The sequence below is a fragment of the Ostrinia nubilalis genome, chromosome 28, assembly GCF_963855985.1.
Source record: "Ostrinia nubilalis chromosome 28, ilOstNubi1.1, whole genome shotgun sequence".
NCBI lineage: Eukaryota > Metazoa > Arthropoda > Insecta > Lepidoptera > Crambidae > Ostrinia > Ostrinia nubilalis.
The window spans coordinates 6,623,205-6,676,700 of NC_087115.1; the positions used below are offsets into that span (position 1 = coordinate 6,623,205).

Consider the following 53,496-nt stretch of genomic DNA (forward strand, 5'->3'; position numbering starts at 1 on the left):
AGCACTTGCCAAATGTTGTCTCGAAGCGCTGGTAGGGTAAAAAGATTATGAGAATAAAGGCTCCTTAAGAGCAAAATATTTGACGATTTGTAAGTACTATTTATTAGTCTAAACAAATAAAGTTTTGACTTTGACTTAGACTAAGACTTATAATAAACTGGATCTATCCAAAAATTCTACGTTTCCAACAGCAGCAACATTTTACCCTCGATCGTATATAAACTTCAGGAATCCCCATTAAACGAAATTATGACGTCATCAATGTAGAATAGAGCACAGATATTGAACGGGAACTTAGTGGAAGTATTTGAAAACAATAAATTTGGGCCACTTTAGAAATATTTCCGAAGTTTGCGGAAGGAAATACCTTGAAATTCTTGGGGAAACTTGTCGCTGTTTTCTTTGATTAAAAGAAGAACGGTCATCTGTGACCCAGGCCCGACAGAAACGAGACATACCTCAATTTTTTTGTCATGTCTTAATTAGTTAAATTATATATTTTTTATATTCGAAATCTATGTATAACACCAAAATATTACACTTTGTTTTTGTTCAGGCGTTATACAAAAACTAATACAAAATGCCTATTTATCATCAAAATTGGTAAATGTATGTACCTAAATGTATAGTACAGCTGCTATGGAATGTATCTAGGTGACCTGGAGATACAGCCGAATTATACAGGGTGGAAACGAGAAGTTACAAAATCCAAAAATTCAATGTTACCAGCTTCCATAATCTGTAACCTATTATTGGTACCATTTGAAAGAGCTCGTGAAGCACTTTCAGAATCAGTAACTAGTTTTTCGATATCTTGTATAGTTTAGAAATAATCGAGTGAGATCACTTATCGTTCCATATGTATAACCATCCTGTATAATCCTTCTGTATCTCCAGGTCACCTAGATACATTCCATAGCAGCTGTAATAGACATTTAGGTACATACATGTACCAATTTTGGTGATAAATAGGCATTTTGTATTAGTTTTTGTATAACGCCTAAACAAAAACAAAGGGTAATATTTTGGTGTTATGCATAGATTTTGAATATAAAAAATATATAATTTAACTAATTAAGACATGACAAAAAAACTGAGGTATGTCTCGTTTCTGTCGGGTCTGGGTTTTTTTTGTATAGGGCGTGACCGTTCTCCTTTATTGTAAACTTTAAGGTTAACGTCAAACAATTCAAATATGAAATTCGTTAAATAATAATCTTAGTCATCAGGTCATTTCGTTCTGTTATTCTAATGTAAAAAAAATACTGTAAAGTTCTATGAAATCGAAAGAGTAACAAACATTATCACAAACTTTCACATCTTATATTGTCCCAAAAACAATGGATAACCCTGTAACCATCGATAGGCCTCGCCATGATCTCCCTAACGTCAATTTTTGACCCCAGTAAAAATATCACCGATTTCAAGATTTTTAAGTTTTTGTGCATTTTTAGAAAATTGTCACCTGCGATTACTTTTTCTCATGCCATTTCTACAAATGAGGATACTTTTCAATCTAGTTTTTTTCCTTATCACAAGGGATAGTTGGGCTATCAAAAGAAAATATCAAAGTTCAACAAACTAGTTTGAAAGTATGAAAATTTTAAGAAATTGCAGAAGAGAAGGAAAAATTAATTCATTGTCTTGCACTTTTGATCAGCCATCGTGTAAAAAAAATGTAAGAGGACCATCGTGCCCATTACCTTAAAAACTTCCTTGGTTAATTGAGATTCTAAAAAGGTATCACAAGCCTATGTATCCTGTATTATTTTTATCTTATGGCTACTTGAATAGCAACTAGTATGAAAACTGCAAAAATGAGTTTTTCTCGTAATAGTTAAACTAGGACTGCATAGTGGCATTAAATACAAATGAATAATTTTTAGCGTAGGAATTTAAATAAAGCAACACTTTATCATCATCATCATCATCATTTCAGCCGTAGGACGTCCACTGCTGAGCATAGGCCCGTACCCTAATGATTTTCATAATGACCTCTTGGTAGCGGCCTGTATACAGCACCTTCCTGCTTATCTTTATGAGGTCGTCGATCCACTTTGTAGATGGACGTCCTATGATGCGCTCTCCGGTACGTAGCCTCCACTTGAACCCTGTATATAAAAGAAAGTCGTGTTAGTTACTCCACTTATAACTCAAGAACGGCTGAACCGATTTAGCTGAAAATTGTCAGGGAGGTAGTTTAGAGCCAGGAGAAGGACATAGGATTTTTATCCGGTTCGAAATAAAAAAAAGTCTTCTTATTTATTGCCATTAAGGCGGAACAAAGTTCGCCGGGTCAGCTAGTTTATCTATAGTTGTTGCAATTCACGAAGGCTTTACAATACAAGCAAGGCAAGCTTTACATGTGTGGTGGCTCGCTACTGATCGTTTTTCAAAAGTTTTAACAGACATTACACTATCGCTATGTGCATGTACCGTACACACACATGTAAAGCTCACTCGCCTTCGTGAGTTGCAAGTACTATACAGGGTGGAATTTTGTAATGCCACCTGGAGGGAAAGTACTCTTAATATTGTGGATAGAAAAAAATTCTCAAAGAAAACATTCCTTTATTTTTGAAAACAAATAGAACTGCATTCAAAGATTTCCAAAAAATATTTGCCACAACCGGGAATCGAACAAACTAAAATCTGTTAAAAATTACACCCTGCATTTTTATTGCATTGATCGTTAGGGTCAAGTATAAGGATGAAATCTCTCTAACAAACTTGATAAATGAAATGAAAGGAAATCCATAAAATCTTAAATTATTTTAATTATGTACAGAAATTGTATGGTATGGTAGTGAATTTTCGAAAATCTATGAATGCAATTCTCTTTCTTTTCAAAAATAAAGGAATGTTATCGTTCAGTAAAATTTTCTATCTGCAGTATTATGAGTACTTTCCCTCCAGGTGGCATTACAAAATTCCACCCTGTAAATATTTCCTACTTCTAGGATTTTGCCCACTGCCAAACTAACCATATTTTTATTTTGAACTCTCTCTTGCACTATTTTCAATTAGCTGTGGCTCCCGGCGTTGATTGAAAGTCATTCACTGTGTAGATCGGTTAGAGGGCAGGCTTTTAAAAAACAAAACCCTCCTTCTCCCGAGTCGGGTAAATAAATCCACCTCTATAGGTGGGACTAATTGTCTCTATGGTCTAGTGGTAAGACCACCTGCTTCAGAGCCAGAGGACCTGGTTTCGATTCCCAGTGGGGGCAGATTTTTCTGTTCGATTTGGTTCGTGTTCGTGATAGAGCTTATTCTTCTATACTAATTAATTATAAACAGGTAAAGTTTGTGTTTTTGTATATTTGTTAAATTGTAAGGGGTAATCTCGGGATCTACTGAACTGATTTTAAAAATTATTTCACCAATAGAAAGCCACATTATTGCTGATTGTCATAGGTTTATAAAAAACCGAAAAATTCAACGCGGGCGAAGCCGCGGGCAAAAGCTAGTAATAAATAAAAATAAATCCGGTTGGCTAAGTGGCTAGACCAATATCTTAAAGTTGGTCGCCATAACAACATTATTAACAGCGTTGTTATGTTCCGGCAGTGGAAGTAAGATAAAATTATAAAATTATCACTTCACGGGATTTATTGCAACAATATCTATTTTTACGGTGATAACGAAGTACAAATCGCGTTCTAGGCCGTCTCAGAGAAACCCGGACACTGTTAGTGTAGTTTGTCGGACTGACTGTACCACTGACGAAAATATTGTGCAAATGCGGGTGGGTGAAGAAAACTCATAGCGCCGGAGCAGACGACACGCCGCATCTCTTCAGTCTGCCCGCGACCATGACTCGTACGTGCAACCGAGCCGAAACGTCGAGAGGGTAAATATTTTATTTACCGTTAAAATAGATATTGTTGCAATAAATCCCGTGAAGTGATAATTTTATAGTAAAAAAAAAATGCAACATAATAGTTTAAAATATTAGGAATTCCAGGTGAAGCTCGCTTCTACCAGATGACATGCAGACCAGAGCATCCTCGTTACGGATAAAAAAAATGGCCGTGTGGTTCTGTGCAGAGTGATCTCACTCTTAACTTAGGTCGTAAGAGGCGACTAAGGGACAAATATGCGAACATCAGGCCTCCCCAACCCGTCTGGCCAGCGTGGGGAGTGTAGGGCAAATCCTCCATTTGCCTCTGGTAAATTAGAGTCATGCTCCTACAGTGGTGACTAAAGGACATAGCACACTTATCCATCTGGAAAGGGATCGTAACCGCATCAACTCGAGGCGGTCATTCTTTGTATGAAACTCCATACTGCAACGCACACTTATCCGCACCGTTACGTAAACGCCGCGCTCGCGGTTGACAACTCGCAAAAGTGATAAGGTAAGGTGTTGACCCCTTTACGAGTTGATACGTCTGCTATGACCTTAGACCTGATGATTATGACGATCATTATTTTATAGAAAACCAACCAATACAAACAGTTCATGCACATTATACTCAACATCAAATAAATCGCACCTTCCGCGACGCGAACTTTAAGGATTTTCTTCTGACACAATCAAGGTACCCCAACAATATTAGTGTTATTTGAAAGCCCAATAAATATCCTTAAAGAAAAACACATTTATTTCTTAATAAATGATTATACCATAAATGTTACTTGAAAAAAGACCTCACTTTGGGCTCACCTCTTAGATCAATTAGACCAATTTTTATGGTTATAAAACCAAATAATGATCTCACGTGTCCTCTTTAACAGATGGATAGCGATTAATCCCAACTTAACAGTTTTTTAGCCATAAAAGTTGGCTGAAGCGTAACTACCTATTTTTTGAAGAAGTGACTCTGGATCCTTCTAAAGACACATTTTTATGGTAAAAACCTTTCCTTTAATGAAATGAAGTTTAGAACTAGGCTTTTAAATGGTGCCAATATTGGTGGGAAGTGGGGATGCATACGTTTGAAAGTGCTTGTCGCGGGAGGTGCGATTTATTTGATGTCGAGTGTAGTTTGAACCCGCGATCTCTATCATAATAAAAATAGACTCAAAAGTAGACTCAAATGAAAGTTAGACTTTTCTAGGTCCAGTAATTAGCAATTTAACTATAAAACTACGTCACTCGATTTCCAACTTTATTTCAATAGCCATAAAGTTCATTCCACTGAAATCTTGATAACGCGGACAGTGATGTATGGGGCTTGTAAGAGTCGTTGTACCTTAAAACAATTTTCATAAATTTGAATTTGAACCTTAACCCAAAGGAATACGAATCAAAATCCTTTGATAAAATTGGTAATTTTCTACCTTCTTTAACAATTTTCTGCCATTGATTTTGGACTTTAAAGCTAAGCAATAAGACTCAAAATCTATTAGCAAAATGATCCATTTTGTAATTAATTGATTGGATTAATTTCATGATAAGAATTTGTCGTGTTTTTAAGATTCTTTAGGAAAATAAAGGGGCCTTTAAAATAGGGGATTCTTTACTAAAACAAGGTTTTTTTACATTGGAACACGCTAGAAGACAGATTAGTTGATGGTAGATTGACAAACCCAGCTGTCGCGGGTTTGATGCTCATATGAATAAACAAATACAAGGTGAACCGACGACCTGATAAAGGTAGCAGGAAGGCGCTGGATGCCGGCCGTTACCAACCGTGCGATGTGGAAGTCATTGTGGGAGGCCTTGTTCAGCAGTTGACGTCCTGTGGCTGAAATGATGATGATGATGATGACAAGGTGGAAATTTTGTAATGCCACCTAAAGGGAAAGTACTCACAATATTGTAGATAAAAAATTTTACTCAAAGAAAACATTCCTTTATTTTTGAAAAGAAATAGTATTCAAAGATTTCCGAAAATTTGCTTGCCACACCCGGGAATCGAACCAACTAAAATCTGTTAAAAATTACACCCTTTATTTTTATTCCATCGATCGTTAGGGTTAATAATAAGGATGAAATATCTCTATCAAACCTGATAGACCAAATGAAAGAAAAATTGACTTGACAGTTGACAGTTAAAAAAAAACATTACTCTAATTTTGCAGTTGGATAAGCACATTTTAATCTCACTTTTTAATGTTCAAAAAACTTTAAACATTTAAAACATACTAGCGGCCGCCCGCGACTTCGCACGCGTAGTGGATCCCGTTTGGGGGTAAAATCATCTATCTTACGCGGTTTAGATTTTTTCATACAAATATTTTTCCCCGCTAACTCCCGTTCCCGTGGGAATTTTGCAATATCCTGTTGTAACTAAGCTTTCAGTTTACTAAGGTACCTACATGCCAAATTACAAGCGTCTAACTTAAGCGATTTAGATTTTTCATACAAAAGGATTTTCCCGCTAATTCCCGTTTCCGTGAGAATTTCGGGAATTCCTTTCTTAGTGCACCTCTACGGTACCTAAGCTACGTCCCTTACTCTCTTATTTTCCATTTGGTTAACCATAATAATAATTTCATTTAGAGTTCAAAAACTTAACATATTTAAATTAATGGTTTACATAACAAAAACAACAACGTGACCAGAGACAAACACAGATAATCAATTCGACATACCCTCCCTTGGCGGCCATAGAGTCCCCATTTAATACCAATAGGGTTGCTACGTTGCTGGTCGAAGCAATTTTCATTTTTTATCAAATAATAATACAAGAAACTTGTTTACTAGCTTCCGTCCGCGTTTTGGCGTAAAGATAGTTTTTCTGTGACATACAAAATTGCACGCGGGCGAAGCCGCGGGCGGAAACCTAGTAATCAAATATTTGTAAAAAAAAACTTAAATTAACTATAAAGAGGCAGCCCTACGCACGCATTGCGTCGCGCGGCAGCACACGCGCCAAGTTCCGATAATGCATAAAGGGCAGATGCTTTTTCACACGCGATTTAATCTGCAAATGTTAACTGTCTGGTATAGGTTACTTTAATTTGTTGGTGGGAACGAGGAAAAAACAAGACAAAAACCAGTTGCGAGTAGGATTTGCATACGAAGGATTTATTTTTATTTTTAGGCCGACTAAAACTATGCTGGGTAAAAGCGATTAGCGATAGGTCATTGACTGACTGACTCACTGACTCATCACTAGATCTCAGAAACTACAAGTGCTAGGAGTCTAAAATTTTGCATGGGGGTTCCTTTTAGAACGTAGGTGCTCACTAAGACGGGATTTTGCAAAATTAAGGGGGTAAAACGGGATCCATGCGTAGGTACGTGTTTGCTTCAATAGTTTTGAGAATTTTGTGAAAATTCATGAATACTCACTTAGATAAATACATTCTTAACAAGCGCGCCTTTTTGATTGGACACGTGCTCCATCTTAAAAACCTTACAAAAATTAACAAAACGTAAACATATTTTACAAATTAATAGTAAACCAAAACTGATTAAAATGTTATTGTTTTAATTAGGTCTATAAATAAAAAATAAATATCCTTGGATATTTTACACTGCGCCGGCCGCTAGCCCCAACTAAGCAAAGCTTGGCTTATTTTAGCTTTATGGGTACTAGACAACGGATATAAACCTACTTAAATACTTTTTTTTTGTAAATACATACATATTATACATAGAAAACACCCAGACCCAGAGAATAATTAATTAGTATAAGTAAAAGATACTATGTAAATAACTTTTTTCTTTACATAATTGTTAGTTAATTTAACCTTGTTAGTGATTTAAATAATTTTAAATAAAAACAAACCTGACAAGCCAATTCCCACAGTAAATCCCTACAAAATTAAACACGGGTGACGAACAAAAAATTCGTTGACAATCACAACCTCCCCTAACGTTAGCTAATCGCCAAAACAAATCAACTATCATCTATTATTTTACTTTTAGTAACTGTGTGAACGGGGGATGATTCACTCTTGACTTGACCCCTCTAACAAATTAGACTTGCTTTTTTATTTTATTTAGAAAGAAAGAAATCTGTTTTATTTTTTTATTTTAATTATTCTAAAATATAACTCAAAGGTGACTGACTGACTGATTGACTGACTGACATAGTGATCTATCAACACCCAGCCCAAACCACTGGACGGATCGGGCAGAAATTTGGCATGCAGGTAGATGTTATGACGCAGGCATCCGCTAAGAAAGGATTTTACGAAACTCCACCCATAAGGGGGTAAAACGGATCCACGCGTACAAAGTCGCGGGAGGCCGCTAGTCTATCATAAACTTGGCTTTTTTCTCATTAGGCCTTGTATGTTTTATTTACAGTTATAGTAAGTGTCAAATTAATTATACTTGTATGTTTTTTCCTAACTTTTAGTTATAAGAAAATTAACGATTGTTAATAATAATATCCTAAGTTTGAAGAGAATTCTCTGTTTTAGCATTGGACATTCTTTAAACTTAAAATAAAAAATATTTCATTAAATTTTGACCAGTATTTCAGCCAAAAGCCAAAAAAAAACTTTTTTCATACGAAGTTGACAACAATTATCATTTACGCAGTAGGGTAAAACAGTATCATTCAAAGGCTGGGTTGCACCACCCAACCTTGACCGTAACTGACGACAACCGGTGCTTTTCGTATGGATTTTGACAGATTTTTGACGTTTGTCAAAGTAAAAGTAAGATGGTGCAACCTTTTTTTTTTTTTTTTTTGACTGGAAAATGCATTGAATAGCCTAAAAGTACTAACGAATATAACATCAACTATGTACCCTTTTTATCTATGTCAGCCACGTGACCACCACGCGTTGCGCGTGCGACCTATAGAGTGATGTATGGGACCAATTCTGGGTCCCATAAGTGAATAAAGGAGCCCTTGTAATAATAAGTTGATAGCCAGTTTTTAAGTTTTTATCCTGAACTAGCGGCCGCCCGCGACTTCGTACGCGTGGATCCCGTTTTACCCCCGTAGGGGTGGAGTTTCGTAAAATACTTTCTTAGCGGATGCCTACGTCATAACATCTACCTGCATGTCAAATTTCAGCCTGATCCGTCCAGTGGTTTTAACCGGTCATTATGGAAATCATTGGGGGAGGCCTATGTTCAGCAGTTGCCTGAAATGATGATGATGATGAAATTGTAACTATCACAATAATTGCCTAGATATTTAAACTTAATTAAATAGAGATTTCAGGGGCAATTTTCCATACTTAAAGTAGTTGTTTTTTAATGCTTAAATATAGGCAATTAGGTTTATTCCTAAACATAATTTCAGTAGACTTAATTTGCACCACGAAAACCCAATTAATTTTAATTTAGGTACGTAGGTATTTTGAATTTAACTAACTTTGAAACTAACTACAGTACGGCTAGCACGAAAAACTTGCGAGTTCGAATCGTTTGCGTATTCGAATCGCCATCAAAAGATTTAGTACGAAAACTACAACAGCGCCCTTGTGAACATATCGTAGTGATATCTTAGTATAAGAAATGGTTGCACGAAACTTATTTTGAGAATCAAAATTGTCACTTTATCGTTTAATTCGATGGTTGAGTATCGAATTTTGTCGAATACGCAAACGATTCGAAAACGAACGTTGTTCATGCTAAAACAGCTATTTCTATTTTTATTTCAACCGGCAGACAGTGGTGACTGAGTTTGTAGCGGCGCTTCTTCTCAGCACTTGCCAAATTTTGGTCTCGAAGCGCTGGTAGGGTAAAAAGATTATGAGACATGTAAAGGCTGCTTAAGAGCAAAACTATTTTTTCTTGAAATATTTGACGATTTGTAAGCACTATTTATTTAATAGTCTATACAAATAGACATTTTTTTATGCATAACAAGGCAGGTATTTGACTGCAATCGCACCTGGTGTTAAGTGGGATGCAGTATAGGATGGTACATATCTTCACTCTCGCCTTGGAATCAATGATAATCCCATAAAATCTTAAAAATCCCAACAATTTGAAATCATTTCAGTTGTTTGTGCTTCAATTCAATGAACCAAAAGAATTGAAACAAAAAAACATTTTACTACATTTTAAATATCATGGAATCGCGTGAGGGTTCCAATATAGGGACCCGCGGTTGTAATTTGACATTAAAACCAATATGGCGGCTGGTCCCTAGAGAGGGGGAAGCATAGAGGGGGGTTCAAATAGATTTCTGAAGGGCAGACAAAATTAAAGTAGCAATTTATGTTGTTTTATAAAAAGCAAAGAACTTTGTAGCCGACTTCAAAAAGGAGGAGTTTCTCAATTCGGCTGGTATGTTTTTAACGATCTTCAAAATCAAATAACATAGCTCGTGACTCATAGAAAAGTTCTTGTGCCTCCCACTCGGTGGACAGACGATCTGGTGAAGTTTGTGGGAAGCATGGATGCGAGCAATACCGGGACGGTTTTTGTGGAAATCCTTAGGGGTGCCTTTGTCCAGCTGTGGGCATCCTTTAGTTGGATAAACTCGCGACCTAAAGCTTTTTTTTATCCACAACGAGGAAGCTCTTGGCCTGTATCTCACCTGATGATATGTTCACCTTCTGTTATGCAAATAAACGTTTTATCTATCTATCTATCTATCTGATGGAAAATGATGATCAGGCAAGGTGGAAGCGAGCTTCACCCGGAATCCTCAACCACAGAGAACTTATAAAAACTTATAAAACTCATTTATTTTTGCAAGTGGGCTTTTAAAAGCTCTTTTACACGTCCCAGTATTAACCCTACCACTGCTTCGGGACAATAAATCGTCGCTTGCCTCTCTAACTGACGTGACTAACATTTTGCAAAATTTTCAGGCGATTAGACAGATCGATTCGACTTGCGAAATTGATTAAGATGGTGTAGATAACTCAGTTTCGAAAAAAATGTCAGATTCGTCAGTTAGAGAGAAATGAGCCAGTGCTGAGAAACAAACGGCGCAAGAAACTCCACCAAATGTTTGGTCTCGGTCGCGCGGGGTGCGGGGAGTTCGATCCGAGCAATCCGAGCGTCATTATTGTAGTGTGCGTGTGCACTTATGGATCATTTAGCGTGTACCGATAACACTCAAACATTAGCGGAAGAATGGTGGGGCGTTTCTTCGTAGATGAAACGATCTATAAATGTTTATTTCTTTATTTAATTCTTTATTTAAATTACTAGTCATCTCCAAAACAACAAATCCAGACATCAATCTCCATTCAAATTATCACAACAACTAATTCCTACCCTACCGTTCTTGTATTTGTCGACTAATAGAATGCTAAATGTAGACAGGGCTGGTGCAACCCTTGACGTTTGCCCCAAACTAAATTGTTGACGTCTACCCCTCACTCAGCTTAGGATAGGGTTGACTCTCTAAAACCCTTGCTAATAGTCTAGAAATTCAGTCGAATGGCGAGTAAGGGTCGTCGCACATTTATCAACCCGGAAAGGGATCGTAACCGTCGTATCAACTCGAGGCGGTTAGTATTCTTTGCATGAAAGTCCATACTGCAACGCACACTTAGTCATATTCGCACTGTAACTTATACGCCTCGCCTCGGTTGACAGCTCGCAAAAGGCGATGACAGCTCGCAAAAGGCAATACGGTGTTGATCCCTTTCCGAGTTGATAAGTCTGCTATAACCATAATTTAGCAGCTAAACGTGAACACCAAAAAAGTCGAGTAGATTATAAATCGTATACCTAGTCGAGTGAATCCATTTTGTTCTATTTGACAGATAAGTAGCACCCCACACCACGAGTTCATAATATCATCATCATCATTTCAGCCACAGAACGTCCAGTCAATGTCCACTACTGACATACTTGACTTAAGGTCCTATGTCCCCTAGATGGGGCAGAGGGCGTCCACAACAGTCCTCCATCGCGCAAAACTTTATTTTTTTCATCATCATCATCATTTTAGCCACAGGACGTCCACTGCTGAACATAGGCCTCCCCCAATGATATCCACATCGCACGGTTGGTAGCGGCCTGCATCCAGCGCCCTCCTGCTACCTTTAAAAGATCGTCTGTCCACCTTTATTTCAATGTTACCTGTGTCTAATGTCGGCCGAGAGGTCCGGGTTCGAGTCCCGGCCGGGCAGAAATTGAAATGATGAATTTTAATTTCTGTGACAGGTCTGAATGTTATTTAAAAAATCCGCTAAGCTACCACCCATAACACAAGCATATTTGTTACTTACCTACTTTGGATCCAAATGGCGCTGTGTGTATTTCGTTCGTTCGTTCGTTTCAGCCAAATGACGTCCACTGCTGGACAAAGGCCTCCCCCAAGGTTTTCCACAATGTAAGTGTATTTATCCAAGGATATTATTAGTAGTCTTAATAAAAAAAAACCTTTATTTGTGGGGACTAAATTTTTTTTTTTATTAATTTAATCTTAAGGGCTTTTATATGTCTTATAGTTTTTTGACTATACCACAATAGGCTCGTTTCCTAAAAAAATGTTTTAGTCCGTCAATTTTAATATAAAATATATTTTGAATTTTCAATCAAACAAATAATTACAAAGCTATAGTGCGTTGAAGTTCCGCACAACGTCCGTCACAAAGTGCTGCACTTTTAAGCACTCACTGACGTCACGGGCATTTTCTTTAGAACTTTGGCACGCTTTATCTCTTTACATTTTCATTAGTTTTAAAAAGTGAAAAATACGTGTCGAGTAGTTTTTGATAGACTAACTGACGGACTAATTAAAACTCTTGCTTTTTTACCCAGAAAACATCCCTATTCCCACAACCGGCAGCCCTACGCACCCCCATTTGTTACCCCTTAAGGGGTGGCACGAGAGAGGAGTCAAAAAGCAATATATTCGTACACCATAACGAGCTCCTATCAATTATCGAGTATACGAAAACTATCACGAAACGACTGCGGTCTGGTTGAAAGATTGTCGGGGGTTCGGTGCTCGGGGAAGTCACAGATCTGTCTTACAAAGTCAAAATCAAAATTTATTTATTTGATACCCAACCCGTGTGTCAAACTAAAAAGAAAATTAAAAGACTAATAAAAAAATAAAGGTTCTGGAGTGGAGGCCACGTACTGGAAAACGCAGCGTGAGACGTCCACAATAGACCGACGACCTGATAAAGGTAGCAGGAAGGCGCTGGATGCAGGCCGCTACCAACCGTGCGATGTGGAAGTCATTGGGAGAGGCCTATGTTCAGCTGTGGACGTCTGAGGCTGAAATGATGATGATGATGAAAAAAATAAAGTTTTTCTCTTAAGGAGCGTTCACATGTCTCATAATCTTTTTGCCCTACCAGCGCTTCGAGACCAACATTTGGCAAGTGCTGAGAAGAAGCGCTACAACAAACTCAGTCACCACTGTCTGCCGGTTGAAATAGATTATTAAAATAGGTCTTTTAATTTTGATAAAAATTACGCCACGAAACCATATAAAAAAATCATAGGTCAACAACGATCTACGGAAAAACAAAAAAAGAAAAGTAATGTTGTGGTTCTATTTTTCAAACTATTAAAAATAAATAATAAAAACAATAAAAAATAGGAACTGGTAACTAGAACAATACCTGATTTTTTTATTGTTTTGCAATTGTGTAAAAGAGCGCCAATATTATTTTTTAAGCGTCGTTTACCAAAAAAATACAATAGTGTATGAGGATGCAAAAAATATTTTTTATGCTCGTGTTTAATAAAAAATACAGATAACAATACCTATGCATGTGCAAAAAAGGCACATAAAATAATCACCCGTTAAAATGTGTTAAAAATGACAAAATTAATTACTCTCATCTGAGCTAACTGAAAATAATTATCACTCCCACATAGTGTTGTCAAATGTCCCGCTTTTGGCAGGATGTCCCGATGTTAAGCCCTCCGGGACGCGTCCCGCCAATAGTATGAACGGGACGCCGAAAGATCCTTTTTCATAATTTCACTTATTTAAAACTTTGTTCCAATCAAACGGTGTTTCCGGACGGATACGACCTGCAAGCTATCAAGAAGAGAGCGCATCTTCACCTTAAAGGCCGGCAACGCACCTGTAACTCCTCTGCGGATGTCTATGGGCGACGGTAATCACTTACCATCAGGTGATCCGTCTGCTCGTTTGATCCTGTCACATAAAAAAAACAGAATTCAGAGAAGACTCTATTAAAGGAGTATTTATAGCTATTATGGTAGGTTGCAGATGAAAAAGAGGCGAACAAAGGTGACTGAGTTTCTTCCGCCACTTCTTTTCAGCACCAGCCCATATGTTGTCCCGAAGTGGTGGTAGGGCAAGCTATATTTGGGACCTTTATAAGCGCCCTGGAAAGGACCTAAGTGCCGAATAAAGACTGACTTTGTATGGTTTGTGTTTAAATCTAAGTTAATATTTTTATTTGAGGATTGTTAATACAATGCATTTTTACACGTGACAATTTTTTCTTTCCAAAAGGCTTTTTTGTCTGTCCCGATTTATAATAAGGGTTCGAGCAACGAGTCCCACCCCTAAAAGCGTCGTCAAAAATAATTATAAAACCCAAAGGTCACTCCCTATTAACTGAGCGCTTAACCACGCATCACCATCCCTAGGGAACATGCAATTTGCCCGCTCCCAGCTCGCTTTTAATTGTCCCGGGATTATCCCGGGAACGCCGGGATTTTTGATCGACTCCGGGCACTACATTGTTATCCAAATTTTGGCATATATCCGTCTCTTTCATGCCAAGCGAAAGCTTTCATGGATAAGCTGAAATGATAATTATAATAAAACTAGCGTCCGCCCGCGATTTCGTACGCGTGGATCCCGTTTTACCCCCTTAGGGGTGGAGTTTCGTAAAATCCTTTCTTAGCGGATGCCTACGTCATAACATCTACCTGCATGCCAAATTTCAGCCCGATCCGTCCAGTGGTAACGGGCTGTGCGTTGATAGATCACTATGTCAGTCAGTCACCTTGGAGTTATTTGAATTTGGATTTTCAAAAAACAAAGTTCAGTATTTATAGGTATGAATAAATATAACGCTAACAAGTCTACATTGACCCTAAATCTATCAAATCTCCCGGATAATCGGGTAAAAATTCAAACCACCCCATTATGGTACCCTTGAGCAGGGAATCAATAATGCGTTCACCCCTCACGTCTGGCCGCACACAATGGTCAGGGCTGGTAGTGTTTATTGCTTGCGTAGGGTTGCCACTAGATGAGAAAAAATGCCCAGACATTAAATAATTTTGTTTCGTGAAAACAAAATTTAAAATACTGGGCAAGTACCAAGTAAAATGTTAAATACGCGGTTGTTTTGTATTTTTCCTTTCGTTCTTAATTTTACGTCACTAAGTTATTAAATATTTTTTTATTATTGTCAATATACATAGTACAGTCTTTTAAAAATTATAATATTCTAGCTTTTGCCGACGGCTTCGCCCGCGTTAAATTCAGTCTCTCACAGATCATTATAAATTATAGCCTATTATTCTGATGTAAACAAAATGCTGTAGTTTCATCAAAATCAGTTCAGTAGTTTTTGCGTGACAGTGGAGTTATTCTCGGATGAAAGTTTTTTCGAATCGGCCTTAGTCGCTTACGACATCCACGGGAAGAGTAAGTAGGGTCCTATTCTACCTTACGTTTCACACACGTTTCACATGCGTTACAATTACGTTTCACAACGTTTCACATGCGTTTCACTTACGTTTCACATGCGTTTCACTTACGTTTCACACGCATTTCAATTACGTTTCACACGCGTTTCACGACAACCCTAGCTAAAACCCATTATTGTTGGACGGTGCTGCAAATTGGATGCGAGAATGCGTTTACCCCGAAATGTTTTGTATACCTACACATGTATTTTAATAATTTATAACATCAAAATTGTATTTCAAATAGAAAGTACATTAATACCCACTTAACAACAGTATATCTCGTACAATAGTGGGGGCTTTATTCTAAGTGTAGGAGATTTGGGATAGGAATGGGATGGGATACCTTCGATATAGCAGACTCCGCAGGATGGTCCAAGCTTGGTTCTTCTTTCACTTTCACAAACACTTGAATTTTATTGGATTGGGTTTAGCGCGCGAGAGGATTATTTTGGATACTTATTTCGTATTAACGCCCAGATAGGTAGGCGAAGCGGCGCGTTGCAATGCGAGAGCGAGACTGAAGGTGGGAGGGAGAGGATAGGGAAAGGACTGTCAGAGTGAGTGATAGAGAATAGTGTGACATGAGTTTGAATTGTATGAGGTTTTAATGCTGGCGCGTACACTAAGTACTTACCTAAGACCATTTACTTTAATATTGACCGTCTTTCTATAACATTTTAACTTTTGATTTTACCTTTTGAAATTGTAATACAACTAAAAGTGTGACGTCCACCTACAAGGTGGACCGACGACCTGATAAAGGTAGCAGGAAGGTGCTGGATGCAGGCCGCTACCAACCGGACGATGTGGAAGTCATTGGGGGAGGCCTACGTTCAGCAGTGGACGTCCTGTGGCTGAAATGATGATGATGATGATGATGATAAAAGAGTGTGAAATCAAGAAAACCCTTCCCTAAACAAAATATCAGCTCATTACTTAGATTTTCAATATTGATCCCATAAAAAACTGTAGCATTTGACCACCCAGCAGCGTTGCCAGTTTTTTTTTTCGCCAAGTCGGGACTTTGGTACTTTTTGAGTGAAAATAGCGGGACTCTTCCGTCAGAAGCGGGACATAGTAAAAAAACGTATATAATCAAAGGTTTTCAAATATTTATCTTTTTATTTGACTTAAAATTACGTTTACGTGACAATATATAGCAAAAGTAGCCTTAGAAAATGTATTTTAATAAAAAAATAATATTTTAAATCAGATGTACTCTATCGTTAAATTCGTCTTTAGAATAAAAAAAGAATAAAATTAAAAATGTTTTATTCTTTAGAATAATATGGCGTTTCAAACAATAGTTTGGTTAAGTGTCTCTCTCCGAAAAGCGGGACCGAGCCTGTCCCGCGCGGGACATTTAAATTTGATTTAAAAATCGGGACGTCCCGCCAAAATCGGGACGTCTGGCAACGCTGCCACCCAGTGACCCAAGACACCTTTTCTAATCGCTCTATATTGACTCTACCAGGAACCGAATCCACAACCCTCTTACAAGAAGGCATATTGATTCAGGAGACCATTACAATCCGACATGCCAAGAAAAATAAATAAATAATGATTTGAGCACCCCAAACTTGATACCAGTGATCGATTTATACGAGTACGATGGAATGCAGGGGGTTGGGGTAAATCAATTTGTATTAGTCGCGTTGCGTTTTAAAGATGTAATATTTGACACAAACATAAATTTATCACTAGCTTTCGGCCCGCGGCTTCGCCCGCGTGGAATTTTTCGGTTTTTTATTTAACCTATAACACTAACTAAGCAATAATGTGGCTTTCTATTTTAGTGAAAGAATTTTTAAAATCGGTTCAGTAGGTCCCGAAATTACCCCTTACAATTTAACAAACAAACACAAACTTTACCTCTTTATAATATTAGTATACCTATAGACTAGCGGCCGCCCGCGACTTGGTACGCGTGGATCCCGTTTTACCCCCTTAGGGGTGGAGTTTCGTAAAATCCTTTCTTAGCGGATGCCTACGTCATAACATCTACCTGCCAAATTTCAGCCCGATCCGTCTAGTAGTGGTTTGGGCTGTGCGTTGATAGATCACTTTCATTCAGTCACCTTTGAGTTAATTATTTAGATTCCAATACGGCATCCTGTTTTTTGCAGGATCCCGTTTAGTACATACGTGTTTTAAATTTTTAATACTTACGCCCATATTCACAAACATTACTATGCAGCTATGAGGTCTCATAGTGCGCGTGGACGCACAGGGTGACACACGAACCAATGACAGAGCTCTATTCAACGCTGTGCGTTCGATTTGCTGCTTCACTTAAGCAAGCATCGTTTGTGAATATGTATGGTATTTATTCACACAAACAACCGAGCGTTACTAGAATTCTGACAGTGTTACTCCAGCATAAACTGGACCACTGTATACAAAAATACCAATGATTTCCACAACGACCTTAAGTCGTCGGTCCAACGAGTCAAAGTAAACGTTTAGTATTAGTAAATCCGAAAAAAATCAAATGTTAGCGCGAACTAAAAGAGCACAGCGCCATCTAGTATAAAATTAATAAACTACCAACTAAAAGTCATCAAAGAGGTGACATTTTGTTTTTCTCTGGTGGCCGCTTGATTTTCGACATTCTGTTTAACATTAATAATTTTAGAGGTAAATGTAAAACTTATAATAAGGACCTTTTCCACGGAAAAACGGTTTTGCAGTATCCAGCAAAACAGGAATGTAAACACCCAAGTTAGTGTTTGAAATTCGAACGGATCTGTTTTTTCGGGACATTTGCAAACGGAATATTCGTGTGAATGTTAATATTAAAACGGGTATTACGTACTACTAAACGGGATCCTGCAGAAAACAGGATGTCTCCGTGGGAAAGTGAAAAGCTCTTAATCAAACTGCACGCGTTATACCTGAGCCAGAATAAATAATTAATCAGGGATGTTATGGACTAAGTATTACATTATCTGTGTTATGGATATCCGTAACCGAAACTTTCAGTTATCCGAAATAAATTCAAATTCAAATTGTGTTTATTGTGAAATCACAGGTACATAAGTCAGGTCATTAAATTTGTATGATAGATCAGCTATGTTCCGCCGCATGGGCATACAATACTAAAAGAATATCCCTAACCGTAACCGGTATAATATTATTCCTATTTCCGTAACCGTATCCATAACCGAAACTACATATCCATAACATCCCTAAATTATGCACAACTTCACAAGACGTAATACAATAAAAATCCGACATGGTATGAAGTTTAATACCATCGAAAGGCTTCATAGAGATATTTTATGCTAGTCAATTCTGACAGTGTTACTCCAGCATAATCTGGACCACTGTATGCAAAAATACCAATGATTTCCACAACGACCATAGGTCGTCGGTCCAACGAGATAGTGTGGACGTTGAGTATTAGTAAATTCGGAAAAAATCAAATGTTAGCGCGAACTAAAACAGCACAGCGCCATCTAGTAGAAAACTTATAAACTACCAACTAAAAGTCACTAAAGACACTACAATTTGTTTTTCTCGGTCATCCGGGGTGTCCGCTCGATTTTGGGACATTCTATAAAATAAAATAATAATGTGCACTAAGTAATTATGTATTGTAAAGAAAAAAAAATTGAAGAGACTGTTTTAATTAAATAGACTCCGAAACTACTGATCTGAATTAAACAATTCTTTCACCAATAGAATAAAAAAATCTGCGGCTATAAAATATTTTAAGACAGGACACTTATTCATAACTAGCTTTCCGCCCGCGGCTTCGCCCGCGTGGAATTTAGTCTGTCACAGAAAAACTTTATCGCGCGCGTCCCTGTTTCAAAAACCGGGATAAAAACTATCCTATGTCCTTTCCCGGGACTCAAACTATCTCTATGCCAAATTTCATTAAAATCGGTTCAGTGGTTTAGGCGTGAAAGAGAGACAGACAGAGTTACTTTCGCATTTATAATATTAGTACATATAGATAAATGTTATGAATTTTTGCATCACAATTGATATAACCAAACTTGCAACCCCCAATCCAAAAAAATCTAATAATCCTCGCTAAACGTTGTAAACGGATCAACAAATTGAACTCGATAAGTTTCGATCGCCATCTGTCTGTATGTATTAGCACACTGGCTCCCAATCTTTTGCAAGAATTATGTTTGAAGCCACGATAGCCGAACGGTGAAGGGGTCGGACTGGCCGACTCGTGATCCGGGGAACGCGGGTTCGTCGAACCCCGCCAATCGACTATTGTGGTGAGCCCACTCGTGACTCAAGCAGTACGAGGGGTTAACGGGACTATTTTGTGCCTTCAATGCATGCCGTAGTGGCCTGGTTTCCACCAAATGCAAAGTGGAGCAGAGCGGAAAAGTGTGGGGCCGTCAATTTTTTCTATAGAATTTGATAGACGTTTGTGCGAAGCAGAGAAAAGGAGTGGAAAAAATGAAATCTAATTAGTTATTCAAAACGCTTCTCCGCTCAGCTCCGCATTGGTGGAAACCGTGCCTAAGACAACATTTAGTTCCTATTTTTTAGAGTTATAATAAGTATAATTAATTTTATTTTATGCGTGTTCATCTTGTTGGGTAATTGAATAAATAAAATAATAATATTAACCTAGATTCCACAGTATATATATTTGATTTATCTACTGTGTAGATTCCCTACGGCCCAACTTTGGGAACCCCTGCCGCAACAGATGTGAAGTGCTTGCGGACTATTGACAAGCAATAATGGTATTTTTAGGGGCTCCGCTAACGAAGCTATAGGTTTAGAAAGAAAATATTATTGCGGGATTTATTTAAAAAATCTGCGCCCCCGGGGGAGGGTTGGTATACAAAAAATTAAATATTTATTTTTTAATAGGGTTTTACATGTTTTAAGAATGTTGCTGTTTATTTCTACACTAATATTCTAAAGAGGAAAACTTTGTTTGTTTGTTTGGTTGTAATGAATAGGCTCAAAAACTACTGGACCGTTTTTAAAAATTCTTTCATTATTCGTAAGCTACATTATCCACGAGTAACATAGGCTAAATTTTATTTTGAAAAAAAAATTGGGTTCCGTAAATTATGTAGATAATGTAGTCCACGCGCGCGAAGCCGCGGGCGGAAAGCTAGTCTTTAATAATTAAATAAAAAATAAAAAAATATTTGCCTGTAAGTTTTACAGATGGTCACTAAAGAAAAAGGTTACAGTATTGCGGGACACTGCAAACTCGATGTTTGTTTAGTTTTAAAACACGAATACTGCTAAACGGCATCCAGTACTAGCAAAAAACAAGATGACGTCTCTGTCTTTATCGCGCGCGTTAAAAACTATCTTGTCTTTTCCTGGGACTCACTCAAACTACTTACTATCTATACCTTTCATCAATATCGATTCAGTGTTAGGCGTGATCATGAAAGCGTAACAGAAAGACAGACTTTCGAATAGGGATGATGACTGGGTAATAAAATCGAAATTCTATTTAGTCCGTCTCAGACAGATAATAAAAAAAATTTGGAGACATATTTTTTAATTTTTTTCATAATCGAATAATTACAGTATGTCGCGTGACGTCACTTTTGAGTAAAAAATCTACTCAAGCGTGACGTATCGCGCCATTTCAACTCGATGTAGCACTGTTATTATTTAATTATGAAAGAAAATAAAAATACGAGTCCAATATTTTCTAATTATCTGTCTGACGGAGAGATAATTGAAATTTTGTCATCTAGCCTATTATAACATAGGTACGAATATATCCGTACTACTTTTAAGTGGGAATGATATACTTATACATAGATTGTGTACACAGGTTCTCAAACTTTTCCTCTTTTGTCCTCAGATGGGGCGGGGGGGCTGACGCACCATGGAGGGGGGCTGGCTCGTGCTCGCCGCCGTCCTCGCCGCGGCGCGGGCGCAGCCTAGCAACAGGAGTGAGTGTCTTCAGTTATTACCTACTAAAGCCGGGTCCGTGAGCACGTAGAATTTTGTCCAATGACCCCAAGCTACCCATCCTTATCGCTCGCGCGTAGTTATATTGGTGTCACGACTGTGCGACGGGCGCCCAGTGAGTGTGAGAAACTATGTAGTTCAACGATAGTGGCGCCCCCCTGTCAATGAGTTTGATGGTCATCTATAAAAAAACAGATATGACATGGACAGGAGGGGGCTATCAATACTTGGTTATTAGTTCCGATTTTTGCCACGTTGGACAACACTAAGTGTCCCTTACAGAATTTTCAATACTGGATTAATGATAGTTCAGATTTTTGCCACTTGACGTTTCACTTGACGTTTCACTTGACGTATCTCTCTCCCACAGAGATATTAATTAATCCATTTCGAATTTCGAAGCCATTTCGCAGTATAGACCGTATAGACCCCAAATCTTCTAACCGGATATGACGTCACGCGATTCCATGATGGCGTCGCCCGGCCGTTATTTTGGCGCGAAACGTTTATTTATTTTGTTTGAGATCGCCCTGCGATTTGTGAGGAGATGGAATCGACGCTTCCGGAAGGTAATTTAGGGTTTGGAGTTTTATTTACTTACGTAGGTATGAAGAAAATAGATTAAGTTCACTATAAATACCGTAATGGACCATGGAAGATGCGTGGTTTTGCCTGTCATGAATTTTAGTCATAATTTCAGTAAAATTACCGTTTTTGTTATAGTTTGTAAAAAAAAATAGGAGAACCACTCCGAAAAGTCTACATAATAAAAGGATTTAAAAATCATAAAAAAATATCCGTACACAAAATGAAAATACTGCCAAAATATTCATGTTCAAGATGTTAAAACAAAACATGTATTGTATGTCGGCCGTTTGGTGTAGTGGTTCGAATCGGACAACTATTCCGGAGGTTGCGGGTTCGATTCCCGCACAGTACAAACATTTGTGTGCATGAACATTTATTTGTTTGTATTTGACTGGGTGTTTTCTATGTATACTATGTATGTATTTACAAAAAAAAAAGTATTTAAATGTGTTTATATCCGTTGTCTAGTACCCATAGTACAAGCTTTGCTTAGTTTGGGACTAGAAGCGCAGTGTAAAATGTCCAAGGATATTTATATTTTATATTTATACTAGCTTTCCGCCCGCGGCTTCGCCCGCGTGGAATTTTGTCTGTCACAGAAAAACTTTATCGCGCGCGTCCCTGTTTCAAAAACCGGGATAAAAACTATCCTATGTTCTTTCCCGGGACTCAAACTATCTCTATGCCAAATTTCATCAAAATCGGTTGCGAGGTTTAAGCGGGAAAGCGTAACAGACAGACAGACAGACAGAGTTACTTTCGCATTTATAATATTAGTTGGGATTTATATAATATCAAAACTAAGTACATTGTTGTTACATTGACATTAAAAAGAGTACCTAATCAAATAAAAGAAAAGTATCTAATATCATCTAAAAAAGACCTTAGTGTTTGTAACTACACAGGACAGAACGATAATAAATCCCAAACACCTAAAAATCAATCAAAACCCGCAAAACAACTTCAATTTTCTTACCAAGATCCATTACTCAGTGCTGCCAACTTGCGGATCAAAACAAGCGACTTCCGGGCAACAAACATGGCCGACATAATAAATATGGCCGCCGGCACCGGTCGTTTCCCGCTTCCGACCGTTGCATTTAATTGTTTAATCTTGTATTCTTGTTATGGGTTATGGTTGTGAAATAATTTCTGTTATGGGATATAATGTAGTTAATTAATGTATGTAAAACTAGCTTTCGCGCGCGGCTTCGCCCGCGTGGAATTTTGTCAGTCACAGAAAAACATCATCGCGCGCGTCCCTGTTTCAAAAACCGGGATAAAAACTATCCTATGTCCTTTCCCGGGACTCAAACTATCTCTATACCAAATTTCATCAAAATCGGTTCAGTGGTTTAGGCGTGAAAGCGTGACAGACAGACAGACAGAGTTACTTTCGCATTTATAATATTAGTATAAATAAAGTATAATAGTATAAATAAAAGTATAGATTACATTTTGAACCAGTGTTCAACGTCCGTTTATCTTTTTTGTAATAACACTGCACTGTCTTAAAGCCATTTTTTTTTTTCAATAAAACTTCAGTACAACTTCTCACAGTTAAATTATTTCCAAAACCATCCATTGAAATGACATATAGAATAGACTGAGAAGCGAACTTTTTGCTGAGTATTCTGCAAGTAATTTATTATAAAAGTTTTATGGACTCAAAAGATTTATACCAGTGCATCTGACAGCTAAAATATTGCCGTTGGGTGCATATCGTGTATTTTACCTGTAGGCAGATTTCTAAGTATAGAAACTCAGAACAAAATTGTCACAAAATGCGGACTACCTAAAATATCTTTATATTTTTGGACAACACAAAAAATAAAATTAAATAAACACTAAAGGCCGTGACAGTGTCCTAAAATAATAAACTACCAACTCAAAGTCACCAAAGAGGTGGCGCTGTATACCTGCCTGCGGTGGTAGAAATTGAAACTAAAATTATTTTAAGTAATAAATAATTCACACGTTTAATCTTGATAATATTAATTAAAAAAATATTGTTAAACAGAATGTCCCAAAATAAAAGAAAAATAAATTGTGGCGCCCACTTTTGCTATTAGTTGGTAGTTTGTTCATTTTCCGCTAGATGGCGGTGTGCTGATTTAGCTCGCGCTAACATTTGATTTTTTCCGATTTTACTAATACTGAACGTCCACTTTGACTCGTTGGACCGACAATTATTCGTCGTTGTGGAAATCCTTGTATTTTTGAATACAGTGGTCCAGTTTATACTGGAGTAACACTGTCAGAATTTTCTATTATTTTCTAATGTGCCAAGTCGATGTTAGTTGCTGTTCCCACCGCTGCAACTCCTGTGTAGCCAGGATCTACAGCTTGACCGCCAACAACCCAACCAGTGAAGGTCAAGTTTGTCCCGGGGAAAGTTAAACTGTCATTGGACCCGCAACGAAATTAATCAGAAGAACATAGGAGTACGAAGTTAAGGTTCAACTTTCCATGGTCAAAGCTAGTTTAAAATTAGTAGGATTAATATTTTTTTTTGTTTTCTTTACAGACGATGGCCCGCGGTTTCTTTCGCGGGGCCATTCCTTCCGTACAGTCGTGGGGGACACACTACTTCTGCCATGCCAAGTGCAAAATTTGGGTGAGTTGCTTTAATTTTACAAAATTACCTTACCTTTTCAATAGTTACCTTTTTTTACTGATTAAACTTGTTTAGTGAGTAATGTGGTGCAGTTTCTTATATTATTTTTCCATTGATTCCGTTAACCCGACTATGTTCTGTGGTTAACCCCTCCGACCCCGACTATTGTCCAGTTTTGCGTGTAGTAATGCAGTCCCGCAAAACTGGACTGTCATGATTAAATTCCAACTCCAAATACGAACGGATCGGTTTTTTTTTCGAGCGGGAAACTGAAACGGGATGTTTGTCTAAATGTTAATATTATAACACGTATTCTAAACAGGATCCTGCAAAAAACTGTTCATGCAAGGTTGATGGGATCCTGCAAAAAACGGGATGTCTCAGAGGGAACAAGCCTTTAATATGATTAAAACACGTATGTACTACTAACTACTAACGGGATCCAAAAAACAGTTCCTGCAAAAAGCGGGATGTCCCCATGTGAATGAGCCTTTAGCCTAGGCGCAGACCACCGACTTTTAGTTGGCCGATAGTTGTGCCCGATTTTAATTTGTATGAAGAATCGGCCAAATCGAATCGGCGTAGTGTGCGCACTCCCATACATTGCCCATACTGATCAACTGCCCGACTAAACTATCGGCCGACAAAAAATCGGTGGTCTGCGCCTGGGCTTATTGTTTCTCTTGGTTGTTTCTTTCTTTCTTAATCCTTAAAGGTTCGGCCAAACCAACGCGATCAGCCAGCGTGCAGCGATGGCGATCAGACTTAAATGCATTGATCGCCATCGCTGCACGCCGGCTGATCGCGTGAGATCGCGTTGGTTTGGCTGAACCTTAATTTCATCTCTCTCTCCCAGGCTCGCTGGTGCTCCTCTGGCGACGAGGGCCAGCTGTCCTGACGGCCGCCAGCCTTATGGTGACCAGAGACGAGCGGTTCCGACTGGTGGACGGATATAATCTGCAGATCACTGATGTTGGGCCTCAGGTAATATAATATAAATATTATTCTTGGACATCGCTTACTTAAGCACAGTCAGCATCAAATACACTGGTCATCACAAAAATCGACCCTCCCGCGACAAGCACTTTCAAACGTATGCATCCCCACTTCCCACCAATATTACTATACTATATTACCATTTAAAAGCCTAGTTCTAAACTTAATTTCATTAAAGGAAAGGTTTTTACCCCAAAAATGTGTCTCTAGAAGAATCCAGTCACTTCTTCAAAAAATAGGTAGTTACGCTTGAGCCAACTGTTATGGCTATAAAACTGTTAAGTTGGGATTAATCGCTATCCATCTGTTAAAGAGGACACGTGAGGTCATTATTTGGTTTTATAACCATAAAAATTGGTCTAATTGATCCCAGAGGTGAGCCAAATTTTTTGGGCTTTCAAATAACATTAATATTGTTGGGGCACCATGAGTGTGTCAGTAGAAACGAGTTTTCCTGTAAAACGTAGGTGGGCCGATTTTTGTGACGACCAGTGTAGTTCGTGACACACAAAGTGGTCAAAAAGTTGACAACATCTTATTCCAATTGTAACAAAGACGTGTTGAATTTTTTGGCTATTTGGAGTATCACGAACTATTTGACGCTGACTATACTATGGGCCTCATAAGAAGGCTCAAGGTCACCCAAAGGGCGATGGAGCGGGCCATGCTCGGAGTTTCCCTGCGTGATCGAATCAGAAATGAGGAGATCCGCAGGAGAACAAGTGACTGACATAGCCCGCAGAATCGCTAAAATCAAGTGGCAGTGGGCGGGGCACGTAGCTCGTAGAGCTGATGGCCGCTGGGGCAGGAAAGTTCTCGAGTGGCGACCACGGGCCGGAAGACGTAGTCTGGGCAGGCTCCTCACTAAATGGACCGACGTTCAGGGAGGTGCCTGGATGCAGTTGGAGCAGGACCGGTCGTTGGTGGCGGATCAGCAAGCCGCCACTGTTAAAAGATGGATGTGGTAGAGACGGAGTCTGCACACACATTTATACGGACTACTTGAGCAAGGCTCAGCTACACCGGCTCCTGCCTCTGCTCAATAAGACGGAGATTGGTGGATTTTTAGTGGGTAGGCCCCTCCCTTCTGGAGGGGAGAGCCGCACATAACCCGTCGCCTTACCACAGCGGCGGGTATGCAACTCAAAGCATTTTTACCACCGAAAAAAAAGGACCGGTCCTTGTGGGAGGCATTTGTCCAGCAGTGGACGTCATTAGGTGGGAATCGAACCTGAAACCTCTAGGTCTAAAAGATGGTCTTACCACTACACCACAAAGTCAATTATTAAAATCGTCGTTTATAAAATCCAATCAATTTAAACGACAAGATGAATCCAAATCCAGGTTAATCTCTTCAAAGTTTTGAGTAAAAAACACTGAATGTGAATCCGAAGTCATTTCTTTAAGTCTTAATTAAAAATCAAGATTCAATCATTAGATTAGTGCCCTCGAGGGCAGATCAACTTGTCGGTAAATTACGAATCTTTCAATGCATTTTGAATTTTAAATCTTAAGTAAGTTATTTAAGGTAGAAAGTCAATTACGATTTTCTTTTTGTGGTGCTCTAAGGGGGCGTCCATTAATTACGTGAGACTTTTAGGGGGGGGAAGGGGTCCAGAAACACCTCACTTAATCTCACGTGGGGGAGAGGGGGGGGGTGTCGAGAAATATCACGTAATTTTTTTCCACAACAAAAAGAGTAAATCCTCCGTCTGCATTTGTGAACACAGACCCAGTTCTTAGATCCGCAGTTTGCTACCAATGCTTAAATATTAACAAAATGTAAACGAATAGTTAAAAATTGTACTAAAAGTAAAAATACTGGGTCTAGATTGTTTTGTTTTATCATTTCAGTTAATTTTTTTACGCAGGTCGGGTTTTTTTAAAATAATCTAATATTTTCAAAGCATGGATATCTCATTTACATTGCAAATAGGCATTTTGGAATATCTCACGTGAGATTAGGGGGTGGGGGAGGGGGTCTGGCAAAATCTCATGAAATCTCACCAAGGGGGGTGGGGGGGTTGAAAAATAGCCAAAATTGTCTCACGTAATTAATGGACGCCCCCTAATGTGTTCGCAGTTGTACACTTGTACAGTCAACATCAAATAGTGACTGTACGACCACAGAACAAATAACAAATCTGTCAAAAAAAGAAATCTGAAAAAGTCAACCCAAAATAAAGATAAAAAAATTTAAAGCCAGTTAATTTAACAAATTTAACAAGTTAATTTTGTGATATTTTAAAATTTTATGACCTAGTAGGTCATAAAATTTTAAAATATCACAAAATTAACTCTATCTCCTAAACTAAGCAAAATTGTATTTATTTATTTAGGACACCCAACAAGACAGACACAAGTACAAGCAGAGGGGTTTACATACATTGTAGAATAGAATAGAATAGAATATAATAACGTTTATTTTGCTGCCACATGAATACACATACAAACATAAAACAAACGGTCAACATTACAGAACCAGTCAAAAGAATGACAATTAAAATTAAAATTAATCGGGACAGTTACTTAAGCGGCATTGCAGCGTTGTATAACATTATATTTGGGGGTGATTTAGTTAGTACACCGTGATGTAAGGAATCTAAAATTTTCTTTTAGACCTCACTGTTTTGGCCACCCTGTATAACGAGTAAAAGTGTTAATGATGCGATATGGGAACCTTTTTCCCACTTTTCGCGCGTCCCACTAACCGGCAAGACTGACCATAACGCCCGATGTAAAAATTTGAATACGGTACATAACATTTTCCGGCTTCTGTACCCGTATTACCCTTTTATGACTTCATACCCATGGGGTGCCAATGGGACCCTATTACTTGTGCTATTACATAATGCCTAAGCTGTCTGTCAGCTGGTCAAAATAATTTAAATTTACAGAATAAAAACGAAATAAAAATAGATCCTACTTAATTACTTATTCAATCTACATAGCCTAATTTGTGAATTTACACACTCTTCGACATAACGTCAAGAAAATAAGAGACAAGTCTATGCCTCAAAAGTTATGACCAAAATAACAAACAATGAATGACCCTATGAAAATTTCCCTCCGAAATGTCAAAATATGGCCGCAAATTGCTCGTGAATACCACTGCGTCCCAAATTAAGCACTTTTTTTCATATGAATACAACGAATTACCTCAAATTGCATCCCAAATTCGTTATTATTGTCGAAAAAATCAACATGGCGTCTCGGAAAGATGGCCGAATTGCCGCGCGAAAGCACCAATGCTGCCAACATAAAAAATAACGAGAAGGAACCACGAAAAAGGTTTTATGCGGTGATTATCATATTTTTTCATACCAATTACCATTTAGGGATGTTTTTTAGCCGCAAAAGGAGGATCTATGCAATTATTTTTGGTTAATCGCAATAAATGCAGCCGTAGATTTAAAATGTAGTTGTTTATGATTTGTTGCTTATTTTGCATACGTTTAATGTTTTTTATTGGCCATTTCTTCGAAGATGTAGCGCTATGAATATAAAGGTCTTAATTAGAAGTAGAAAGAACGCATAAAAATAAAATAAATCAATTATCTACTTAAAAAGTTTACACATATTTTTGTTTATTACATTTTACTTAGAAATACAATCTCTGAACACAACCTTATATCATGGAACTTGAGCGTGATAGTTTTTGGTCTATATTCAGTTGATTTTAATGTGCATCACAATATTTTTTTTAAACTTGTCAGTATCGATTGGCTCAGGTAGCTCAGTGGTTACTGCAGTCGCCCGGCAAGCGAAAGAAATTAAGTACTGAATAGACATTTTAAAATAAAAATAAAAACGCGTACTCTGGCACTTGTGTTTTCGCCAGATCTCTGACCGGGTAGCTCGTCTCGGTAGCTCAGTGGTCATCGTGGTCATCTTTCGTACCACTGGTCATCTTTTGGGTCAAGCTACAACTATGGGTATAAACACTTACTACCCGTTCGCGCTAAGTTTGCCGGTCCGTGGAATGCGCGTCCCCTCCCCCAACCGCGATTAAACGCAATTAATTAGTGATTAAACGCAATTAATGTGTCTTATTTTACGCAAATATACAATTTTTATCAATAATAATAAATAAAAAATATTTAAAAAATAGTTTGATAAAGATATAGACGCTTCCCTTCGAGTGGCGTCATATCGCCAGCAGCAAACTTAAAGCGAACGGATCTTTTGTTTTTCCAGGACGCAGGCGACTACGTCTGCCAGATCTCCGACCGGGTGGCTCGCGACCAAGTCCACACAGTGGAGGTGTTGGTACCACCGTCTGTCCGCGCGTCGCCCGAGTCGCGACACGCGGCCGCGCGGCGCGGGGGCGCTGCGGTGCTAGAATGTCGTGCAGCTGGCAACCCCGTGCCTACTGTCACGTGGCACAAGCTGGTAAGACTACCCGCAGTTTTCACAAAATCCCAAACCGCCAATCGCTAAATACCCACGACAAGAGGCGACTGTCACGTGGCACAAAATGGTGAGATCCTGGTGTTCCTACTCGCATTTTAAAAACAGTTTTCAAAGCCCAGTTTCACCAGTGCTTCAGGACCAAAAGAACCACGTGACCATTGAGTTACTAACACGTGGCACAAGCTCGTGAGTATCACCTATAGCCCGGTCGCCGAGCACGTAGAATTTCGTCCAATGACCCCAAGCTACCCATCCTTATCGCTCGCGCGTAATTATATTGCTGTCGCGACTGTGCGAAGGGCGGCCGCAGTGAGTGTGCGAGCGCGACAGCAATATAATTACGCGCGAAGTAGCATTGGATGAAATTCTACGTGCTCGGCGACCGGGCTTACCTGCAATTTAAAAAGCGCTTTTACACAACCCACTTCAAGACAATTGTTACAATAAAATTTCAATGGTAGCTCAGTGCACGACCATGTGCACACAGTGGAAATACAAACGACATCAAGCCGATCAATACAGGACCTTATGTAGTTGTAATAGAGCACACAGTGGAGGTGTTGGTACCGCCGTCTGTTCGCGCGTCGCCCGAGTCGCGACACGCGGCCGCCCGTCGCACAGTCGCGACAGCAATATACTTAATTACGCGCGAGCGATAAGGATGGGTAGCTTGGGGTCATTGGACAAACGACATCACATCAAGCCGATCAATACAGGACCTTATGTAGTTGTAATAGAGGCCACACAGTGGAGGTCGCCCGAGTCGCGACACGCGGCCGCTCGGCGCGGGGGCGCGGCGGTGCTGGAGTGCCGCGCGGCTGGCAACCCCGTGCCTACCGTCACGTGGCACAAGCTGGTGAGACTACCCGCAGTTTTCATAGAAAAATACCCACAAAATCACCCATAAAATTCCGTCTTTCTTTCTCTAAATACCCACTGAAACTCAAGCCGTCAAGTGTGTTCCTGGTGAGTCTACCCACAGTTTTCATAGGTACACACGAAAACTCAAACCGCCATTCACTAAATACCCACAACTGTCCCGTGGCACAAAATGGTGAGTAGCTACTACTTAAGAGCCATTTCACAAAAATATTCCGCGCGAATTTAGGTAAAAGCTGTCAACGCAACGTCAAAAGAGTAAAAAGAACGCTGAAATGGACAAAAAAATCTTGAGCTGTGACCGTATTAAGACTTGATTTAAGTTATTAATTTTAAGGTAGAATGAGGTATTCAAACTTGATAAATTAATTTAAATTTTTAATAGAGTTTATTAAGTCTTTTATATTTCGATTCATATAATGAAACACGAATAGGTATAATATGTAAAATATATATTAAGTACTAAATAAAGACAGTCACATAGTGAAAAAAAAATCTGCCCCCTTACAGCTCCATCATCGGACCCTGGATACGAACTATACGTCAAGGCGAATCACACAAGCCCAAACTCCATAGGGTTCTATTGTTTTGTTACGGAGGTGGCCATTGCATCTCCTCCAGATCCATTATCAGACAGAGCTAAGAAATAAATAAATAAATATTATTATAAGTAAACAAATAACTAAAATAATTCATCTTACTATCTTACTTCTTACTAGTCTTACTAATATTATAAATACTAAGGTTTGAGTGGATGTCTGGGTGTTTGTTACACTTTCACGCAAAAACTACTGAACAGATTTTGATGAAACTTTACAGTACAGTACAGCAGTACTAGGCAGTCTGTGTTCAACTATCACTCGGGTCTGACGTTCCTATCGCAAGACCTTTGGTTCACTCAGTTCCGATACGACTCTAGTGCTGTGTGTAATCATTTTCGTGAATACACTGAGTTTATTAATTTCTACGAGTGGATTTCATTTTGACTGAGACCTACGCCATGAACCCTGAACCAGAAGACCCTGTCGCCAGCGTAAGCGACGCTCATCCATCCCTGGCGTCGACCAGAATAACAATGTATAGGCTATAATTTATGACGATCTGTGACAAACTAAATTTCAAGCGGGTGAAGCCGCGGGCAATACTACATATTTCGTACTAGCTTTTTGCCCGCGACTTCTTCTGCGATGAAGTGGAAAATGGTTCTAATAGAATAAAAATATTCTAAGAAAATTAATTTTGTTAAATAATATTTTTTGATATAAAATCTACAAATTATTATGTTTAAATATTTGAATACTTACAAAATTATGAGATCTTTCTAAAACAAAATTAAAACACTACACCTGCCGCAGATTTCTTTGTAAACAATGTTTTTTTGTTTTTCCTTCAGGTGCTAAAATCACCAGGCTATTGTGTGCGCATACTCTGCAGTATTCCACATACAACTGGTCGTCGGAGAAGCATAGATTTCCATTAAGTCTACTCCCGCTACCATACAGAACTCCGCTAAAACTCGTGAGGGCGCCAACACTTACTTTTGTATCGAAAATTAGTATGAGCAGCTGCGCACGCGGTTGCCCGTTGCAGGCTCTATGCAACCACACTATTTTAAACCGTGGTCCATAAGCATGAGATGGGAAACTGCACTCTCTTGAATTCTCTTGAATTTGATGGTGTTAGGGCAATCCTAGGAATGAATACAGACTTTCCAATGGAATCTCCTCATCAATATTGCGAAATTGCGAGTTGCAATGCAATGTTACGTTTTCACTTGTTATTTTATTGTTATCTGACCTTGATTTTTCAAACACGTGTCAAAATAAAAAAAATAATTTAAATCAAAAGTACTAAGGAATATTTCATTGATATCAACTTAGAAACAAGCACAGATCACAGAAACTAAAGGGAAATGTGACAAGGGACAAATTGGAACATATTGCTTGTGAAAGCAATGATGACAGTAGCGAAGTCATTATGTAAACAGTTTATATTGCTTGCATAGTACTAAAGATTATTCGAACGTTGAATACTGATACCGCAGTGGATAATGAGCACATAATTTGATTTCTTTGTGTGTGTGAATTTCTAATACGACACTGAGTTTCGAACTCAGCGCATTACTTAGCATCTCTCTATATTTCTATGGAACCAAGTTATCTCACAAAATAACATTCCACACCTTTTTAACCTAGTCAGGTAATAATTTTAATAAAATACGAAGCACGTCATCTATCAATAGGATATATGTATATTTTAGAAGTTAATAAATTATGCATAAAATATAAACACTTAAGAAGTTTAGTTAAATCGTAGAATTTCTGAAAAACAAGTACTAAAATCGTACTGAAAAAAAAGTATCAATAATATGTTATCTAATTTATTTATTAAACGTCGAATTTTATCAAAGATTTTGGACTAAAGTTTTTGAAAATATTTTATAGCCTACATAGAAAAAAATTAGGATTCTAAATCGTGAAAGAATTTTTTTTCGGAGCCTATTGCCTCCAAACAAACAAACAAACAATTAAATCTTTCCTCTTTTATTAGTATAGATTTAACAACAAAGCTTCCCTCTCGAAACAAAACGCTTCTTTTTCTTCTTCACGAAACAAAACTCAAAGCGGATAAATAAATAAACAAATCTTTGGACAATTTCACAGCGCCATCTAGTCCAAAAGTAGTCAACCAATATGCTTGTGTTAAGGGTGCTAGCATAATGGATATACTTTTTATAATTTATTTATTAAATTAAATACATGGTACCTACATATTATACATAGTGACACCCAGATCCGTCAAAGAAATTAAAATTATTCATTTCAATTTCTGCTCGGCCGACCGACTCGAAACAGCCTCTCGGCATAGTATCAAATGCATTTGGTCGCCGTACAAATCACCGCTTCACGACACGAACGCACGTAAACGTCACGGCGGGAAAAATGACACAGGTCCTGCCTTGACGGGCGCTCGCGCCATACTAATCGATGTCGGCTTGCGTATTGTAATTTATACTGATATTCACATCAATATTTTGACAAAGTGGTTACTAATATTTAAACAATAACTGTAGAAATCAATTCTACAATGAATATTCTTTATTTTGGGATACTTTTATTGCAGTTATTGCTGTGTTTTTAAACCAAAAACCACGATCAAAATGTGACGTTAATCTTCAAATTTGCCAAATTATTTTTAGATTTTACTCAATAATGGTAATGAAATTCAAGAATCTATTTCATTAATGGACTACAAGAATATATGTCCGATGATTACTATATATTTTTAAGCTTATTATATGAGCATAAATAATAGATACAGGACTTTGAAAATGAGTCTGCGGCAATTTTTCCGTAAAATGGTTGTGGGAGATGGGGCACTGTGAATTAAGCAAAAGAGTTTTAGTAAATCCGTTTCATTAATGGTCAACACCAAGGATTGACCTATCTTTCGCATTTATTAAATAATCTCTGGGTGTTGCTTAAGATAGTAATTCATGCTTCCAAAATCTTAGAAATTCGCACGAAAATGTAAAATGGCTTACCCAAATATAAAACAAACTTGGCGGCGCATTATGGCAGACGAGACGAAGAAGATCGGCAAGACTTGGAGCAAGATCAAACGCTATGGAGGACTGTTATGGACGCCCTCTGCCCCATCTAGGAGACATAAGACATTAAGTCAAGTTACCCAATATAGGCTGGCATCCCTGTGCCATATAAAACCACCACCATAATTTATATACAACGAATCATCAGCTGCAAGTAGTAAGAGTAGAATAAGATCCACTTTCATGTGAATGTCGTAAGAAGCGACTAAGGGATATGAGAACATCAGAGATTCAGAGCCCTTCAACTCATCTGAGAGTTTAGACATGTGAGATACGATCACTAGCACAGTGGAAACACAAACGACATCACACCAAGCCGATCAATACAGGAACTTATGTAGTTGTGATAGAGGCTGCACAGTGGAGGTGCTAGCGCCCGAGTCGCGACACGCGGCCGCCCGTCGCACAGTCGCGACAGCAATATACTTAATTACGCGCGAGCGATAAGGATGGGTAGCTTGGGGTCATTGGACAAACGGCATCACACCAAACCGATCAATACGACCTTATGTAGTTGTAATAGAGGCCACACAGTGGAGGTCGCCCGAGTCGCGACACGCGGCCGCCCGTCGCACAGTCGCGACAGCAATATACTTAATTACGCGCGATCGATAAGGATGGGTAGCTTGGGGTCATTGGACAAACGACATCGCACCAAGCCGATCAATACAGGACCTTATGTAGTTGTAATAGAGGCCACACAGTGGAGGTCGCCCGAGTCGCGACACGCGGCCGCGCGGCGCGGCGGTGCGGCGGTGCTGGAGTGCCGCGCGGCTGGCAACCCCGTGCCTACCGTCACGTGGCACAAGCTGGTAAGACTACCCGCAGTTTTCATAGAAAAATACCCACAAAATTACCCATAAAATTCCGTCTTTCTTTCTCTAAATACCCACTGAAACTCAAGCCGTCAAATGTGATCCTGGTGAGTCTACCCACAGTTTTCATAGGTACCTACACACGGTGTACACACACACCTACACAAATGGTGATTCTTTGCGATAGAGCGAGACGACACGACCGGCAATGGGCAGTTGACACTGTTGCCGATGGTACGTACACACGAAAACCCAAACCGCCAGTCGCTAAATACCAACGACTGTCACGTGGCAAAAAATGGTGAGTAGCTACTAACCTGTTTCAGGGCAGTAATACCCACCGATTCGAAGATTGAAAGACAATCGCACGGACCTTCGTTCGTTTCAGCCGAAAGACGTCCACAGCTGGACAAAGGCCTCCCCCTAAGATTTCCACAAAGACCGATTCTACCGGGTTCCAGGCATCTCCCGCGACCTTCATCAGATCCAGTGCCGTGTGGGGACGGCCATAAAGAATACTCTTCCCCACCGCCAACAGGAGGCGTGTCGTAAGAGGCGACATCACTGCAGCACCGGACGGGCAGCAGCGTCTGCGTGCGACACCTTAAAAAAAACTGCGATCGCCAACGCGCCTGCCAAGCGTGGCGATTAAGACAAAATCCCCCCATAACTCGACCTTATGTAGTTGTAATAGAGCACACAATGGAGGTGTTAGTACCGCCATCTGTGCGCGCGCCGATTCGCGACACGCGGCCGCTCGGTGCGGAGGCGCGGCGGTGCTAGAATGTCGCGCCGCTGGCAACCCCGTGCCTACCGTCACGTGGCATAAACTGGTAAGACTACCCAGTTTAAAATACGCAATATTCAAATAGGAACACACAAACCCATTCGCTAAATACCCACGACAAGAGGCGACTGTCACGTGGCAAAAAACGACACGAGTGAGTACCTTACCTACTATCATCATCAGTTGCTAACATCCTGATGCGTGCGCTTCGTATTATTCTGTGGCTCGACTTTCGCCTGGCGTACCAAATAAAAAGCCTAACAAAAGCTGGACACCTGGCAACCCTAGGCGCACTATAGCAGACGGGGCGAAGAAGATCGGCAAGACTTGGAGCGAGATCAAACGTGAAGCTCAAGAGCGAACGCGCTAACGGACATAAGACATTAAGTCAAGTTACCCAATATAGCTCGGTGGTCACGTGGCTGGCATCCCTATGCCTTATAAAACCACCACAATAATTTGGTGCGGTGCTGGAGTGCCGCGCGGCTGCCAACCCCGTGCTCATTTGGCTGAAACGAAGTTTAGCATCATGCAAAAATCCTAACAACTATAATATTATCTTTCCAGGTGTCCTTCCAAAACGACAGCAACACCAGGCTCGGCGAGAGTCCGCAACTCCAGCTGTCGCGACTGGAGCGGACGCACAGCGGCCGGTACGCGTGTACTGTCGACAATGGAGTTGGGCCACCGATTGTGACGGAGTTTCAGCTGCAAGTGCTCTGTGAGTTTGATTACTTAAGTGAGCAATGAGCATCTGCACCCTCTGAGCTCTCCAGCAATGAGCAACTGATAGGGAGACCCTTTTTGCACCCTCCTGTGCTAGAATGCCCCTTATGCCAAAATGCCCGCTTTAGGTCAGAAACAAAGAATCCCCCCTGGGCCAAAATGCCCCTTTTAGGTCAGAAGCAAAAGTACGCAATGTTTCAAACAGATCCTCAGGCAATGGTGATATCTGAGGGCTTGGTGTGAGTTACATCAAACGTCGTCACCAGTGAGCGCATAAAAATGACATTAAATGTATGACGGATTGTACAGCGCCCCTAGCGGATACTTTCAAGAACTAAAATTTTCACATGTTTTTTTCACACTAGTGAGGACGTTTCATGTAAACTCGGCTTAGTGTGAGTTCTCTCTCTCTGTTTGAAACTTTGAAGCAGACTTGTAACGAGTTAAGGACCATTATCGATATACAGGGTGGAATTTTGTAATGCCACCTGCAGGGAAAGTACTCTTTAATACTGTAGATAGAAAATTTTACTGAAAGAAAACATTCCTTTATTTTTGAAAAGAAAGATAACTGCATTCAAAGATTTTCGAAATTTTTCGGAAAATTCACTACCATACCATACAATTTTCTGTAACATAATTGAAATAATTTAAGATTTCATGGTATTCTTTTCATTTGATTTATCAAGTTTGTTAGAGAGATTTCATCCTAATACTTAACCCTAACGATCGATGTAATAAAAATACAAGGTGTAATTTTTAACAGATTTTAGTTGGTTCGATTCCCGGGTGTGGCAAGCAAATTTTTGGAAATCTTTGAATGCAGTTCTATTACATTTCAAAAATAAAGAAATGTTTTCTTTGAGAAAAATTTTCTATCTACAATATTAAGAGTACTTTCCCTCCAGGTGGCATTACAAAATTCCACCCTGTATGTATAATTAAGCTTTTTTTCTGTCAGAGGATTTATCACCCGCAAAAATCCTTGCCTTGAAAGTTGAATAAACTTATAATAATCTGTTTATTTTTATTCCAGACCCGCCCGAGATCACAGTGGAGCGATCGTGGGTGCACACGGGAGAGGGTTTCAGAGCGGAGTTACTGTGCACAGTGCTCGCCGACCCGCCAGCTGAGGTAAGTCAGAAGTTTTGTGAGAGTGCCTGTATGGGACTATTATTCCCACCTCTCTTTCCCACCGCTGCAACTCTTGTGTAGCCAGGATCTACAGCTTGACCGCCAGTAACCAGTGAAGGTCAAGTTTGTCCCGAGGGAAAGTTAATGTCATTGGACCCGCAACGAAATTAATCAGAAGAACATAGGAGTTCGAAGTTAAGGTTCAGCTTCCATCTAGTGCAAAGCGGATGACAGGTGACAAAACAAAGGTAAAGTAACCTTTAGAGTAGGCGCACACCGTTGATTTTTCGTCGGCCGATAGTTAATTCGGGCAGTTGATCAGTATGAGCGTGTATGGGAGTGCGCACACTACGCCGATTCGATTTGGCCGATTCTTCATACAATTTGAAATCGGGCACAACTATCGGCCAACTAAAAATCAACGGTGTGCGCCTACTCTTAAAAAAAGATTATGCACCACAGACATGTTTCCTGATTATAGCCTGACCAGGAACATAAAAACCCTCGCCATGTTGCGGAAAACTAATGGTACTAATTTCTTTTAATGGCAACAGTAACTGAAAACTTCATTGACATGTCACCTTGCATGTCAGTCTATTGCTGTCAAAGTGTAAACAAACTATATTTTAAATGTGCGCAATTGGTTTTATGAATTAAATTGCTAAAATATTTTTTTAGTCGTGAAAGAAAAGTGGTTCACAATGTGTTAAAGTATTTGTCGAAGAGAAATACTAAGGGTTCGGACAATATTTTCATTGAATAATGTTTCCGACAAAGGTTGTCAAATTGACTGACATGTTTATCGTATAGTACAGTCCACTATGAAAATTAGCTGTGGTTTGTTTCAACTACCTATTTTTAAAAAATTGTCACTTTCTAAGTGTTGAATTTTATAGGATTGGGAAAGAAGTACCGAGTTTGAAGCGTTCATGAGCAGACATTGCAGTTGAATATTCAAGTTCTGAATTTGATTATTGATGAATAATAAAATAAATCTACTAGCTCGATTGATGGTTTCATTTAATTTATTAAAATCAGGTTACCTATAATAATATTTTTTCGTTAATTTATGAAAATATCAAATTAGCCCGTAATCCTTAAAGTTAGCCTATTAATTTAACACAGGTACGACTGTACTCAGTGTTGCACTATCAAATGCAATTGACGCGCCTCTATGCCAGGGTTTTTATGTTCCTGGTCAGGCTATAAAAAAGGAAAAGCTTAGCAGCCGAAACGTCAAGCCATGAATATAGTTCCAAAATACTGGACTGTCCTGTCGATGACATTGACAGTGGGGCGCCACCGTCAATACCGAATCGCTGGTTCAGATTTTTGCCATGTTGCAAACCATATAGTTGAACGATAGTAGCGCCCCCCTGTCATTGAGTTTGGTGGGACAGTTCAGCGTGGGTCATCTATACAAATTATGTAACTCATATTGGCTCTGTGCACGATAACAGCGCCAACTAGCGTCCACAACTTTGTGGGCTCTGTCACATTGACATTTAGGTCGTATAATTGTGAAAAAATATCGAAATGAAAAAATAACAAATATTTTCGACTAATAAATTGTTGTGATACCACGATTTGGGTGGAAAATAAGTTTTGGAATCATTTTGGTCATTCAAATGTAATGAGGTAAGTCCAAAAAGTGTGTTTAATTTTGATTGTGTCAGGGTTTGTTTACTTCATTTATAGTTGTAGTTTTACAGTAAAACAAAAAGAAAAAGCTACTTTAACGGTTTCATTGTATAACAGTAAATATATTTAAATGTTCCTGTATCGCTAGTAATAAATTAAATATCGTTTTCAGATCGAAATGAGTATTGTTTTGAAGACCGGGTTTGTGAGTGTTACAATATCAAATTCCAACCACAAACCGTATTTAAAGGAAAGTTGTTGGTATTGGCTGGACAAGTCCGAGATGTAGAAGAATTAACCCTACGGTGGTCGCGCTCTAAAATATTACGTTAATGGTCGCGCGGATTACATGCGTAAGCCATTTTATGGAGTAAAAAAAGAAGACGTACCTTTATAAAAACATGTTTCTTTATTTTTTATGTTTATTGTTATGTATTAGTTAATGAAATAATCAAACAAAGAAACGAGCAGTTCTTCTCAGTTTTTATAAATTAACCAAAACATAAAAATCATCATTTTTCATCAAGAAAATGTCAACTTTGGCAGTTTATAAATTATCCAGTACTAATTGCACTTATTTATTATTTATATTTTGAACAGGAGCTACAGGCCATCATGGAATGATAGGGACAAATAAATTTGTTGCACGAATTACAAGTATTTCCAGTACTTCGATTTCGCTTTCTTCCGCAGTAAAAGTAGCGACCTAAAAAACTCCGCTGTGATGGTTTTGAGTTAGATGGCTAATCACTGGTCTGAGAAACTTGTTCTCTTGTGGAAGGATGTGCACTTCTTCATCAGAAACCGAAGACTCGGCAGAAGATACGCTTTCATTGTCAATTACTTCTAGCCATTCTGCAATTTGTGCTTTTTTTCTATTGTTCATGATTTTTATCTGAAATAGGTACAATGATTTTATTGAAAACACAAATGTAAATACATACCTATGCCGTAATTATTTATTATAAACCATTAATTTACTCTAATAATGCAAAAACAAACACATTAAGTAAAAACGGTAACTTAAAAAATACTTACGTAATTGGTCGCGCGGATTACACGGGTAGACCATCGGCATTTACGGGGCTCCTGCGACACATCCACAAGCGACCTGGCGCTCACATGTCATTAAGTGTGATCTTCGACTATGCAACTTAAAGTACACGAAGTATCAAAACGATCGCGTTGACCGATTTCAAAATATTCGACAATTTGCACGAGTGGATTACGGGTGTAATCTACGCGACCACTGTAGGGTTAAGAACAAAACAAGGGCAGAGTTCAATAATTCACGCTCTCATCATAAGGCAAACATCTGTGCACAACAACTACTGTGACTCGTTTTTGTACTACCACGTTGTATAGTCTAGTTATTTCCAAATTGTAAACGGCTATTAAACCAGCCCTATCGAAATACAGTCCACTCTTTTATTTAAGTTCCCAGTAGGACCCTTTTCATGCGATTAATTAATGATATTAAAATGTATTATGTAGAATCGCTTTGCCATTGACAGATACATCTGATGACAGAGCTTACATTATTTCTACTTTTGACCACCATGAGCGCTGCGATAGATTATGTTACCCCCACCTAGTACTTCGCACCCAGCGACGTTGAGACCCGCGTTTCTCTATTTTAGTTAAAGAAGGAAGAGTTTGAATTAGTCCGTCGGTTAACTTATCAAAAAATACTCGACACGTATTTTTCACCTTTTCAAAATAATAAAAATTGAAAGAGGTAAAGCACGCCAAAGTTCAAAAGAAGAGCCACGTCAAGTAGTGCTTAAAAGTGTAGCACTTTGTGACGTCACGCGGAACTTCATCGCGTCATAACTTCGTAATTAGGTTGTGTGATTGACAAATAAAAAAATACGTGTCGAATATTTTTTGATAATATAACTGACGGACTAAAAGTTTTTTTTTACGAAACTAACATTAGTGGAGTTTTTGTGCTATACTATACAAATTAAACCACAATCGTCTTCCTTCCAGGTGTCCTGGTACCAAAACTCGTTCCCTCTGAGTGCCTCCGAGAGGGTGACCATGTCGGCGAGAGGGAACAACCACACCCTGCACATCGCTAACGTGCAGCCAGAGGACTTCGGTAACTACAGGTGAGTTAAAAAGCCCCCCTTCTTGTTTTTACTTAAAGACGAAGCTAAGGTATTAGAGATATGCCAACTAATGCGCTGAGTTCGAAACTCAGTGTCGCATTAGAAATAATTCACGCACACAAAGTAATCAAAATAAGTGCTCATTATCCACCTGCGGTATCAGTACTCAACGTTCGAATAATCTTTAGTATGACGCAACTTTACGCGACGTCGCTGCTGTCATCATTGCATTCACGAGCAATGTTCTATTTTTGGGCATATTGCTGCGACACCGGCCACGCCCCTTTGTCACATCTCCTGTAAACATAGAACACTCCTTTTTGTATTGTACGCTCCATATTGTTTTGTTTTGGAGCGGTTCGAAAAGTAACACGTCTACGTTCGTTCGTTTCAGCCAAATGACGTCCACTACTGGACAAAGGCCTCCCCAAAGATTTACATAACACTTATTTGTTTAATACGGGACTATTCCCACCTCTCGTTCCCACCACTGCAACTCCTGTGTAGCCAGGATCTACAGCTTGACCGCCACAAAAACCCAACCAATGAAGGTCAAGTTTGTCCCGGGGGAAAGTTAAACTGTCATTGGACCCGCAGCGAAATTAATCAGAAGAACATAGGAGGAGTTCGAAATTAAGATTCGACTTCCCTCCATTGCAAAGCGGATGACAGGTGACAAACAAAGGGTTTTGTTTAATAATAATGAGTATAATGACCCTTCTTCTTACCTTCCAGCTGCGTGGCGGACAACAGCCTCGGACGCGCGCGTCAGCACGTAGAAGTGTCCGGGCGTCCGGGCCCTGCGCGCTTCACGTCGCCGCCGCTCGCTCGCCGCGCGCGCGCTTACACGCTCGCTTTCGCTGTTGATAGCTACCCTCCGCTGGATGAGCTGCGACTACTTTATAGGCAGTTGGCGGTGAGTTACATACGAGTATCTTTGACATAGCGTGACGTCAGCACTGTGACGTCAGAGCAGTGACGCAGTGTGTTGAATGAAACGATGGAACGCGCGCGTAATTTACAAGGATCTAGGGAGACTGAGCAATGACGGCTAGACAACGTTCGCAGCGCAGTGTTTTTATTGAAAAATATCCAAGATGACAGCAGTAGCTACTAGCTGTGCTACTAGTGACAACGCAGCGCAGTATTTTTAGGACAACCTAGGTGACAGACTCTCTGTCTCGCTCTCTCTCTCTCTCAGTCTCTCTCTCTAGCTCCCGTGGTACAAGCACGTAGAGGTGTCTAATATAACCATCTCTCTCATGCAAAGCGAGACGCTATCATGTGCACCGGCGTCTCTCTCTATTACGCTCTTTCTCTCTCTCTGTCTCGCTCTCTCTCTCTCTCTGTCTCGCTCCCTCGCTCTCTCTCTCTGTTTGTCTCTCGCTCTCTCTCTCTGTCTGTCTCGCTCTCTCTCTCACCCTCTCTGTCTCGCTCTCTCTCTCTCTCACTCTGTCTCCCTCTCTCTCTGTCTCGCTCTCTCACTCTCTGTCTGTCTCTCTCTCTCTCTCTCTCCCTTTCTCTCTGTCTCGCTCTCGCCCTCTTTCTTTCTTTGTCTCGCTCTCTCGTTGTCTGTCTCGCTCTCTCTCTCTCTCTCTCTCTGTTTGTCTCTCGCTCTCTCTCTGTCTGTCTCGCTCTCTCTCTCACCCTCTCTGTCTCGCTCTCTCTCTCTCTCTCTCTCACTCTGTCTCCCTCTCTCTCTGTCTCGCTCTCTCACTCTCTGTCTGTCTCTCTCTCTCTCTCTCTCCCTTTCTCTCTGTCTCGCTCTCTCCCTCTTTCTTTCTTTGTCTCGCTCTCTCGCTGTCTGTCTCGCTCTTTCCCTCCCTCCCTCTCTCCCTCCCTCTCTTCCTCTCCCTCTCTCTGTCTCCCTCCCCCTCTCGCTCGCGCACGTGTCGGTGTCCGGGCGTCCGGGCCCCGCGCGCTTCACGTCGCCGCCGCTCGCTCGCCGCGCGCGCGCTTACACGCTCGCTTTCGCTGTCGACAGCTACCCGCCTTTAGATGAGCTGCGACTACTTTATAGGCAGTTGGCGGTAAGTTACCAGAAGTTTTTTGGTGAAACTTTTACGAGGAACTGAAGGTGGAGCACGTCGAAACTACGTGCGACGAAAGCCAGGGAGACAAAACGATGATGGAGTAACAACGTATGTAAGCGCAGTTTTTTTTAGGAATGTGACAGTTTCAGACACTTTATAGGCAGTTGGCGGTGAGTCACATAGTAAACTCTTAGAGCCACATGAGCGTTGACAGTGCGCTGCGACAGCGCTGCGACGCCTGGTGACATGGTGCGCTGAAACGGCGACGGCACGCGCGAGTACCTACACAAAGAGATAGCAAAGGGAGCCGAGACGATCACGGAGTGAGAAAGTAGCGCAGTATTTTTTAGTATATCAAAGGTGATAGCTGCTAGAATACAACGCAGCGCAGTATTTTCAGGACAACCTAGGTGACAGACTCTCTGTCTCGCTCTCTCTCTATCTCAAGCTCTCTCTCGCTCGCTCTCTCTCTCTCTCTCTCACTCTCTCTCTCTCTGTCTCGCTATCTTTCTCCCTCCCTCTCCCTCTCTCTCTGTCTCGCTATCTCTTTCCCTCCCTCAGAGAAGGTCTCTCTGTCTCGTTCTCTCTCTCTGTCTCGCTTTCTCTCTCTCTGTCTCTCTCTCTCTGTGTCTCGCTCTCTCTCTCTCTCTCTCTGTCTCGCTATCTCTCTCCCTCCCTCTCTCTTTCTCTCTGTCTCGCTCTCTCTCTGTCTCTCAATCTTGCTCTCGCTCTGTCTCCCTCCCTCTCCCTCTCTCTCAATTTTTCACTCTCTCTCCCTCTATTTCTCTCTCCGTGTCTCGCTCTCTCCCTCTTTCTCCCCCTCCCTTTCTCGCTCTCTCTCTCTTCCTCTATCTCTCTCTCTCCCTCTCTTTCTCGCAATATACCTTTTATGTGGCACAAGATGAAGAAGAAACGACGTGCGACAAAGGACGAAAAGACTGGGAGACGAGGCGATGGCGGAATGACAACGCAACGCAGTGTTTTTTAGTATATTAAAGGTGACAGCTGCTAGTTACAACGCAGCGCAGTATTTTTAGGACAACCTAGGTGACAGACTCTGTCTCGCTCTCTCTCTATCTCAAGCTCTCTCTCGCTCGCTCTCTAGCTCTCTCTCTCACTGTCTCTCTCTCCCTCGCTCTCTATCTCTCCCTCCCCCTCTCCTCTCTCTGTTTCTCTCTCTCCCTCTGTCTCGCTCTCTTCCTCTCAATCTTGCTGTCTCTCTCTCAATCTTGCTCTCGCTCTGTCTCTCTCTCTCTCTCTCTCTCTCTCTCTCTCTCTCTTTCTGTCCCGTTCCCGCCGCTCGCTCGCCGCGCGCGCGCCTACACGCCCGCTTTCGCTGTCGACAGCTACCCGCCTTTAGATGAGCTGCGATTATTGTACCGGCAGTTGGCGGTGAGTCACATAGTAAACTCTTAGAGCCACATGAGCGTTGACAGTGCGCTGCGACAGCGCTGCGACGCCTGGTGACATGGTGCGCTGAAACGGCGACGGCACGCGCGAGTACCTACACAAAGGAGGAAAAGACAGGGAGCCGAGACGATGGCGGAATGACAACGCAACGCAGTGTTTTTAGTATATTAAAGGTGACAGCTGCTAGTTACAACGCAGCGCAGTGTTTTTAGGACAACCTACGTGACAGACTCTCTCTGTCTCGCTCTCTCTCTCTCTCAGTCTCTCTCTCTAGCTCCCGTGGTACAAGCACGTAGAGGTGTCTAATATAACCATCTCTCTCACGCAAAGCGAGACGCTGTCATGTGCAACGGCGTCTCTCTCTATTTCGCTCTTTCTCTCCCTCTTTCTCTCTCTCTGTTTGTCTCGCTCTCTCTCTCTCTCTCTCTGTTTGTCTCTCGCTCTCTCTTTCTGTCTGTCTCGCTTTCTCTCTCTGTCTGTCTCACTCTATCTCTCTCCCTCTCTCTATCTCTCACTCTCTCCCTCCCTCTCTCTCTCTCTCCCTATATCTCTTTCTGTCTCGCTCTTTCGCTGTCTGTCTCGCTCTCTCTCTCAATCTTGCTGTCTCTCTCTCTCTCAATCTTGCTCTCGCTCTGTCCCTCTCTCCCTCTCCCTCCCTCCCTCCCGCGCGCGTCAGCACGTAGAAGTGTCCGGGCGTCCGGGCCCTGCGCGCTTCACGTCGCCGCCGCTCGCTCGCCGCGCGCGCGCTTACACGCTCGCTTTCGCTGTTGACAGCTACCCTCCGCTGGATGAGCTGCGATTATTATACCGGCAGTTGGCGGTAAGACATCAATATACCTTTTAGGTGGCACAAGATGAAGAAGAAACGACGTGCGACAAAGGACGAAAAGACTGGGAGACGAGGTGATGGCGGAATGACACGCAACGTAGTGTTTTTTTAGTATATTAAAGGTGACAGCTGCTAGTTACAACGCAGCGCAGTATTTTTAGAACAACCTAGGTGACAGACTCTCTGTCTCGCTCTCTCTCTCTCAGTCTCTCTCTCTAGCTCCCGTGGTACAAGCACGTAGAGGTGTCTAATACATATAACCATCTCTCTCACGCATAGCGAGACGCTATCATGTGCAACGGCGTCTCTCTCTCTCGCTCTCTCTCAATCTTGCTCTCTCTCTCACTCTATCTCGTTCTCTCTCCCTGTCTCGCTCTCTCTTTCTTCCATCCTGAGTCAACTATCAACTGCTCAATAACAACTCAACCAAATCAGTACCTACTAAAACAGCCTCTCCATTTCCAGATCAACGAGCCTTTTCATTTCAGCAGCCAAGCCGCTGGAATGATATAGTGATGCTGCTGCCCAATTCTTTCTTTCTTTCAATTGTTTTAACTCAACTCCTCATTAATTAGTAGTCAGTTCCATCAACTGTCCAAATTAGTACCTACTAACAACAGCCTCTTCATTTCCAGATCAACGAGTCATTCCAGCAGCCAGGCCGCTGGCATGATATAGTGATCAACTGCTCAATTATTAGTCAGTACAGTACTATCAACTGCCCAATTCTTTCTTACTGCGGGCGCCCGTCGCACAGTCGCGACAGCAATATAATTACGCGCGAGCGATAAAGATGGGTAGCTTGGGGTCATTGGACAAAATTCTACGTGCTCACGGACCAAGCTTTAGTTCCTTTATCTGCCCAAAATAATCAGTAACCAACAACAGCCTGTCTACTTCCAGATCAACGAGTCATTCCAGCAGCCAGGCCGCTGGCACGACTTAGTGATCAACTATCCATTCATTAGTACAGTCAACTATCAACTGCTCAATATCAACTCAACCAAGTCAATACCTCTCGCGGCTCTCCAAGTGTCTCCACTATATGCCTAAAGCGTACCCTCTGTTTCTTTGGACACATTATGCGGTCTCCAAGGCATTGTCTGGAGAAACAAATTATCTTGGGACAAATGGAAGGCAGACGCGCTCGGGGCAGGGCACCGACGAGATGGTCGGACGCGGTGAGGAAGACGGTGGGCGGGAGTTTGCATCGTGCGGTCCACACAGCTTATGAACGCAGTCTGTGGAGGAACACTATCTGTGGTCGCGATCCTCATCAGTGAGGGACCGAGGAAGAAGAAGAAGTCAATACCTACTAAAAACAGCCTCTCTACTTCCAGATCAACGAGTCATTCCAGCAGCCAGGCCGCTGGCACGACGTGGTGATCCCAGCGCCGGCGCCGGCGGGCGCGCTCACGCACCGCGTGTCTCATGAACTACGCGGGTTAGAGCCGGGAGCCGTGTACGAGGCCATCGTTCAGGCCAAGAACAGATACGGATGGAACGAGGTGAGGACTAGCTAGCTAAGTTTTCTTTCCACGCCAAGAAAGTGCCTTACAGACAGGAAGCAAGCTAGGATTTACCCTGCCAGAAGAGAGGACCCCCACTAAAAACCTGACGACGCCTTCAGAAGCTTGAGTGAGTTGCCACGCCAGTTAAAACAAGAACAGATATGGGTGGAACGAGGTGAGGACACACTAGCCAATGTTTTCTTTCCACGCCAAGATAGTCCAACAGCCAAGCTAGCGGATAGCTGAGGCACACAGTGCAGATCAAGAACAGATACGGCTGGAACGAGGTGAGGACCAACTAGCCAATGTTTAAAAAAAATGCCTTAACCCACCAGCTAGAAGGCAAGATAGTGGATTAAGCGGTTCTCTCCCCACCAGAAGGAGCCCACCAGCTGAAAACCTGTGAGTTGGCAGCATGGAATAGCTGCTGGTGGCAGCAGTAACTTCTAAGTATTCTCGTCCGTGTCCCCCTCGGCTTTTAGCTTGCTCAGTGAAAAGGTTCCTTAAGGTAAAGCAGCGTCACACGCTGCGCCGTCGCGTTGGGTCTCTTTAAAGGCCAAGTCAAAACTACGGCTGGGTAGCATTTGCACCATCTTACTTTAACTTTATCAAACGTCAAAAGTCTGTAAAACTCGCAACTGCGCTCACGCACAGTCACACACGAGCTACGCGGGCTCGAGCCCGGCGCCGTGTACGAGGCCATCGTGCAGGCCAAGAACAGATACGGGTGGAACGAGGTGAGAACACACTAGCCAAGTTTCTTTCCACTCCAAGACAGTGCCCATCAGCCAGAAGGCAAGCTAAGATTTACCCTGCCAGAAGAGAGGACCCCCACTAAAAACCTGACGACGCCTTCAGAAGCTTGAGTGAGTTGCCTCGCCAGTTAAAACAAGAACAGATATGAGTGGAACGAGGTGAGGAGTTTCTAAAATTGTAATAACTGTAGGTATTCCCTTAGATAGCTACTTTGAGACGACAGCTCGAGGATTGATATGGAGTTCGTACGTTGGAGTCACTCCTTTTTTTGATGGGGAAAAAAGTCTTAGTGACCCATTAAGACAGAAAGACGAAGCACATCCACTAAAAAGACACTGGTACTCTGTCACTCGCCATAACTGGTATGGAACTCGCTGGATTCCGGACAAAGCCTTCTCTATCATAGTCTCTATACGGCGGGCTCTACAAGTTTTCCAGGACGGGAGGCAAAGAGAGCACACAGCTATTTCCGTCTAACAGTCTAGTCTAGGTCAAACCAAGGCTTAGTGTAGTCTTTGATGTAAATTAGTTACTGATCATGAAGAAACTCCACAGTCTTTTCATGATCAGTAAGTAATTTGTAGAAAATGGGTAGAACGGGGTGCGAACTAGTCTGTAAGCTGGCTCTAGTCATTCCCGTGCCACTACTGTCAACGTATGACCCTGCAAATAACAGTTCCTGCAACAAAGACTGGATGTCTCTGTGACAAGGACAACAAGCCCCAACCAAGCCCTAGAACACGAGGTGCGAACTGGTCTGTAAGCTGGCACGACGTGGTAATCCCAGCGCCGGCGCCGGCGGGCGCGCTCACGCACCGCGTGTCTCATGAACTACGCGGGTTGGAGCCAGGAGCCGTGTACGAAGCCATCGTGCAGGCCAAGAACAGATACGGGTGGAACGAGGTGAGAACTAGCTAAGGCTTTTTTTTTTCACGCCAAGATAGTCCAACAGCCAAGCTAGCGGATAGCTGAGGCACACAGTGCAGATCAAGAACAGATACGGCTGGAACGAGGTGAGGACCAGCTAGCCAATGTTTAAAAAAAAAAGGGTTAACCCACCAGCTAGAAGTCAAGCTAGTGGATTAAGCGGTTCTCTCCCCACCAGAAGGAAGGAGCCCACCCACTGAAAATCTGTGAGTTGGCAGCATGGAATAGCTGCTGGTGGCAGCAGTAACTTCTAAGTATTCTCGTCCGTGTCCCTCGGCTTTTGGCTTGCTTAGTGAAGAGGTACCTTAAGGTGAGCAGCGTCTCACGCTGCGCCGTCGCGTCGGGTATCTTTAAAAGCCAAGTCAAGACTACGGCTGGGTAGCATTTGCACCATCTTACTTAACTTTATCAAACGTCAAAAGTCTGTCAAACTCGCAACTGCGCTCACGCACAGTCACACGAGCTACGCGGGTTAGAGCCAGGCGCCGTGTACGAGACTATCGTGCAGGCCAAGAACAAATACGGGTGGAACGAGGTGAGGACTAGCTAAGGCTTTTTTTTTCACACCAAGAAAGCACCCACCAGCCAAGCTAGCGGATAGCTGAGGCGCATAGTGCAGGCCAAGAATAGTACGGCTGGAACGAGGTCAGGACCAAAAATCAAAGTAACAGAAATAACCCACAGAATTGCCAAACTTAAGTGGTAGGTTACAAAGGTAGCAGGAAGGCGCTGGATTTAGATCATTATGGAAATCGTTGGGGGAGGCCTATGTTCAGCAGTGGACGTCCTATGGCTGAAATGATGATTATGATGAAGTGGTAGACACCTCGTAAAAGTTTGGTAGCCGAAGGTTGAAGGTTACCCGAAAATTTCAACCATAGTGGAACTAGCTTCATCTCCATCTCCAAATTAACTCCTGAAACTACTTTAATATCGTTGTAATAGCGATAGACTTAGGTGGTAGCTAGCCAGGCGAGCTTAGCCTTACCACCAACCGAGCAGAAAATAATGCCCCCATCAAACCTGAGACTTTTGGATTTCTAATCATATTCATTCTGGTATAAATTATATTCCGTCTGCTGATTAAAAATATTAAGTTGCATTTTTATTACTTACAGGTCAGCGACATCTTCCAATTCCACACGCTTGGCGGCACGCACACGGCGCACGCGGACGAGTTAACACCTATGTTCGCTTCGGCGTCCGACCGCCGACTGAGCGTCGCGCTCGCCGCCGCGGCCTTATATGCCCTTCGCGCCGCGGGGTGATTGGAGGGGGGAGCGCTTTGCGTCCGCTGACTTCTGTTGTATGGTCTTTAAAGAGTTAGTAATAAATGGGTTTAAAGCCCGGTCTCTGAGCACGCAGAATTTTGTCCAATGACCCCAAGCTACCCATCCTTATCGCTCGCGCGTAATTATGTTGCTGTCGCGTTCGCACACTCACCGCGGCCGCCCGTCGCACAGTCGCGACAGCAATATAACTACGCGCGAGCGTCATTGGACAAAATTCTACGTGCTCGGCGACCAGACTAAAGAAAAAAATATTTTCAAAAACAAGGTCAAATATTAAATAGCACAAAAAGGCCGAAATAGGATGGTGTCAAAGTGGTTACCTCTGAGCATCGAACCCGGGACCGTAGACCAGAAGGCTTAGTGTGAGTTTACATCAAACATCGTCACTAGTGAGCGCGTAAAAAATGACATTAATGACAGATAGTACAGCGCCCCTAGCGGAAACTTTCAAGAACTAAAATTTACATACATTTTTTTAGTGAGGACATTTGATGTAAACCCACATTCAGCCCTCAGTACCTCCAGCATGAACAACTTTCGTCTTCGAATCGTTTGCGTATTCGACAAAATTCGATACTCAATCTTCGAATTAAACGATAACGTGACAATTTTGATTCTCAAAATAAGTTTCGTGCAACCATTTCTCACACTAAGTTCACTTTACGACACGTTCACAAGGGCGCTGTTGTAGTTTTCGTACTAAATCTTTTGATGGCGATTCGAATACGCAAACGATTCGAACTCGAAAGGTTTTCGTGCTAGCCGTCAGTACAACAGAAGTCAGCACTTTCAGCTTGCCCATTATTTTGCTAAGATCGTCTAACGATTGAGACACCAAAGACTTTAAAGTTATAAGTGTTGTGACAGACAGAAGTCCATTTATTAATTAAACTGGTTCTTGCCCACACTTGGTCGTTATACCGAAAGACACCCCGTAAAACGCCCTTTAAGCTGGTTTAAATCTAATTTATCTCACAGTCAATGTACCAAGAAGAGATATTGATATTTAAAACAATTAATAAATAAATATATTAAGTGGCGGACGTTTTTTTCATAAATGGACTATAATTTCGTATAGGATACTTGGCTTCTAGTGTAATATGTAAATATTGTATGACATATAGGTTTAGAACAAAACTCACTGAATCAAATGTTTAACCAAATGTAGATATACATTCTAACTATACATCGTTTCATCCACTCGGACGCGCCCCACATTCTTCCGCGAATGTTTGAGTGTTATCGGTACACGCGAATGCTCCATGAGTGCACACGCACACTACAGTAATGCCTTACGGATTGCTCGGACCACACTCCCCGCACCCCGCGCGACCGAGACCAAAACTTGGTAGGGTGCGTCCGAGTGGATGAAACGAACTATAAATTGGAGAACAATCCAATTCAAAATATGGCAACAGAAAAAATCTACACTTGGTAAACATTGTTATTTCTTACTATGAGTCACACCAACCCATTTAATTTAAAATTAAGAACATTTATTGAATTTGAATGTTTTTACCCGACTGTCGGCGTAATGGTTCCAAAATCCAAACGCTTGAAAACGCACGTGAATAAAAATTCAATGAGCAATATTTAATTTTAAAAACATCGCTACAAAAACTAGTATGATAGTAGAAAACGTTTCAAATTACTTACGTTACTATAATTTGTTGGTGTAACTCATTGTATAGTCCCCATAAGCTGAGCGAAGCGAAAGATAAACGACGTAATAAAATCAAACATAAATAATGATATTAAATATTAAGAACTTTACTTTTTCTCTTCGCTCAGCCCGTTTTTATGCTATACTTAAAGGTCACGCGTCTTGAAATGAACAACTAGGTTTATAAATGAGATGTTTGCATTTATAATATGATTACGATTTTGTAACTCAAATGTGTTAGTTGGGACTTGATTTTGTAACCGTTGAGTTGCCGTTACAACCACTGAGCCACCTGAGATACATTGTTTTCACTGCCAATTTTTTATGATCGTTTCATCCACGAAGACGCGCCCCGCCATTCTTCCGCGAATGTTTGAGTGTTATCGGTACACGCTAAATGATCCATGAGTGCACACGCACACTACAATAATGCCTTACCGATTGCTCGGACCACACTCCCCGCACCCCGCGCGACTGAGACCAAAAATTCGTGGATAAAACAAACGATCTAGGTATAGATACCAAGACATGTTTCCACTGTCAATTTTCAATGATGTTAAAGATGATACAGACTGACTTTGATTGGACGACAGTAGCTCACAGTCATTTGAATATTTCGGTGACAAATGACACGGTTAGCTCAGTGGTTGAACTCAGGAAGAAATCATTTAGATTTAAGCAGAACTTTAAACCTAGTTTTTCATTTCTTCTTTATATTTACAGACAGTAAAATACGATCATTATTTTTCTGAAATAGTTAAATACACTTTTTTCCAACATTTTCAAATTTAATATTTACATCCATAAATGAATTTATTAATAATACGTAGAATAAATATGATTTAAGCAATAAAATGTGTTAGTGATACAGCTATTTAGATTTAAAAATATATTTAAAATAATGTATTTTTATCTTCCTAATTTTTTTGGAGATTTTTATTTGTTTAAATTTAGGTGCAATATTAATTTTAGTGGAATTTAAAAGCAATATGTGTACACATCACTAGTTTAAAATAAAGAAGAGGTTTAATATAAATAAAATCTGATGTCTAAAAGATTATTTTCGATCGAAATTATTAACTTTGGTTGCAAATCAGGCAACTTACTTATTACAAAACAGCTTTGTCAATCAACGTTGTGTACCTATTTGGTCAATCTCATACGATATTTAATATTTTTATACAATTTAAAACTGTCCTAACATAATTTTATTAAATAAAAAAATACAATATTACACTCCATACTGGCCAGATTTTTGGCAGCTTTGGGAGGCCAGGTATTTGCATAATTTTGTCTCTTATTTAAGAGCGTATAATAAAATCTATTTTGATTATTAATTTACATTTAAAGTTATTATTTTCGAT

General features: G+C 40.6%; 1 protein-coding gene across 1 annotated transcript; it reads left to right on the forward strand.

The window, feature by feature from the left end:
* Positions 1-21,305: 21,305 nt before the first annotated feature.
* LOC135085151 (lachesin-like) lies at positions 21,306-50,445 on the forward strand. Its single transcript, XM_063979907.1, has 10 exons — positions 21,306-21,372; positions 24,507-24,596; positions 25,453-25,580; positions 29,790-29,984; positions 36,664-36,817; positions 37,859-37,956; positions 41,590-41,711; positions 42,447-42,627; positions 47,324-47,491; positions 50,296-50,445. Exons 1-10 carry the CDS (start codon positions 21,306-21,308, stop codon positions 50,443-50,445), a joined length of 1,353 nt encoding a protein of 450 aa, XP_063835977.1.
* The last annotated feature ends 3,051 nt before the right edge of the window (positions 50,446-53,496 follow it).

Excerpts from the sequence above, each read along its gene's own strand:
- LOC135085151 (XM_063979907.1), top strand. The coding sequence starts at position 21,306 with ATGGAGGGGGGCTGGCTCGTGCTCGCCGCCGTCCTCGCCGCGGCGCGG. Across the intron at positions 41,712-42,446 it reads GAGGACTTCGGTAACTACAG|CTGCGTGGCGGACAACAGCC; the intron begins GTGAGTTAAAAA and ends CTTACCTTCCAG. Across the intron at positions 47,492-50,295 it reads ACAGATACGGATGGAACGAG|GTCAGCGACATCTTCCAATT; the intron begins GTGAGGACTAGC and ends TATTACTTACAG.